Raw genomic sequence first — 72089 nt, 5'->3', positions numbered from 1 at the left:
ACACATATAATTACCACCATTTTGGTTTAGATGGTTTGTGAATCTGTCCATTTGAGTTAATTCATTCAACAAGTATTTATAAGCACTTATTCTTTTCACAGCACTATAGTAGAGCTTGAGAGATTCAAATAGTATGAGATATGGTTTTTGTCTTCCACTGAATGAAAAATTCTAGTAGGATGAGGACTCTATAATCTTTTTTTTTTGCCCATTTGTTTCTCTGTTATTTTGTATTTCTCCAATATTTTAATATTTCTCATGACACTGTTGTGTGCACAAACAATCTCTTTGAATTGATGAAGACAAACTTTAGCTCCAGGCTAGGGCTAGCCCTGGCTAAGAAGCAATTTGTTTTTCCTTACTCCTATTTGGAAGGATTTCCACAGCTCCATCAGTAAGATAATTGAGATATTTAAGTAACAATTTAGGTGGAGAATAAATTCCCCAGTGGTATGTTGTAGGTTTTAGATAAGAGAAGTCCTGAGATTCAGTGTCACAAGAAGAGAAGTGTTTTCTCCATTACCAGACTTTGGGGATTCTATTTTCAACATCATTTTCAGGGCGGGCTATAGGCCAGAGATGCTCCTTACAGAATCGTGTCTCCTTTCTTGAATTGTCCTTCTTAGCTCCCTGATACAGCCTAATATGTCTCCCTGGCTGCTACCTGGTTTTTTAGCCAAGTAGATATTCCCTGGGAAGAAGCCTGTTTTCTTTGTTTTTCTTTCTACTCTTTCTTCTATTGCTTCCAATTAATTATGACTCTGGAAAAGCTCTGGAATGCTAATTCGTGCAAAAGTATTTATGAACAATAATATCTTTTTAAATATACATTTTATTGACATTTAAAAATTTCAATTACATTTACCACTGTATCCTACCCCTCCCAGAAAGCTATCTGTTATACTAAAGAATAAAGAAAGAGGCATTTTTAAGAAAAGTTCTTCAAAACTAATTAAAAAAAAGGTTTGGCATTATATGCAGTGTTTCACATCCATTGTTCCCTACCTTTGCAAAGAAGTAGGTAGAGGTATGGGCAGTTAAGTGGTATGGTGGGTAGAGTGCCCTGTACTTGGAATCAGGAAGGCTTATCTTCCTGAGTTCAAATCTGGCCTCAGATACTTGGTGAACCTGAACAAGTCACTTAACCCTGTTTGCCTCAGTTTCCTCATCTATAAAATGAGTTGGAGAAGGAAATGGCAAAACACTCCAGTAACTCTGTCAAGAAAAGCTGAAATCAGCTCATGAAGAGTTAGAAACAACCAAACAACAAAACAACGTTGGGTGGGTGGTGGGTGAGTGTCTTCTGTATCTCTTCCTTGGGATCATGCTTGGTATAATTTTGCAGCATTCAATTTCAATTACTTTATTTGATTATTTTCATGTCTGCATTTAAATTGTTGGAGTCATTATATAGATTTTCCTACTGGTTCTGCTTACTTCACTTTGCATCAGTTTATGTGTCTTCCTATGCTTCTCTGTATTCATCATGTTCAGTTTCTTACAGTACAGTAATATTATGTTCACATGCCACACTTCATTTAGTTATTCCCCAATTGATAGGCATCTACTTTGTTTCCATTTCTTTACTACCACAAGAAGTGTTGATACATATATTTGAACAATAATATCTTAATGTTATCTCCTCTCACAGGGGAATTTGAACATTTAAAAGTAACAATGTCAAACCAGGAGAATTAATAGGAAAGAGAGAATTTCAGACATCAATAAATCAGATTAGAAGCAGAGGAAAATTCCATTCGAGTGTGTTTGATGAATAGAACCTCACCAGAATGTTCTTCTGGTGCCTCATCATGGTATGAAGGCTACCAGTGAAGTACAAGCACTGTTTCCTTTGAAGCAACGATACACTGTGGCTGCTGTCCAATGTTCAACCTAGGTAAGTTTGGAAAAGCTCATCTCCAGAAGGTTAACCACCTGAGGATAGAGTTTTTTGGTCTTTGAAACTCATGAAGAACATCTATTAAAGCTTAGATAGTGATTACAGAGCTAGATCAGTAGAAGGAGTATACAGCAACAAGAGCTAACATTTACGTAGCCTTTTAAGATTTGCAAAGTGTTTTACATATATTATCCTTGTGACAACCTGGTGAGGTAGGTGCTATTATTGATCCCATTTTGCCGATGAAGAAGTGGGGGCAGATGAAGGTTAAGTGAGTTGTGTAGATCACAGAGAGCATAAGTGTCTGAGGGAGGATTTAAACTCATGTCTTTCTAATTTCATCCAATATCCTACCCACCATGCCATCATTCAGGTTAGAAGTACGAATATTTCTGATTCTTCTCTCTCCATTTGAGTTATTCCTCACTCTTTCTCTTTCTCAAGTCTCTTATGCCTTTCCTCTATTTATGATCTATCATTTTGTGTCAGTTTTTCAATTTTTTGATTTTCCTTTTCTTTTCTTTCAGTCTTATGGTTTGAGGTCTCAGAGATGCTAAGTTGCTGGGTCTTATATTCACTTAATTCATCTCTGTTTTTTTTTCCTACTTTTAAATTCATTCCCATTCTTCTTGGCTGGATTTTTAGTATTTAATATTAAAAAGTAGATTCCTCCTCCACTTAGCCCATTTTGGTAGATTTGTTTTTGTATTCTGCTAATATATTCCAAAAATATTTAAGATGTGCTATTTATTCCTTTATGTTTTACAAATTCCATATTTTCCAATTTTTTTCAAAATCCAAAGAGGCCTGTATATGTGTGAAATTTACTGGGGGGAGGGAAAGTTTGGGGGGAGAAGTGTTCATGTCTATTGGAATCTCTCATGTCTAGTCATCTTAGATCCAGAGAGTTTTAGGGTCTGCCTCTCTCCCTTGAAAGGTTCTGAAATTGAGGTAATGCTTGATTAGAGGTTAGGATAGTCACTCTCTCTCTCTCCCCAAGATTCCTCATACCCAGTACATTGGGCACTTGAGCTGGCCTTATAAGGGGAGAGAGGGATGATGGAGAAGTAAATGAATGTTTCTTAGGGAAAGTGACTCCTGAGTCAGGGTTTGAAAGAAGTCTTAGAGCAATTCTGCTATCAAATGAAAGATAACTAGTTAAGCTTTTTTTTTTTTTGTAATTCTTTTGTAGTTCCAAGAATAATTCTACATAGTTGGAAAACAGAAGGGATTGAGGATCTGCCAAGAAAAATGTTTCTCCAAATTAGACCAACTGTTTTTCTTAGTAGGCTTTATCTAACTTTGTCTTCTGATGTTGAACAAAGTCCAAATTTGACTTGAATTTCTGTGTGTGTTTGCGTATTAGTGAGTGAGCTAGTGAGTGAGTATGTTTGAGCACTTAAGTGAGAGAGAAGGAAAGATGGGCTCTGAGTAATTTTCCTCTTCTTCTGTGCCATATCAGTCATATCTATTCCAGTACTTTTGCCAAGAACACTCCAAATGGGGTCACAAAGAGTTGAACATAACTGAAATGACTCAACGTCAACAACAAAATGTGTATGTGTGTATACACACACACTCACACACATACACACATACATTTTATGCTTAGGAGTGAAAAAATCAGCTTCATAATGAAAAGACCAGGGGGGCATGTTTAAGATCAAATTTGGCACAGTAAATAGAGCACTGGTCCTTGAGTCAACAAGAAGACCTGAGTTCAAATCCTGCCTCAGACACTTACTTGCTGTGTGACCCTGGGGAAGTCACTTAACCCCATTGCTTCCAGACAAAACAAACAAAAAAACCCGCCAGGTTTGTCTGTAAAAGATCTGGGGGTCTTAATGCTCTGCAAGCTAAATTGGTCAACCTTTTGATATGACAAACAAAATAGCTAATGCTATTGTATGCTGTAGTGAGACAGACATGGCTTCCATGAAAAAAGAGGTGATAGTTCCATTAAATTCTGGAGTCTTGAGACTACATCTAGAGTATTGTGTTAGTTCTAAGTACCATTTTTTAAAAGAAAAAATACATGAACAGTATTTTACATGTATTACATATATATATATCTATTGCCTTTTGTTTTCCAGAATATCTCATTTTGATGTTTCCCACTCACATTCCTGAGCTACTCCAAAGAGGAATGGGCTCCCTCAGGAAGGAGTAGTTTACCCCTTATGAAACATTTTCGAGTAAAATCTGATTGATCACTTCATGACGGTGTAGTAGTCAGATTCCTTTTAAAGTATGGGTTACATTAAATGGCTACTGAGGCCATTTTCAATTCTGAAATTCATTGATGTTGACTAAATATGAATTGCCACTGAAGAAAAACCCACACTCTGCATTTAAATGTTTTCTCTTAAATGTGAATTCCGAGGGCAACGTGGTGTAATGGAAAGAAAACTGGATTAGGCTCAGATATCAGTTCTGAATCTAGATCTAATACATTGCCTGTGCAATATTGAGGAACTCAGTGTACTTCCTGTTCAATCAAGGCACTAGAATGTGTGATTTCAAAAGTCACTTCCAAACTCTAAACCCTCTAATTCTATGATTAAACATTCAGCAATTTTTTCACTTTAGGTGAAAACTCTGCCATACTCCACATTGAAAGTTTCTCTCTTGCATGAAATGTTATGATCAATAAAGAATGAGTTGTGGCTGATCTTTCAATATTCATTGTATTAAAATGATTTTATCTAATATGAATTCTCTGATGTACAGCAAGGTATCTAGTCTTTCTGAAGGCTCACCCACATTCATAACGTTTATAGGATTTCTCTCTAATATGAATTTTGTGATGTTTATTAAATTTCCCCTTTGACTGAAGGTTTTTCCACATTCATTACATTTATAGGATTTCTCTCCTGTATGATTTTTTTTTAATATTTGGTAAGGTTTTCTTTCTGGCTGAAGGTTTTCCCACATTCAATACACATTTGTGGTTTTAATCCAGTATGGATTCATTGATGTACAATAAAGCTTGAATTGGAGTTGAAGGCTTTTTCACATTTGTTACATTTATAGAGTTTCTTTCCAATATGAATTTTCTGATGTCCACTAATGTATCTATTCTGTCTTAAGGCTTCAACACATTCTTTACTATTCACTATACATCTTTTCTTTGATGATAATCACATTGCTTTGGAGTAGAATCCTTGCTTTTGTTCCTACTCTTCTGACAAAGGTGACCTGGAAAGGACTTTTTGGAACTTTTTTCTCAAACATCCATTGTGCATGGCCTCTTTCTAACCTGGAGATCACCTTTGGTTTGGAAATCTCAGGGAGTTCTTCTAGTTCTCCAGTATAATGTCTCTGTATAGATCTCTCTGAGCAGAATTCAAATGCTCCCATTCTGCCCTGGTGAAGTCCATACCATCTTTGAAGGTAATTGACAGCTGGCAGGCTGGGGCTGGTCAAGCTCCCTCAGGGAAGCTCCTTAAGGCCACCTTGCCCTCACCCTCAGCCTGGATCCATGCTGAAGCCTCCCTGGCCCATCCAATGCCTGCATCCTGGGGGACCTCCAGTCTCAATCTCTCATTCCCCTACATGCTCACCTCCTTTCAGCAAGAGGGCCTAGAGGGCAGCTGGGCAGGGCTGGGGCCTCTCTGGGAGAAGGCAAGCTCAGAGCAGGAGCTGGAGGGGCACCAGGGAAAATGCCTAAAACACAATTCTTATTTGTTCATATTTCCCCAACCATATTGTAAACTCCTTGACTTCAGAGATCAAAGATTCTATTCCTGTGACTCTTCCATCGCACCTTGGTTACGGTCAGGCACATAATAGACTCTCCATACTTGGGGATAAACTGACCAACTGAGTTAGCATTTAAATATTATGGATTTTATAAATACCATAGAGTTGTATATTCAATCATTCATTCATTCAGCAAATATGTATTAAGTTCCTATGCTTCATTAGGCTACTGGGACTGATTCAGAATGACAGAATCAAATTCAGTGTTGGAAGGCACTGTCTAGCAACTGTTTAATCTAACTCTAAAAAGTATTCCCACTACAACACACACACACACACATACACACACACACATATGCACACACACACACAGTGGTCATCCTAGGCTGAATCTAAGAATGGGAATAATAAGCTATTCTTCCTAGTGGGACAAGGCAGAAAAAATAACATTTAAAGAGACTTTTGATTTTTCATTTTTTAAATTACATTCTTTTTAATCAATAAAAATCAATTTCTGCTCTCTCCCTCACATTTTTTTCTTGGACAACCTGACCCATATTCCCTAGAACCCATGGTAAAAACCTAGATCTTAATATAGAATCATAGAGATTAAAGCTGGAAAGGATCTTAGAGATCATCATGTAGTCTAATCTCATTTTGTAGATGAGGAAAGAGAACAGGGTATCAAGTATATTCTTGAGAATTCAGGGATTGATCCTCCAACTTGTGGTTTATTCAGACCCTTTTGTTTCTCATCTTTCCTATCCTTTGCCTAAAGACTTCTAAAGAGATTGAGCCCATTAACTACTCAGTAGCCCTTTTCATTTATGGAATTTTTTCTTTCTGACATCAAGGCTAACTTTTTCTCTTTACAACATCCACTCATTGCTTCTGGTTCTACCTACTAGGATCAAACAAAAGAAGTCTGATCCTCTTTCTACAAGATAAACTTTAAGATATCTGAATACGGTTACCATGTTTGCTCCTGACCTTTCTTTTCTTTAGGCTAAATATCCCCATTCATCTGATCCCTATTGGATCTAAGTTCATTTGCCACTTTGGCTTCTTCTGTACCCCCTCCAGCTTACTAATGTCTTTCATATATTGTGACATCCAGCAGAGAACACAATATTCTAGTTATATTCTGACCAATGCAGAGCACAGGGGTCATGCCACACTAACCTTATTTCTTTCTTTGATGGGGTTACTAAAGTAGTAGACCAGGAGAAAACTGCAGATATAATTTAATCTAGATTTTGAGTAAAGTGTTCAATAAAGTAGCTCATATTATTCTTGTGGAAAATATGGCAAGATCACAGAGTCTGGAATTGCTTGGATGGCCAAAGTCAAAGAGCTTCAATTAATGATTCCTTTCACATTTTCACACGTTTTCTCCCCATTAGACTATGAACTCTTTGAGAACAGGAATTGTTATTTTTTTTCCCTTTGTAGTCTCATTGCTCATCACGGTGCCTAGAACTTAGTAAATGCTTAATAAATCCTTGTTGATGGATTGACTGATTCATGAATCTTTACTGTCTGAATAAATCATGTCAGTAGTAGGGCTGGCCAGTTTCAGAACCCCTTATGGCATGGCTTTCAGCAGCAGAGTAATCCCCTCTTAACAATCTTCTTCCTTATCCTAAAAATACCCTGCTGAGAAAATTCTGACTGAAACTCTATAAACTCCTTTATTTTTTGGGAGGGGTAGGGGTGGCATTTCAAGCACTTTGTTACTTGCTTAACCTTTCCAGTCATCTTACACTTGATTCTTCACAGGGGGTCCAACTACACTGACCTACTTGCATTTCTTTGAACACAATACTCCACTTCTAATCTCCATTCCTTTGTATTGGCTATAGCCCCTGCCAAGAGTGCAATACCTCCTCATTTCTGTCTCTTTGTTTGCCTAACTTTCTTCAAGACTAAGGGCAAATCCCACCTGCCACAGGAGGCCTTTTCCAATCCAACAGTGCCTTTCTCTCTCAGAATGCCTTCATCCTACTTTGGATCTATTTTGTATGTACCTAGATATCCCTCCCCTCATTAGAATGCAAATTCCTTGAGGTCAGTGACAGGAATTTTGCATTTCTTTGTAACCCTGGCACTTAGCACAGTGCCTAACACAGTTGTAAATTCTTATTGTCTATATGACCTCTAGTAGCCCAGCATCCAAACTGAATCCGTGAACTTTTAAATCAGGGTTCACCCATGAGGCAACTTCCAAGACTGGGGAAGTCCATCTGAGACTTTCTTCTTAGACCACATGTAAACATGTGTCCACTATTGCCATATGACTCCATAAATGCCCTGGTTATTGACATATCTTGAGCATGGAAATTCTACTCTAATATCCACTCCGTGAATAGAAAAGGAAAGAGAAAAGCAGAAGGTAACCAGGAACTTGAGATCCTAACAGATGACATGGTCAGCACATGTAGCCAGCCAAGTGTGTGTACCACAAACCACCATTAACTGCTCTTGTGGAGGAGGTAGAAGAGAAAAATCCCCTCTGCCCTTTGCTGTACTACAATCTGTAAGTCCTAGGAAGAGAGAACACATGAAAAAGCTGAGCTTGCTATATATCATGAAAGGGGAGATTCTTCCAAGGAGAGTCTGGCCTTTTTTTATCCCAGTTAGTCAAATATTAGGAACCAGCCCTAGTGTCTGAAACCCAATCAAAAGGGTGGTAATGGGCATCCTTTTAAGAAATGCTTGAGTGGAGTATGCAGTGGTATGAAATGAAAAAAAAGGAGAAATAATTTCCATTTGAGAGAGTCAAGACACACAGTGAGAGAAGAGGGCCAGGAAAAGAATTGGATTTTATGACTCCCAATAAAATGCTTAGGTTAGAATGAGAAGAGGATGTGTACTGATTCATCCTCTGGATTGAGAGTCAGAGGACCTATGTGATTTTAAGCAAAGCCCCCCAGTTTCTCTGGGACTCCATTGCCTCTTCTATAAAAAGGAGAGATGAACACTAAGGCTCTTTTCAGCTATAAATCCTATGATCTTGGAAACTTTTGGTATAGTATGTGGCTAATGATGTAGCTTTGGTGGTCAGCAAACTAGGGTGCAAATAAGTTGACATGACAACATTTAGGTTATTTGAGAGAAAATCTAGGTCCTCTCCTGGAGCACTGGTATCAGACACTTTGCCCACCCTGTCCTGGAGTCAGGAGAGCTTATGTGGAGGCAGAATTTTCCAGCAGTTATTTTCTAGGACAGTTTTGCAACTGTCTTGGTTGAAGGTCTTGAGGATGAATGCTTCATATCATTCTGCTGGAGGCAAGAGGACTTAGGATGACCCATTTCCTAACATTTTTAGACCTTGATTTATCAGTCTTCCAGCACCAGGTATTTATTCAAATCCCCCATGTCCTTCCTGGACTCTCCCACTCACCATTTGCTTATTTCCATATCTTGGTCAATGCAGAGTTGGCTCACTCCTCTTTGTGGGAGGGGGATCCCCCTAATTTCCTTCTTAGAAGAATCTATCAAAAACAGGATATGCTTCTATACTGCCATAGTCTTGTAACCTCTGAGGGCAGTGAGGGGCAGCTTCTAGTTATGCAGAGACACTGGAAAGCTGAGATGTCGAGAAGTATTCTTTCCTTTTCCTTTCTCATTTCCTTCAATTCCTTATTTTCTTTGTCCTATGACTACAGTTCTTTGGGTCTTAACCCTAAGCTTTTAAGAAATGCTTTAGTCTCTTGCTAAGCATTACCTTTCAAAGAAGACAGGATCATACAACTCAGAGGAAAAGTACCTTCAGGGTAGGTAAGGTATTAGTGATGTAACCATAGCCTGAAGAGTAATATGAAATAAGAGTGAATGGGTAGATTTAGTCATGCTAAGGAGGTAAGAAGATTTCAGTCTAAAATATAATCTGATTTCTCTCAGAAGAAAGTTTCAATGACCATCACTGATATTTCTCTTTTAGAGCATTTTACATACATTATTTCATTTGAACCTCACAACAAGAAATGTTGCTATGGGTATCACCTCTTTTTTATAGATGGGAAGACTGAGGCATAGAGATATTCAGTGCCTTGCCCAGATTCACATAGCTAGAAAGTTCTACTGGGAGGATTTGAACTTAGGTTTTCTTGAATCCAAGTGTAGCACACGACCTACTACATCATGTGCCTGTGTCATCATCGCCACTAGCAAAGAAAAGCATTCATAATATTAAGCAACTAATTGTACATGATGTTTATTCTAGGTACAACTAAAAATTCACTGTCTTGGCCTAGGTTCTGTCATTTAGAAATTTTCATTCCTCAAAATGGCTTTTGGCTTGATTTGAGCAAGTGATCACTAAATTATTTTAAGATTCATGAACTGAGAAATAAACTATTAAAATTTTTTTATTAACCACAAGCATGTAATTAAAGCCATACCAAAAAAGAAATAAAGTCTTACATTAAACCCTTAGCATTTAATCAGTTAATTAATCAACAAGCACTTATTAAAAGCTTACCATATGCCTGGCATTGGGTTAAGCACTGGAGATAAAAATATGAAAGTGAGTATGCTCCTACTTTTTTACTGGGAGAATATGGCATATTTACAGATAAGTATATAGGACATATATATTATTGTGTATTATATTGTATGTATATTGGGATTTTGTTTTGAGGGTGAGGAAGGAATTAACAAATGGGGGAATCAGGAAAACCCTGTTGAAGGAAATAGAAATTGAGCTGAGCCTGAAAGTAAGCTGAGGTAGAACCCAAGGAATTAACTAACAACAAACAAATAAAAATATGATTAGAGGTCTATTTGAAATTCTTTTCTCTCTTGCTTAATTTCCTTCCTTCTTTCCTTCCTTCCTTCCTTCCTTGCTTCCTTGCTTCCTTCCTTCCTTTCATTCCTTCTTTTCTTCTTCCTTCCATTTCTGATTATTACCTATTCTCCAATTATTGTACATATGAGGTTGTTTTCAATTTTTTACTATTACATCTAGAACACCTATGAATGTTTTTGTATAGATTGGTTCTTTTTTCCCTTTTTATGATATTTTAGGATAAAGTCCAAAGAATACAATGACTAGATTGAAAGGTATAATCAGTTTTGTGACTCACTGAATATTGTCATATTGCTTTCTAAAATATTTGGAGTGGCAAAACCACAGGGACAGTGAATGCATATTCTAAGGCATCTAAGGCCGTTTGACCAAAATTATTTAGTGTATATCTATATATCTATATGTATCTATCTAGATAGATAATAGATACAGATATATATACACACATACATACACATATGTAGATACATATACACATATATATGATAAATAAAATCAAAAGAATAAATGAAATAGTAAGTATAAAGTAATAGACAATAATTATTAGAAATTGTGTTTAGTAATGATTTTCCTGGGGAGAATGAATTGATGTTTTTAAAGATGTTAAAATTGCCACCTTTCCTCAAGTGTCCTTCTCCTGATGCTGTGACCATGGGTCTCAGGAGTCTTCTAGAAGATTAATTTTCCTAAATAATTGCTTTTACCTTGTCACCTCCTACTTGGTAAATAGTTTATTGTGTTGTAATTCATACAAACACAAACCTCTTCACAAATTCTGTGAAATAGGACTGAATTTGCAGTCCTTTTTATCTGTCTCTTACTAATTGAATGTAAAGAGGGCTCCTATCAAATACAATTTTAATTTTTCTACCACATTGCCCCCATGGCTACATAGCAGTGAAGGCTGCTCTATATTTTTCTTTGTTTCATGAGTTTCCATGGCCAAAGAATCTACCACCAAGTGATCTGTCTGACTGAAGATGAGCCAGTCAATACTTAGTTTGGTCCTGGGAAAGCAGACTCATTCTCTTACTGGTACTGAACTCAAAGGCTTTCCAACATTGTAGATTCTACCAGAGTTTGTGCTGATCACTTCCAGGCCATGATGGGCTAGTCATGTGGAAAGAGTGAGTAATGTAGCTTCTAGAATAGATTATGCACTCCACTATCATTTCAAGAGGACGTGAGTATAGCTCTCACCATATTGGATGGCCTCTGGGTGGTGAACTTATTGCAGTGCAAAGACAAGAATCTCAGAGGTAAACAGTCATGGAGGAGTTGTTATCTTCATCTCTGAAAGGAAACAACCACATTGATGGGATTGAAGATCATTGAATATTTGAGTTCCCTTTCCCCTTTAAAATGCCAATTCCTTGAAAGCAAGGTGGGGAACTATGATCCAATATCTTCCTATTTTCAGCCTCTAACATAATGTTTTGAACATGGTGGGTGCTTCAGCAATACTTATTGAATTGAACAAACTACTGGAAAAGTAACTCAAAAACATATCTTATTACTAAGAGATTATTAACATTATTTTCACACATAACTATTGCCAGTTTCAATTTACTGTGCCTGAACAAAGAAGGTTGCTGAGTGAGATCTGGAGAACATTTGGTGTAGCTATGTTATGCTGAATTCAAGTAGTTATATGCTAGAATCAAGTTTATGTTTGTGGACAGAGAATGACTGACCCCAGACTACTAATACATGGTCTGGGAAACTAACCAAAAAAGTTTTGGGCTAATGAAACAATATAATCTCAGTGTTAAACACATATTGGGAGTTAAAAGGTGTGGGCATCCATGTGCCCTGAAAAGTTTAGTCATAAACCTGCTAGATTGTAAGGGGCTGGACCAAAAAGTCTCTTAAGGTCCCTTCTACTCAATTGCTCTATTATTCTATGATTATACATGCTTAGGCTTTGTTATTCAGTTGTTTCAGTCATATCAGACTCTTTGTGACCCCATTTGGGGTTTTCTTGGCAAAGATATTGGAGTGGTTTGCCATTTCCTTCTCCAGTTCATTTTGCAGATGAGGAACTGAGACAAACAGGGTTAAATTACTTGCCTAGGGAGTAGCACTCTAATTGGAATCTTTTGCAGACATGAAAAGCATGGCCTCTTTTGAGTTGAAAACATACCCAGAACCACTGGTACCATAGCATGGAACAAAAACATAAACAATAAGAAAAGTTCCATGAGTATAGGAAGACCCAACCAGATGTTAAGTGATTTGCCCAGGGTCACACAGCTAGTAAGTGTCTGAGTCCAGATTTGAACTCATGAAGATGAGTCTTCCTAACTCCAGGCCTGGTACTGTATCCTTTGCACCACCTAGCTGCACACTGGGGCTATAAAAAAAGGATAAAGATGGCAGAGTAAAAGCAGTGACTTGCTTGAGCTCTGCCCCAAACCCCTCCAAATACCTGTAAAAAATGGCTCTAAACAAACTCTAAAGTAACAGAACCCACAAAAAGATAGAATGAAACAAATTTCCAGCCCAAGACAACCTGGATGGTTGATTAGAAAGGTATATCAAGCCGGGCTGGGAGAGGAACGCAGTTCAGCATAGGTGCACAGGCCTCAGCGAACCTGGAGCAGGCTCAGAGGAATGAATCATGGGCAGCTGTGGTGGTTTCTACACTTTTCAACCCATGAATGCCAAAGACAACTTAGAAAGTTAGTAGGAAAAGTCTGTGTCTGCGGAGAGAAAGAAGCACGCCGTCCCAGCCCCAGTCCCTGAGTGCAGCCCGAGGGCGGCAGCTGCCTCCTGAACTTCCAGCTCACAGACTGAGGGGGAATCCAGTTGCTGATCAGAGGGGGATTGCAGGGATCTCTTTGCTGGTGCAGGATTCTTTTGCTTTGTCTGTGCTTGGATCTGGGTCATAGTTCTGGGTGGCGGTCATGGGGCGAGGAAGAGCGCTGGCATAATGGAACTTGTAGTGGCTGTGGAGAGAGAATCCTCCTCACAGTTCCAAGACAGAAAAGAGTGCTTATGGTGACTCATAGACCAGAGCACAGTCCAGGAAAGGAGTAAACACTTTGCCCTTGATCATAGCACCTTGGAAGAACTGAAAATTTACAGGTCCACAGAAGTATCTCTGAAAACAGCTGCACTAAACCCCCAAAGTTTGGGACAGTACATTCTCCACACTGGAAGCAGACCCCTACCTTAACAAAGAGTTTATAACTCAAGTAATTGGCTGGGATCATGAGCAAGCAGCACAAAAAGAGTCAGACCATAGAATCTTACTTTGGTGATGAAGAAGATCAAAACACACAACCAGAAGAAGACAACAAAGTCAAAGCTTCTATATCCAAAACCTCCAAGAAAAATATGAATTGATCCCAGGCCATGGAAGAGCTCAAAAAAGATTTTGAGAATCAAGTAAGAGAAGTAGAGGAAAAACTGAGAGTGATATAAGAAAATCATGAAAAACAAGTCAACAGCTTGCTAAAGGAGACCCCCCCAAAAAAATACTGAAGAAAATAACACCTTAAAAAAATAACCTAACCCAAATGGCAAAAGAGGTCCAAAAAGCCAGTGAGGAGAAGAATGCCTTCAAAAGCAAAATTGGCCAGATGGAAAAGGAAGTCCAAAAGCTTACTGAAGAAAATACTTCCTTAAAAATTAAAATGAAGCAATTGGAAGCTAGTGACTTTATGAGAAATCAAGACACTGTAAAACAAATTCAAAAGAATGAAAAAAATAGAAAACAATGTGAAATATCTCATTGGAAAAACAACTGACCTGGAAAATAGACCCAGGAGAGAGAATTTAAAAATTATTGGACTATCTGAAATCCATGATGAAAAAAAGAGCTTAGACATCATCTTTCAAGAAATTAACAAGGAAAACTGCTCTGATATTTTAGAACCAGAGGGCAAAATAGAAATTGAAAGAATCATTTGATCACCTCCTGAAAGAGATCCCCAAAGGCAAACTGCTAGGAATATTGTAGCCAAATTCCAGAGTTCCCAGGTCAAGGAGAAAATATTGCAAGCAGCCAGAAAGAAATAATTCAAGTATTGTGGAAACACGATCAGGAAAACACAAGATTTAGAAGCTTCTACATTAAGGGACCGCAGGGCTTGGAATATAATATTCCAGAGGGCAAAGGAGATAGGATTACAACCAAGAATCACGTACCCAGCAAAACTGAGCATAATCCTTCAGGAGAAGAAATGGACATTCAGTGAATTAGAGGACTTTCAAGCATTCTTGATGAAAAGACCAGAGCTGAATAGAAAATTTGACTTTTAGATACAAGACTCAAGAGAAACATGAAGAAGTAAACAGAAAAGAGAAATCATAAGAGACTTAAGGTTGAACTGTTTACATTCTGCATGGAAAGATGATATTTGTAACTCATGAGTCCTTTGTCAGTATTAGAGTAGTTGGAGGGAAAAAATATGTATATATATATATATATAGATAGGTAGATAGATAGATAGATAGATAGATAGAGGGCACAGGGTGAGTTGAAGATGAAGGGGTGATACCTGGAGAATAAAATTAAGGGGTGAGAGAGGATTATATGGGGAGAAGGAGAAAGGGAGAGGTAGAATGGAGTAAATTGTCTCACATAAAACAGATAAGAAAAGGCTTTAACAGTGGAAGGGAAAGGGGGGAAGGTGAGAGGGAATGAGTGAATCTTATTCTCATAGGATTTGGCTTGAGGAGGGAATAACATACACCCTCAATTGGGTATAGAAATCTATCTTACCCTACAGGAAAATAGTGGGGTAAGGGGACAAGAGAGCAGGAGGATGATAGAGGGGAGGGAAGATTGGGGGAGGGGGTAATCAGAAGCAAACACTTATAAGGTGGGACAGGATCAAAAGAGAGAAAAGAATAAATGGAGGGGGGTGGGGAACGGGACAGGATTAAGGGAAATTTTTTCACAACATGACTACTATAGAAGTGTTTTGCATGACTACACATGTATAATCTGTATGGAGTTGCTTGCCTTTTCAATGAGGGTGGGGAGGGGAGGGAGGAAGGAGAAAATTTGGAACCTAAAGTTTTAAAAACAAATGTTAAAAAACATTGTTTTCACATGCCACTAGGAAATAAGATACACAGGAAATGGGGTACAGAAATCTATCCCACCCTATAGGAAAATAGAAGGGGAAGGGGATAAGAGAAGGGGGGTGATAGAAGGGAGGGAAGATTAGGGGAAGGGGTATTCAGAATGCATGCTGTGTTGGGTTGCAGGAGGGGCGAGATGGAGAGAAAATTTAGAACTCAAAATCTTGTGGAAGTGAATGTTGAAAACTAAAAATAAATAAATTTAACAAAAAAAAAAGTTTTTCCAGATATCAAGTGTGGATTTGGCTCTTTGCAACTTCTACCCATTAGTCCTGATTCAATTAATCAATCAAAAAAAATTTATAAAGGGCTTAAAATGTTCCAGGCATAGTACTAAGCACTAGGGAGATGAGGAAAAAACATTCCCTGGCCACATAGAGCTCAAATTCTAGCAGAGGAGAAACGTAAAGAATTAGTGGCCTACAACAGTGGCAAAAACCTCAAATATAGAGGCCATGAAACTGATCCCTTTGGGCAGCATATTGACTTATAAAACTATAAATAAGCATTATTTATATTTTATTGTATTTTTATTTCATTAAATATTTCCCAATTATGTTTTAAACTGGTTTCACCACACTTGAGAGTGTTGTGTGCCACATGTCACCACATTTTTGACTCCTCTAATGTTGGAATTCATACGGAGTAGATGAGAAGTCATTTCACAGGGGAAAGTGTTAGCACTCAGGGGCTCAAAATGGGTGCTTCAAAAGGTGGAATTTGAGCTGAGACTTGGTTCTTGGAATAATAAAAAAGGATATTTGATTTAAACTTCTAGAATCCTTGGATTGTATGGGACCTCTAGAATTAATTAAATTTATTTTCTTTCCTAAAAGCATTGTTGAATTTAAATTGTCCCATTCAGAAAGGTCTGTGTTAGATTCAAAGATCTCCAGGGAAAGAAACTCTACAGTTTCCCTTTCAAGCTATTCCTGTGGCTATGTAATTAACTTTAATTTAAGACAATGTGTGATACTGCAATAAAAGTGGTGAAAAAGGAGGAGTAATTTTATGTCTAGACTGCTGAAGAGATGTATAAAACTGAGGAAAGAAAGGAACTGAGGGAAGAAGTTTACTGAGCACTTAATCAATGTTTATTGCCAGTCTTAGTAATAGTAAAGTTTACTCGATCCTGTCCCTATTCTTATCGCTATAATCTATGGGCTTCCCTAATACCTTGACTAGTCTTCTCCGCACCTGTCTCAGTGACAGCCCATAGCCCAGTGGATAGAACACAGGGCCTGGAGTCCAGACGTCTTGAGCTCAAATCCAGCCTCAGATACTTACTGGCTGTGTCACCCTGGAGAAGTCATTTAATCTTAGTTTCTTCAACAGTAAAATGAGAATTATAATAGCTCTTGCCTCATAGGATTGTTGTTAGGATTAAGAGTAGGAGCTATATAAATTTCCCTCCCCAAGCCCTGTCCCTTTCAAACACACTGACTTTTCCATCAGTTTTGGCTTCTCTGACTTCTTGGGCTCTTAAATAGCTATGGATATTCCCTTATCCTCTATTTCCTCACTGCTCTGCCCTGCTGTTAACTGAATTTGCCCCGTGTCCCTAAATAGCTGGCTATGGTAGTGAAGAATATTATTGTGAAAAATATTTGAATTCTATAGATTAAATTGAAGCATATGTGCTTAATAAATACTTTTTGATTAATAACATACTCTTATCGGAACTCTTCATTTTATTAATTTCTAGACAAGCATAGTCTTTATTTGTAAGAATCCCAAGAAGTGGGCTGACTGACATAAATTCCTTATTATGCACCTAAGCAAGCATTTAAGTAGAGTCTACAACAGTCTATGGGCTGAAAGAATATCCAGAGCCTTGAGAGTAGAGTTACATTGATTATAATTTTTCCACATTTAATAGGATCTCACCATTGTTATCGGAATTGGTTTTGTATCCATATCAGCAAGAGGAAAGGAATGTATTTCAGCATAGTTAAACTTTATTACTTCAGATACTTCTCTGTACAATGCGCCATCTTAGAATTTTGCTGCAGCTTCCAACTGCAGTAACCCAAATGATTACTTACAGAAAAGAATATCACACTGCATGCACCATAGAGAAAAGTCCTGACAGAGAAGGGATTCTGAGTATGGGAACAGGTGTGAATAGGACAATCTCTTTCCCTCAAGGTTATTTAAATGAGATTTAGATTTATAACTCAACTCTGTGGTATGTCTGAGACACAATTTTTCAGAGAGGAGAAAGAATCCCGACGACTCTTTCTTATTTGATGAGTATTTATTTAAAGGTGTGGAAATGGCTTGCTTTATTTTATTTTGCCAGGAGAGCTGATTTATGTCAATTTGGCACTTTTGTGGATTGCTGAACCAGAAAGAAGAAAATGTGAAATCTCTTTATTTTTCAAATATCCATGCTCCAATCCCAGGCATAGCCATGACTCTGAATTAGACATCCTCCAGACATTTAATATTAGTTCAAAGTGAGAAAAACAGCAATGAGTATAATAGGAATAGCAAGTAGTTTGAGCCATTCAAAGAAGGGGTAAGGTTTCTGTGGACCACCAACAACTCGAGTCTGCATGGGTTTCAAGGTCCGGTCCCATTGTGTCAGGATGGCATTTCTGGCTCCCTTCCACTTTCCTGGTCCTGTCAGTCGAAACTGGTATGGGCTGCAGGGACCAAAGCAAACCTCCACAGCCAGCTTGGGGTCTGTAAGGAACAGCCAAAGCATGTTGGGTTTGACACCGATGAAGGAGGCAATTTCATCCATATAGGCGATATAATCTATCTGTATTGTCTGACTGTCGCCAAACCTCGAGAGAGAAAAAAGACATATTCAGCAAAAAAAAAAAAAATATTTGAAAGTACCATACTGTTTAAATTACAGGTCACCCATGAATATAGACCACATTCCTGAAATAGATTTATGAGCTTCTATGACAAATGACTGGCTTAACATCAATGTCTTTTTCCCCTTTTAATGGGAAAAATGAACACCTGTTACTGTGTGGATGTAGGTGCTTGTATTTTGATTTTCCTCCTTTTACTTAAGTTTCAGTGAATGATAGCACCTCCTTTCTCCATCCCAATTGCCTACTCCTAATGATGAAATAAACTTTGTTATAGATGTTATATTGTGAAATCTTTTGAGGCATGATTAAAAAATTCTAGACTTTCTACTATCTCCATAATATAGTTTGGGGAATTTCTATTTATTTAAATGGTCAGAAATTGTTGAATTTTGTGTATAAGTTCTTTTGAAGTTTCCTTTATGTTTCTGAAGACATCCTCCCCGTTGTTTCAGTACACCAACACTTGCAATCCTTACATCCCTGTTGTAATTGTATCAGGTTTACCATGACTATATATTGGTTATAGTAAGTTATTTTTGTATACATTCCTGCAGTTTTTTGCTAGGATTTTATTTAACTTTTTTTGCATCACTATTTATCATTAATGTCAGTTTGTAGTTTTCTTTATTTGCTTTAGCCTTCCTTGGTATGGGCAGTAGGACTATATTGTTTCATAAAAGGAAGTTTGGTAGAATATCTTTTTTTCTTAGTTTTTGTTAATAATTTGTGTATCATTGGTATAAATTCCTCACTTAATTCCTACAAATACATTTGAACCAGTTTGTCAGATTTTAATGATGCGGTATCCCATATAATATCCGAATTGAAGGCAACCTTTGAGGCCATCTCATCCTGCACAATACTCCTGATAAGTGGTCATTAAAATTCCACTTGAAGTTATTCAGTAATGAGAAACATATTACTTTCCTGGGTACCTCACTGATTGCCTCTCATTGTAAAAGGTTTTTCCTGATCTCCAGCTGAAATCTGCCTCTATAACATATACCCATTGCTACTTCTTCTATTATCTTTGATAAGTAAGTCAAATATAATCCTTTTTCAACATGATATTCCTTCAGATACTTAAAGAGAGTTATTAAGCATTCTGTTCTACAAATAAAATGTTCTCGATTCCCTTAATCAATCCATAGAGGCTATAGTCTCCATTCTTCTCCCTTCTTTGGACCTGTTCCATTTTGTTGGCATTTATTTATATTTACAATCTCAGTGAAATGTCTTAATATTAAATTGAATTCAGCAATAATATCATTTGGCTAGATTTTGAAAACTAAGTAAAATATAACAACTTTTTTTAAAATGGAGTTAGCAAACTGTATTACTTAAGAACGGATGTTAACGTCAGTACTTATTGCTACCTGTTCTGCAAGAAGCATGCTTTCAACAAGGAAGGAAGAAAGGAAAGGAGGAAGGAAGGAGCTATTCTTACCATTTGAGGCTTTTCCTCATTTTCTCGTCAATGTCATGCATCATATCACTCACAGAGGGCAAAGAGCATGTCCCTAGAAAAGAAAATCATAATCATATTTTGGGTGGTAAAATGCCATCTCACCCTGAGTGAGTTGGAAACTACCCAGAAATAGTTGAGAGTCTGGTTTGAACCTAAAGTGCAGTGTCCTTTATTAAAAGTTCCCTCACAGATGCAGTAACTTGTCTGTTACTGATTTAGTCTCATTCTCTGGGGGCACTAGAGGTTACAGGATCTGTCTGTGGTCACATCGCAACATATATCTTGATGATGATGCTGATTACAAGTCATTTCTTAAATAATCTTTGCAAAATGGTTTAAATTCAATTTCAGGAATGAGTTTCCCATTATTAGGAATGGTATCAATTTCATAAGATGGGTGCTAAAGGTTTCTCAGCCTAAGTTCCCTCATTTGCAAAGTGGGGATAATAATAGTTCTTACTTTTAAAGGATTGTTGTAAAGATCAAATAAGATAAAAATAAGATAAAAAGTAAGCTCTCTGCAGACCTTAAAGTGCCATATGAACATTATAAATTTTTTTTTAATTTCTGTGATTCTTTGTGATTTACCTACTTGAAAGGTAGAACAGACATCCCTTTTTCAAGGTTCAAAGAGAGAGATTGGACCAAACACTTGAAGATAGTTTCATGGGAATTGTTGAGGAATTGAAGTTGTATTTAGAGGAGACCCAATTCTTCTTTCAGAGGTCACTTAATTCATGGGATATTAGTCTATTAGTCTGTAAGTAGAGGACCATCCCATTCTCAGTTCTGATGTGGGGTATTTGGGAGAAGACAAATTCATGCGTTGATTGCTTTAGTGGTTCAGGACTGCCCTGGAATGAGTTAGGGGTAGTTTTGCGCTCCTTGAGGTCTCCCATATATGGAAGGTGGTCTAAAAAAACCATATAAACCCCAAAATGACCAAATGGACTGTTCCAACCCCTGTTTGGATCCCTGATCTTAAAGGCTTTGACATTTGAGGTATTTCACCCAAAAATTCAGTCCAGCTCCAGACCCTGAGATCAAACTTGTCTGAAGTTAGTGTAATATAAATAATAAACTGTCAATAGATCACTGGTTTAGTTAGCTAGTTATACTCTGATTTTGCTATTTTGGTTCCTTAGAAACTGGGTCCTTCTTTTGTATCTCTACTTCCATATGATTAAGTCTATACTTTGTATCATAGTTATCAAACAATTGGAATCCTCTCTTATTTCCTGTCCTCAGTCTTTAGTTCTTGCCTAGTATCTCAATTCTCCTATTTTATCTGTCCCTGAACTTGTCTTTCTGAGATCTGGTTCCCAATATCTATATCTGGACCTCTCTGATATTAACTTTCTTGAACTGAACTCCTCTGCTATTAGGACTCCATCTGTTTGTCTGCCATGCTCAAGCTTACATAGATAACTAGATCTTCGATTCACTTTGGATCTTTCACTTACAGGTCCCACCTTTATCAACTATCTCTCCCTCTACCTACCTTTTATTACTCTTACAGCCCACCGGGCCTGCAGGTCAACAGTAGGTATGGCAGCACCAAGGGACTGGACGAGGCCAATCACAGCCATGGTTGGTTTCTCAAGGGGAGGAGGGAAGACGCCTTTAAAAAGGGTCACTTCATTGTTTCTGCTTTTGATGATTGAGTCATCAAGGAAAGGGTAGGCATAACCATAACCAGTTGCAAAAATGACAGTGTCAATGGCTTCAAACACTGTCCCATCCTGAAATACTGCAGATGTCTCTGTAAATTTCTTAATATTTGGCTTGATGGTTACTATGCCACAGACGATGCGGGCTGGAAGGTCATCGTTGATCACAGGTTCTTTTCTCAGTGTCCTGCACAGAAAAAAGAGCCAATAACCCAACATAACATTTTTCATTTGCTTTATCAGATATTACATAAAACAAAAGGAAATAGTATAATATTGATGGTGTTAGTTTCATGGCCAAAGTATGGTAAATGTGTAGGAAATGCAACTATGCTTTTCTTGTTTTACAATGCACAGTAATCCTGGGCAAATTGTATAGTAGGTGGTGTGTGTGTGTGTGTGTGTGTGTGTGTGTGTGTGTGTGTGTTTATCCTAATCCTCTCACACAGCTTGCATTTTTGTATTCCTTTTCATCTACGGAAATTACTGCCTCTTCCCCAGTTTAGATAACCCAGTGACCTAACCAGTTCCTTACCCACTTCTCCCCACACCTAACAAACACATTAAAACCTTATTTCAGGAAATGATTCATTACCAACTCTTTAACTTGGAAGTGAATACATGTCTGTATATTACCTTGAGCACCAGCCTCCTTTCTGCCTGTTACAGTCTTAATCAGTCTTTAGCGTTCAGTTTAAATGCTAACTTTTTTTTTTTTTTGTGAGGCAGTTGGGGTTAAGTGACTTGCCTAGGATCATACAGTTAATAAGTGTCAAGTGTCTGAAGGCTGGATTTGAACTCGGGTCCTCTTTACTCCAGAGCCAGTACTTTATCCATTGTGCTACCTAGCTACCCCTGCTAACTTTTTCAAGAAGCTTTCTGTCCCCACCTCAGCTCATTAATGATCTTCCCCTAACATAGCAATATTATGCACCATAATCATTTGGGTTTGTGGCTTATCGAATATCAAGTTCCATGAAGATAAAAACCTTTAAGTTTCCAGTTCTAAAATTCTCTGAGTTTGTGAAACAAATGGTGAAAGAAAGATTGAATTCCACCTTCAGGGATGGGAGAAGCATTAGAAAAAAATAGAAATGAGCATATGGTCTAGGTCTAGGGAAAGGGAGAGAAGTCAGGAATTGAGATAGATATTCTAGAAGCAGGGGAGCTGAAAATTTAGGCTGTAAGGCTAATATGTCATGTTCCAGAAGTTTTTCGATTAGTATGTATGTGTATGTGTTTTGAGGAGTGCAGGGGTGATGTGAGTCGAATGAAACTCACCCAGTCAAAACTAGAAAAAACCATCTCAAAAGACCTGCTATTAAGTGTTCATGGGAAGGGGCTCTAGTTTAAACACAGGGTGGAAGGAGGATGGAGCTAAGAGGAGAAAGCAGACTTTGGGGGGAATCTAAAAAGAAAGACCTTTCTGAGGAAGAGACTCTCTAGTTTCACAGTATACTTGTAATTAACCTGCCTCATTTTTATCATAAGATTTTTCTTATTTCATTAAAACAGTGCCCCCATACTCTCAATAGCTGGCTGATTCAAGTTACAAGGGATATATTGAGGAAGGTATATAGATAAGTCTGAAGCAGCAATGACTATGGTCCTGAGACTGTATGCCATTTTAAGGCTTGAGTGGTAACTGTGGAGCTGGGGACCTCCAGATGGAAGGCTGGTGATTTCTTACATAAAAAATGGTGTTCTTTTCTTCACTAGGGACCAATTTCTTATTTACGGCTATCCAGCTATTGTTTTGGCAAAAAGAAAAACGTGGAAAAGGAAATTCTTCCTTATTTTTACAAGTGTTCCTCATGCCCTGAAAGGATAGGAAAGGATTTTGGAGGTCATTTAAGATGATTCTCTCATGTTACTGATGAGGAAACTTAGGCTTAGACTATTTAACATCACACTAGTAGAGGTGGAAAAGCTTGTTATCACAGAGCCCAGGGTTATAAATTTAGAACCGTTAAAGGCCATCATATCCAACTCTATTATTTTATAGATGGGGGCACAGAGAGATTGAGTAATATCCCCAGGATCACATTACCTGTACACATCTGAGGAATGGTTTCAATTAAGTCTTCCTGACCCTTAAGCCCAACACTCTACCCACTAAGCCACTTAACTAACTGCCTCTCAGAGGTAAGTGCGTCAAAATATCGTGAAGGGATTTGGGAAGTCCCATGGAATGAGCATGGATGAGCTGGGAATTAGATTTAGGACTCTTGCCTGGCAGGAGAATATTCTACCACTGAACCATTTGTGCAGCTTGGCTTAGCTGGGCAGAGACTGTCTTTTGTCTCTTTTTCTATCCTCAGGGCTTGGCAGAGTCCTTTGAATGTAATAAATCCTTAAATGTTTATTGACTGACTGACAATTGGTAACCACAATCAACCTTATTTTCATTGGACCCATCTGAAGTTTGGCATCTCTGCCAGCATAGAATAGGCCTCAGAGTTAGTCATGGGCTCAGTCAATGTGTGCCTTTGACTTAGATTTCACCTTCACAATCCCAGGTTTGAGGTTTAATCACCATCCTGATGTTATTTTATGCCTATTTGTGTGTGTGTGTGTGGGGAGGGGATCCATTCTATAAAATGCTTGCACTAACATGAAAATAATCAGTTGTATAAGAATTTAAATATAATGTACCCATCTAAAGGCATCACTCCATAGTTCTCATGCTTAAATCTCCCACTCATCTTCTTCATATACCACCAATTAGAGATGGATGTAGGGAGCTTGTTGCGGAGGAAGCTATCAAAGCGGTTTATATATACCATGTCCCAAGGATAGCCACCATCCCAGATGCGACTTATTACCCAGGATCCACTTCTAGAACTAATGACAACCTGAAAAAAAAAAGTACCAAGAAGGTAGATTGAATTTCCATTTGGTAACAATGAGTAAAATCAGACTGCTAGGGGGCCCAATGGTGTTGGACCTGGAGTCAGGGAGACCTGAGTACAAATTCTTCCTTGGATGGTTACTAGCTGTATAACCCTGGGCAAGTCACTTAAGCTTTGCCTCAATTTTATCATCTGTAAAATGGGCATAATAAAAGCACCCATCTCCTAGGTTTATTGTGAGGCTCAAATGAGATATTTGTAAAGTGCTTTGTAAACCTTAAAGTGCTATATAAATGCTGTCCTCATCATATTTTCTAAGCACGCTTTCATATTAATCAAATTCTCAATATAGAAGGAAAGTAGTAGGTAAATTTCAATTGAGGGAACCCCAATAAACTCTGAAGTTGATGTCTTAAGAAGGGACATTATACGTATCTCTCTATAAAGGACCCGCTTGTCAACTATAATATAAATATTTCTCTAAAAATGTTACTGTAAAACTCACTTAAATTATTTCTAAAAATAATTCCCGAGGTTCATACACACACACCAAAAACATCGATTGACCTATTTACCTGGTTCTAATTTCTTTCTCTAGTCCATCTTGCAGAATAATCTTCTTAACTTCCCAGTCGGTCCCCTGATCAAAATTTGTCACTCCTCATTATTTAAAGAGTAAAGTTCACACTTTTAGGTAAGCATAGATAGTTAAGACTTTCCATAATCTAGCCTCAATCTACATTTTCAAGTTCATCTCCCACTACTCTCTGATAACGAATATTTTGACCTAATTACACTAGTCAGTTTCTCAAATACACAAAGCACACTCCTGCCTTCATTTCTTAACCTCTCATCCGGGATGCCCTTCCTGCCTAAAATCTCTTTACCTATCTAATTTCTTTTGATTTTTCAAGATCCTCCTCTTCTGTGAGACTTTGCTCTATTCTTCTTCTTCTTCTTTTTTTTTTTTTTAGGCAATTGGGGTTAAGTGACTTGCCCAGGGTCACACAGCTAGTTAGTGACAAGTGTTTAGTCTGAGGCCAGATTTGAACTCAGGTCCTCCTGACTTCAGGGCTGATGCTCTATCCACTGTGCCACCTAGCTGCCCCTACTTTGCTCTATTCTTCCAGCTCTTACTGATTTCTCTATTCCTTTGAACTCACAGTACAAAATCCTTCCTTAAGGGTGCTTAATAATTTATTGTCTTCTTATATCTTTGTGCTGTTATTTTGACTTTCAAATATCTATGTGCTGTCTCCTCAGCTAGGTTTCAAGTTCCTTGACAAGGAGAATTCTTGGTTGTATTTCCTTGGCTTCCCCATAGTTCCTTGGATGTAGTAAGGTTTTCATAAATATTCATTTGTTATTGTTAATTGGTCTGGTATGGCCATTTGCTTTCCTACATTGTCAATAGATGAAAGAATCATGACTTGATCAATGTGGGTCACACCACCTCTTTGCTTTGACAAATGTTCTTTGTGAGTTTCTGTGGTTAACAATAAGGAAAACATTTCCTAACAATTAGACCTTTTCAAAGTGGAATGGACTGCTTTGCAGGCAATAAATGTCCCATGATTCTCAAGGGTAAAATGAAAAGACCACTGGCTCTTGAGACAGAAGACCTGGGATCAATTCCCACTTCTTACTCTGCCTATATGACTTTGGGCAAGTCACATGCCTTCCCTGAACCTTGTTTTCCTTGTATGAGGAGGTTTGAGTTAGAAGGCTTCTGGTTCCCTTCCAACTAAGAATCTCAGTAAATTTTTTAGGGTATGGATTAGATTAGATAGCCACTGAGATTTCATCTACCTTTCTTTGATTCTATAACTCAAACTCTCTTCTTTCCATCACCTGACAGTGCATTTAGACTATGAATTTTTAATGGTGTTGGGTTAACTTCACCTGATTCACTGAGAGTTTTGGAGAGAAGATTCTTGTTCAGACACAGGACTGACCCAGGTGATCTCTATGGTGCTTGCCAGCTATGAGGCTTGGTGATTCACTGATTAGAAGCAATCTGGAAGACCCTGGTCCAGTGGCATTAGTCCCAATTTCTAGAGATAACCTCCCTATTGTTTGTGCCATTGGCATTGGGGCATACCTAAGGAATTTTTGATGGATTTTACCTAAAATCCAGAGCATTCTAAAACCAAAGTGAGGTGAGGAATGAAGACACTGATGTCTTGAAACAGATTTTTCCTATAATAGTACTTTCTTAGACATATTTTGACTTCACCATTCAATAGATGCTAATACTTCTAGAGGGAGGCTGACCTTACCCTAATTATCTGAGTTCCAAGTCAACTATGCCATCACAAGCTCCTTATTATAGTACTTTTCTAATACAGGAATAATACTTAGGGCAAGGATAAATCACAAGGCATCCTGGGAAATCATACTTGTGCTGCTGTGTGACTCAGCTCTGTAGCAATATCACAGCCTGAATTCCCCAGACCAACCACAAGCACTCTCTTCCCTTCGAATCCTTCTGGTCCCTTGTACTCCCGACTGTGGTAGATCTTGCCTTTAAACCCTTTTAGTCCTGTGGGGGAAAGTGGAGAATAAATGAGTTTGCTAAAGAAAATCAGGAAAGATTTTTCCTTTAAATCTTGACCCATGCTTCTTATGACAAACTGCAGAAATTATTTTGTAGGTGCCATGCTCTCAAAGCAGCACCTTATTTTTTTTTTTTTTTACTGTCAAGTCCATGGACAATTTTAAAAACTGCTGTTCAGAAAGAGAGAGACTAAAGGGCAGTGGACAGAAGGCTGACTTTAGAATCAGAAGGGCCCGGGTTCAGGTCCTGTCTCTGACATATACTGGCTGTACAACAATGGGTAAATTACTTAGTCTCCCAGCACCTCCTTGGTGATTAAGAGTAAAGCCAAGTTATCGATCTGCATTAATGGAGCAAGCTGCCACACAAGGCGTTCTCCATGCTGATGAACTCATAGGTTCTCTTCAAAGTGGGAGAAGGTGTTTTAACCATTCTGTGATTTAGAAAAAAGGTAAATAATAACCACAAAAATACAAGCAACCAAAATTTTGCCTCTGCTAGCTTTGTCAAATCTTCACTGCATGCCATCTTTAAACTCACCTGGAAAGTCATCTTTCGGCAGACTGGGGTACACATGATGTCCTGAACATATCAGAACACTATCAAACACAGCTGATTCCTGCATCCCATCCTTTTCAGTCACGACATCCCATTGGCCAGTAAAAGAGAAGTCAGGGCGCTTCTTTATCTCGGTGACCAAGGTCTCGAGGAAAACAAACAAAAACCATTCTGCTCAGTAGTAGCATGCCTGAATAGGTCAGACAAGTAAGGACATGGAATTTGCCTGAACTTGGAGGCAGAGGGGATAAAATGTGCTTAATAGGTAGAAGGATCAGTCAGTCAATGAGCATTTATTAAGGACCAATTATGTGCTAAGAGCTGCACTAAACACTGGGATACAAAGAAAGGCAGAAGACACTTTCTGACTCCCAAAACCTCACCATCTAATTGAGGAGACAAGATGCCAACAACTATGTCCAAATAAGCATATATAGGATAAATAGAAAATAGTCAACAGAAGGAAAGCACTTGAATTATGAGGGCTTGGGCAAGGAAGAAATGAGATTTTAATGGTCATATCTAGGTTACCATCAACTCCATGTTAAGACTAAAATCTTCTCCTGAAGAGGATCCCTTTCTTAAAAAAGTAATTAAATGTTTTATTAAGAATAGAATATTGAAAATAAATTGAACTAAACTTGCTTAGTAATTATTTACATTTAAATTAATTTCAACCCATAGGACTATCCATTTTTGAATAGGAAGAGATGTTAGAGGTCATCTAGTCTTCAACACACAGGGAGGGAAGAGTGCTGGATTTTGAATGAGGAAAATCTGAATTTCACTCTACCTCAGACTCTTACTAGCTGTGTGACCCTGGACAAGTCACAACCTCAGTTTTCAAGTGAGGCCCAGAAAGGTTATGTGATTATTCCTGCTCACATGGTACATTCTGAATCCTATGAGTTTTAAGATTATGAGATTGTAGATTTTATTTAGAGCTGAAAGAAACCTTAGAGGTCATCTGATCTAACCTCCTCATTTTATAGATCAGTAAACTAAGTCCCAGAGGGGCAAAGTGATTTGCTCATGGCCACACAGGTAATAAATATTAGAACTGGCTTTTGAACCCAGTTTCTCTTAGGGCTCCCCCATCTCCACCCCCTCACTGTATCACACTGTATAAAACATCAGTAATTTTTCAGTTACTGCCTCTAAGTCTCCATCAGAATTCCTTGTTTTCCACACGGTTCAACCTCAGAAAATGATCTTGTTTTATTGATTAAAAATTAAATTAAAGAAGATGCATTTCTGTCTCCCTCGCCTCTGTACCCTAAAGGACCACTGGTCCTTGCCATCTGACTTCCATCTGAAATCTTCTATATACATCTCCCACTATTAGAATGTGATCTCCATGAGAGCAGGATCTGTCGTGCTTTTCTATATGTATACTCAGCTCTTAGCACAGAACTTTATACATAGTAAACAATATATTTTCATTCATCCACTCACTCATTTTCCCCTTCCAGCTCTGAATCTATTATCCTATTCATTTTTCTTTTATGTGGCCACAGTAACTATGCATTCTATTTTTTTGGGGGGGTTCTGCTTATCTTATTTCAGTTTTTCCTCATTTGTATTCCTCGTACTTACCAATTTTAATGGCTTTGGGTATTGCATTTCAATAATGAAGCACATTTTATTTCATCATTCCCCTATTCTTGGACACAGGCTATTTCCAGTTTTTTTTGCAATTACATATAATGCCATTGTAAAATTCTTTCCTGAATAGGGTTTCTATTTGTGATGTGGCAATTTGTGCCTTAACTGAATTATTTTCAGAATCATATGACCTCTCTTAGAGAATTAAAATCTGGTCTTGAAGTGACCCTTATGGATAAAATTCACCCCATTTATACACAGAACGGATCTTACACATAGATATGATTTGATGAATATAAGGAAGATCCTCTTTTCCTCTTTCTCTCATCTATCCAATCCTCTTGTATCCTACTGTGATAACTGAAATTTAATAAATAGAAGTTCTGCTTTTAGATTCCAGAGTTTTTAAGTGCCTTGGAGAGATATAACACATTAACTTAACAATCAAATCAACAAGCAACAAGCATTGATTAAGCACCTGCTACTAAGGGTGAGGTGTCATGCTGTGCTCTGGGGATACAAAGTCAAAAGTGAGATAGTTACTGCCATATAGGAGCTTGTATTCTATTAGAGGATTACAACATGGCCCCAAATAAATAAAAACAGAAAATAAAGTTAGAGCTATACACGAAGAAACACAAAAAGATGTCATATATGCAATACCTGTATACATGCCAATATATAGATATACAGATACAACTACATATATATAACTACATACACATATGTATACACACACGTACATCTAAATGTGTGTACATACATACTTGTGTGTGTGTGTGTGTGTATGTATACATCCGTGCAAAATTTAGTATAGATTGAGATGGAGATATAAAGGGATGCTAATAATTGGGGGAAACAAGATAGGCCTCTTGAATAAGATGGCACATTAAGCAATGACTAGCTAGTTATTTCTCAAAGTTCCGCAATTGAACTGAAAGGTCAGATCGGACCTAGGTAGACACTGTAGTGTAGTGAAAAGAGGTAGAAGCAGCCTTGGAGAACCAGAATGGTACAATGGGAAGAATTCTGGATATGGAATCAAAGGACATGTTTTTCAATCTTGGCCCTGCCCCTTATATGACTTTGGTGACTTTGGGCAAGTCACTTTACCTTATCTGTAAAATGAGGAGAAGGGGCAGACTAAATGATGACCTCTCCCCCACAAGGTCTCTTCCAACTTGAAATCTATAATCTAAAGAGTCCTGACCTTTGAGTCACAATTATGTCCACATATCCAGGGATTTTCTGGTAAATGTCTAATGACTGTCTCTCTGAAGAAAAATTGTATGTACAATATGCCTTTAAGTTTAATCTGTGTTAGTAACATTTTCTACATCACTTTATTAAATCTAGACAATAAATAAAACACTAAATCAAGCCTTAATTTATAGCATTTGCTGATTTCCAAGGTGTAAATATTCACACTGAAATTTAACAATTGTCTGAGAGCTGGTATGAGCTGGTTCCAGCATACTATTGCTCTTATCCACTGACTTGTTTCATAACCTGACTGAGACTCAGTTTTCTCAATAGCAAAATAAAGATGTTTAATTGCTAAGCTCCCTTCCATTGCTAATGTTCTTAGAGTATGGATAAATACTTTTTCATAAAGGGAGCATAGAGAGATAGATCATTGAATTCCTCCAGGAAGGCAGGCTTCATTGTTTTAGAGTTAGACAGCTTAAGTTTCCGCAGGTAGATTAGTGCAGAGAGTTATAAAAACAAGTCGAGGAAGCAGTTATACTGCAGGTGGGCCTGGGCTTAGCCCAAAGCTGATGGTTCCAAGAAGACCCCAAAATCAAGATAAGAGCATGTTTAGTGAACCTCAGGCTTAGCAACTTCTCTGCCCAGGGTGGGGGTGGGGGGGTAATAGCACAATTGTCTGTACAATAGGGTGGGAACAGGGGGCATTCCAGAACAAATGTAACCTGGATGCCGAATTTAACTGCATAAAAGCATGCTTGTCCTTGCACTCAGGGCCCACCCCTCCTAAAGAGGAGTGGAGCCTGCTTCTGGCCAGAAAAGTCTAAATCCTCTGGACTTTCTCTGTAATAAACTTTCTTGATACTAAATTTTAGGTGTCAAGCATATTTCTAACAATTGGAACATTCTAGTGTGGGTGGTTCCAGTATTGGGAGTTGCCATTAAGTGAGTGAATAGTGCCGAAAATGGAGAGGAGAGACTTCAAAGGAACTCTGTAGGACCACTTCTGTTTGTAATAGCTTACCTTTAACCTTATGTATCTTAAGAGATTCTTTTCTTTGGTGAATGTGGTGATATAATCTTGGAGCTTGCTATGATGCATGAAATTGGGATAGTTATCTGGGTAAGGGAAATCTGGGAAACACATCATTTCTTTTGAGGAGTTGGTGAACACAGATTGGTAAATGCTCGCCCTGCCTTCTTCTGCATGGTCCTAGAGAAAAAACATAGATATTAAAAAGCAAAACAAGGTGTCTATAATTGAGCAAGACTGTGCAGCTTGAGGCAAATTTCCAATTTAATTCACCAGTACAAAGGGCACCTTTGCCCTCAAGTCAATTCAAAAGACTATGGGAAAGAATGTGTAGGATAGTAGAGATTGGAAGAAGAGAGATCAGTTAAGAGTGAAATAATCCAGGCAAATAAAGAGAGAGTATAGGACCAACATGATAGCTGTCTTTAAATATATTAAAGGTTACCATGAAGAAATGAGAGCAGACTTCACTTTTGCTTCAGAGGGTAAATGTAGAAGCAGTGGGTAGAAATTTAAGGGAGGCAGAGTTCTATATAAAGGAAAATTTTCTAATAATCAGAACATTTCAGCAATGGAATGATTTACCCTTTTGAATTCAATTTAATTTAACAAACATTGCTAGGTACTCCATGTGTATGCAGAACACTGTTCTAGAGATTGAGGGAAAATGCAAACTTTGGAGAGCACATACCTGCCCCACTTTGCCCTACCTCATAGAGCTTATGATCGAAAAATGGCAGAAGGCACATACACAGATGACCAAAGTACACTTAATAAATACTGACATATATTATCTGTGATCGTAGACAAGTCATTAACCTTTTCTTGCTCTAGGCAAATCTCAAGACTACAAGTTGTAGAGAAGATGCCGATCTGCATTGGTAAGGGAAGCTTGCTCATCTAGGAGTTCTTTATTCCAATGAATCTCAGGGCCAATCCTCCCTATGGATGATAAATAAATTAGGGAGTTATAAAATAGAGTACAACTTTTAGTCCTAGAGAAATACCAGGGGGTACTGAGAATTTAACTAGGATGGAAGGGAATAAATAAACATTTATATTAGCACCGAGTGTGTGCCAGGCACTGTGTTACTTTACAAAACTGACCTCTTTCAATTGGGGACCAGGACCACCGTGTAGAATTTGAACCCAGGTCTTTATCATAATAACTGTCTCTCTATCCTCTAGAAGAGGTGGGGAACATCAGATGTTTGGATTCAGTCAAAAGGCTGCACTTGAGGATCTAGAGGGTCATACGTGGCTTCAAGGTCACAGGTTCCCTACCCTGTGTCTAGGGCAACCTCTTTCTTATGGGTTAATGCAGCAATGCTTCAACTAACCATTGGCATCTCTTTGCATTTAGCTGATTAGAAGGGATAGAAAAAGAAAGTATGTCACTATCCACCTATTTCTTTTGTCTTTAAGATGTATTTACTTATCAGTGCACATGTATTCCCTTTTCCCTGATGCCCTTCCAGAATAATGTAAGCTTCTTGAGGGCAGGAACTGTTTCACTTTTGTATCTGTACCCTTGGAAACTAGCATAATATCTAGCACGTACTAAGTGCTTAATTAATGTTGATGAATTCATGGATTAAAGCAAGACTTTGACTATGACTCACAGGAGTCATTATTTAAGAGCTTTAGTTGAACCAGGAATGTGAGATTCAGAAAATGCACAGAACTAAAACATACTTGTGGAATTTAAAATCAATTATTTTAAAGTTTATTAGATACTCACTATGAAGAAGGCAAAGGAAGTCCATAATCAAAATAAAACAAACCCTTTCCTCAAGAAATTTATATTCTGGGGGGAGGGGATTAAACATGTACAACTGTAATGCCCCTTTTGCATGGAGGAGTGCCCTGACTCCAGATTGTTGGAATTTTGAGATTTCTTTCATCTTCCAAAGGAAAAGAAATATCACATGAATTTGGGATAGTTCAGACCTGAGGGAGTCTAGGGAGAAAGAGGAGGAAAAAGTTAGACAGTGTAGAAGAGGTCTTTCTTACTTTCCAGTTTCTCACTCTCAGTCTGACCTTGGAATCTCTCTCTCTCCTTCTCTCCATAGATATGCATGTACACACATATGCATACATCATAGATACATGTAGCACACCCAAGACCTGATGATCTTTATCCTGAGTTCCACTCTCATAGCCTTGGGTCCCAAGGCAAGGCTACATCTTTCTTCTCAGGGTTCTAGGAGCATCTGTGAAGAGTGATGGTGGGGCTCCGGAGGAGTGAATAGGGGTGGGAGGTGTTTCTCTAATGCTATTGCAATGCATTCCCACTGGCGTGCTTCCCTCTAAGTTTATCGATTGAGAATAAGCTTAGTTGGCCAGCCTTAAGTAGTTTTTGTTGCATAGTTGATTTGTCTTGTCTGTCTCTTTGGGACCACATTTGGGGTTTTCTTGGCAAAGATACTGGAGTTTGCCATTATTTCCTTCTTCAACTCATTTTACAGATGAGGAAACTGAGGCAAACAGGATTAAATGACTTGCCCAAGGTCACACAAGTAGTATCTGAGGTCAGATTTGAACTCAAGTCCTTCTGACTCCAGGGTTGGTGCTCCCACCTAGCAGGGATATTTACTAAGAACAATCCCCTTGCCCCCCAATCTATGACACACTCTCCCATAAGTACTTATGTAATCCATGGAAAAGTGGCCTTAAGTTTAGAGAGCACAGGTAACTCATATGCTGCCAGCTCCTAATTGTTGGGAGTTCTTTTTCTTCCATTCATGAGGTGCTCAAGGGGCTGCCCTTAGGCATGATGTGGGCTGATTTTCTGTTTTCTTTTTTCTCCTGAGTTCCTTGTGAAGCTGTCAATCTATATCTAGTCTGTTTTTTTGGCTTCTAATACAGATACTGCTATGTGCTGCTACAGAGATGAAATTAGGACAATAATAGGTGAACGAGAAGTCAACATTGTCCAGACCCTTCAAAGTTTCCCAGGTCTTCCGATAGTCAAAGGGTAAGTGGGAGAAGGAGACCTAGGCTGAAGGCTGAAGCCCAGGCCCCCTTTCCTTTGCTCCCCCTCCCAGATGATTCTTCAGGGATTTAAGCTAGCATATTTTACTCATTTGGGGCGTGGTCAAGTTTCTGCGGCTCATCTGAACATAATTCTTGTTCATCATTCCAGTTCAAAGAACTTCTCACACAGTCTAAAGTTTGTGATTGATTGATTAGGATATATTCTCACTTATCAAAGATAACAAAGGTAAAATATGATTGCATGGTTTGAAATCCGCCTTACAAAAACACCGTTTATTTACACACAGGTGTGGGTATATACTTAACAAATGAGAAAATAATAGTAAAGCTCTTAGTACAATGTCTGGCAAATACTAAACAAGTTTCTTTCTTTTTTGTTTTTGTTTTTGTTTTTTATTAATTTATTTTTAGTTTTCAACATTCACTTCCACAAGATTTTGAGTTCCAAATTTTCTCCCTATCTCATCCCTTCCCCCCCCCCGATGGCATGCATTCTAAATACCCCTTCCCCTAGTCTGCGCTCCCTTCTATCTCTCCCCCCCTTCTCTTTTCCCCTTCCCCTTCAATTTTCTGTAGGGCACGATAGATTCCTATACTTCATTTCATGTATATCTTATTTCCCAGTTGCATGTGAAAACAAATTTTTTTTAACATTTGTTTTTAAAACTTTGGGTTCCAAATTTTCTCCTTTCCTCCCTCCCCACCCACCCTCATGGAGAAAGCAAGCAACTCGATACAGGCTATACGTGTGTAGTCATGCAAAACACTTCCATATTAGTCTTGTTGTGCAAAACTAAGTATATTTCCCTTAATCCTATCCCACCCCTCATTTATTCTATTCTCTCTTTTGACCCTGTCCCTCCTTAGAAGTTTTTGCAAGATTATTTTTCTTCTTATTACTTGGAAACAGTGACATCTAGTGTTAAATCAAAGTAAGTAAAAATAACGTAACTTGAAGATAAGGAAAGCCGTTCAGGAAGAAGATAGATACAGGTGTTGTAGTAACACTAAGAAACTTACTGCTTGCTAGTAGGCTTTGGGGTATCTTATCCGCCTTTCCATCTAGGCACTGGCTAATTAAATCTCCTCTCCCTAAGCAGGAAACTGGGGAAGATTTTTTTTTTTTTACAGCAAATTTCTCTTTTGATAAAGGTCTTTTTTTCCTCAAATACATAGGGAACTGAGCCAAATTTATGAAAAAATAAGAGCCATTACCCAATTGATAAATGGTCAAAGGATATGAATAGGCAGTTTTCAGAAGAAGAAATAAAAGCTATCAATAGTCGCATGAAAAAATGCTCTAAATCACTATTGATCAGAGAAATGCAAATTAGAACACCTCTGAGGTACCACCTAACACTTATTGGATTGGTTAAAATGAAAGAAAAGGAAACTGATAAATTCTGGAGGGGATGTGGAAAAATAGGTACACTGATGCATTGTTGGTGGAGTTGTGAAATGGTCCAGTCAATCTGGAGAACAATTTGAACTATGCCCATAGGACTATAAGACACTGACCCAGCAATACCACTACTAGGCCTGTATCCCAAAGAGATCAAAGAAAAAGACAAAGGACCTATATATACAAAAGCAGCTGTTTTTATAGTGGCAAAGAATTTGAAATTGAGGAGATGCCAATGAATTGGAGAATGACTGAACAAGTTGTGGTATATGATTGTGGTGGAGTGCTACAGTGCAAAGAAATGGTAAGAGGAAGTTTTTCAGAAAAATCTGGTAAGACTTATGTGAACTGATGCAAAGTGAAGTAAACAGAATGAGAACACTGTATACAGTAATAGCAATATTGTAAAAAGGATCAAATGTGAAAGACATATCTATTCTGATCAATACGATCCAAGATAATTCCAAAGGAATCATGGTGAAAAATACCATCCACCTCCAGAGAGAGATCTGATGAACACCGAGTGCAGATCAAAGCATACTTTTTTTTAAACTTTCTTTATGTTTCTTGCTTTTTCTTGTTTTTTTTTTTGCAACATGACACACAGAAATATGTTTGCATAACTTCACATGTATAATTGATATTCTATTGCTAGCCTTCTCAGTGAGTGGGGGAGGGGTGGGAGGGAGAGAATTTGGAACTCAACATTTTTAAAAATGAATACTAAAAATTAATTAATTTTAAAAAGTCTCCTCTCCCTCCAACCAAGGAAATACAAACAAATCCAAATAATTCAACCCAATATATAGTTTGCTTCTACAATTCTTTAAAGATTGTTCCTTTCTTTTCAGGCTATAATATAATAAGTAGAAACTAGAAAGTGGATTATATCTCCTAGAATTATTAATTGGGCTATGAGATTTTTCTCAAGGATTCAAAGAATCATGGAGCTAGAGCATTGAGGGGCTTCAGAAACCAGGTAGTCCAATCCCCTCATTTTACAGATAAGGAAACTCAGATCCATGGAAGGAGGTTAAGTGAGTTGCCCAGGGTAATATAAGTAGTAAACATCAAAGGTGGGATTTTTTTTCCCCTGAGGGGATTGGGGTTAAGTGACTTGCCCAGGGTCACACAGCTAGTAAGTGTTAAGTGTCTGAGGCTGGATTTGAACTCAGATCTTCCTGACTCCTAGGCCAGAGATCTATTCACTACACCACCTAGCTGCCCTGGAAGGTGGGATTTTTAACCTAGCTCCTCTGACTCAATAGTTAGTGCTCCTTCCACTGAACTGCCATGTTGCCTCCAAAGTGTCTATGAAGAATGGAGGCTTTATTCAAGTTGAAAATGGGACCATAGTGGAGGTAGGGAAAGAGAAATGGAAGTCCTTCACTAAAGTCCTATACCAGGTTCTCAGTGGGGTGTACAAGAGACCCTGAACTCTCTAAGGCTATGACAAAGGAATACAAGCTCTGGCCTGTCCTATGTGGAAGGAATCCTTTTAGTATGAATTTCATGAATAATTCAGTGCTGATTGTCACGGGAATAAACTATGTAAACTCATTAAGTCTTACCACCAGAATGCTACCCAACAATGATGATCTTTCTTGAACATATTAAGTCATTCTTGAAATAAACAAAATGTGAGTGGTCAAACATAAACTGTTGCACAATATTTGGACACTAAATTTTCTCATTTACTAATGATTAAATCCCAGGCTAGGTGGCACAGAGGATAGAATGTCAGGCCTAAAGTCAGAAAGACATTTTCAGTATCTCTGTCAAAATAACCCCAAATGGGATTATGAAGAGTCAGACACAGCTGAAACAACTGAACAACAGCAATCCCAGGCTAACGTCAGAAAACAACCTCAGGGACCTCTGAAACTTCACGCTGCTACATTTGTTCCTGACTTGTAAGTAGTTTATGGAAGGTGGAGGACATAATTCAACAAACAAACAAACATGTTTTATTGATGTTCTTTTTTTATATTGCTGCCATTTTCCAGGTTCTCTCCCCCATCATAGAAACCCTCCCTTGTAACAACAGACTGCTCAAATAAAACAAACACTTTGACCCTGTCTGACAATATACGCCTCTTTCAGCATATATCGTTCACTACTTCTCTGTTTGGGCATTTTTGAAGTCGAAACAGAAGCCAGAAAAATCTGTTCTACCACATGAAGCAATTTTTTTTCTTTGTAGCATAATAAAAGCCCACTGACCGTGAATTTCCACAGGCCTCCGACATCATCACTCCTCTCAAAGCAAGTTGGCTCAAGTCCTTCTTCCAAGCAGGCCCTGATGGAGGCCAGGCCGCTCACGCCAGCTCCAACTATTGCCACTCTCTTCCCCATGGTCGCCTGTAAGAACAGAGCTCAAGCAAAGCTTCTTCAGCCAACATCATCACTTAACTCAAAATTTCATTATTTATTTATTTATTATTTATTCCTGTTTGATTTAATGAGAAACGTGTTGGTTTTTTGTCCCCGTTTTTCCCCTTTACTGCTTAGGGATCCCCAAGAGTCAACTTGTCACAATGGATTGAGAAATGGCTTTAGAATCAGGATAACTCAGGTTTGACTCCATATTAGCTATGTGATCATAGGAAAGTCACTTAATCTCTAGTGTTCCTTTTATTCTTTAAAGATATAAGCTCCAGAGGAGATGCTGATCTTCATTAATGAAGCAACTTTCCACACTCAACCATCTGTAACCTACGACATCATAGATTTGCTTTCCCACACGCACTCCAATTCCAAAGACTCCCTTTTGGTCATTTCACTGTGTTTTACATGCTCTCTTTCAGTTCTCATATAGAATATCTTACTTCTAAATTCCATGGAAAACATTTCTTTATTTTCCTTACTGTATAGTTAATTCTCAATTTTTCAGAGATCAATAATTCAATCAATGAACTAATAATCTTTTCCCCTCTTCATTTTTTGCTGGTCTTTTGACTTTCATTCCTTCCTAACCCCTTTCACAGAGTGATCAAGAGAAATTAGAAGACGAGGAAAGCAAATAGTTTTATATTTCACTATATTTCATTTTTTACATTTATTTATATTTCATTTTATTTCACTTATATTTCACCTTAGTGTAATGATTAAAAGAAGATTCTAGCCAAATACAATTATTAGATTTCTTGACATCAGAAACACTTCTTCCCAATGTCTCGTCTTTACCTTCACCTCTCTCTCAGAAACATGCATTTCATCTCTATATCATGGCTGGCAACATAGATGCAAAACCATATAGAATGTTAGAACAAGGAGGGACCTCCTCAAAGATTGTTTAGTTCAATTTCCTCATTTCAGAGATGAGGAAAGAACACCAGATTTCCCCTTTTAAATATAACAAGTCCCAGTTTGAGAAGTATTGCTTATTCACACTAGTTTTTAAAATATAATTTTGAGCCCAAATTGTGGAATAATTTCCAGAAAGATTAGATTGATTAGAACTTGTTAATTGGATCTGTCCTTAAAGCATACTACACTTTGCTCCAGTAATGTTGGAAGTAGGAATATGGCCAGCATTTTTATTGTTACCCACCTTTCCCCTCTTCCATTCCCATCCCTCAAGTGTCTACCTTTCTTCTCTTTGCTACCTTTTCTTATTCTTCACATCTTCTGAGTCTTTGAATGCTCTCTAAAGGGCATGAGGATTTATATAAAAAGGAGTGGCTTGCACAATCTTTCCTATAGAGGCAATAATCAAAAATGGGAGGAGCTGCTCTTAAAGAAGACAAAAACAAAGCTTTTTTTACTTAGTGATCCAATGAATCAGCTCATGTTAAAAAAAAAAAAAAGCCTTGCGGTAACTTTATGGTTTAGGATTTGGAACTCATATTCAGAATATCCTGGGAGCTATAAAAGGAAATGAATGCAAAAATAACCACAGTTCTCTAAGTTTCATAGCCCCTGTAAAAAACTGTTATAAAAGACCCTTACCTTATATAACTTCTGGCATAATTTCAAACAATCACTATCATATGTAATTACCCAGGTAGTTCTCTGCTTTCTATCAGATGCTCTTCTTGCCTCACTCGGGATAAGCAGAAATCTTATGATACTAATTGACTCTGTTTTTGATTCTCAACACCTCCCTCAGTTGCCTTTCCACTCTGATTGAAGGGCTGGAGGGTGGAGTATTAAATCCCTCCCGTCTCTGAACTTTCAGGTAACTCTGTTTTCCATCAACAGGTCTGTTAGATATTACACCATGTCACACCATATTCCTGGCCAGTTACCTCCTTTTTGTCCAGTTCCCCTTTCCAGCTTGCTTTCTTATTTTGTCTTCTCCCATTACATTGTAAGTTCCTCAAAGTCAGGGGAAGTCTTTTTCTCATTTGTATCTATAATGCTTAGCACAGTGCCTGGTACATAATAGGTACCTAATGAATGTTTACTGAATTTAATTCTGAGAGCATTGTCTTGATCTCACTGGCAAACAAGATGGGTTAAAACAACTAGCTTGACATAGCTAAGTGTTGTGCTATAGTATGTTGCTAAAGTAATGCAATTATATTCTTCACAAAGCATAATATATACCTCTGTTGACTTCCCCAGTTGCTATTCTCTTCTTCTTCCAATGATCATGCATCTGTTATCTTTTATTGATTTACATGCTGTATGACTCCAGGGAAATGTAGGCTCCTAGAATCAGAGACTGTTTCATTTTGTCTGTATATCCCAAGTAGGTAGCACAAGGTTCTGCATGCAGCTGGCACTTAAATTGTTGCTGTCTCGGATTTTAGACAATTTAACACAAACAGGGGATTCAATAAGAAAAGTGATGAAAGCAAAAAATATATATAATTCAAATTAGAATCACACATATGAAATAATACATTTTGTTGTTTGTTTGTTTGTTTGTCTTTTAATAAAAAGAGCCAGGCAGTGGATAGAGTTATGGTCCTAGAGTTAGGAAGACCTGAGCTCAAATCTGGCCTCAAATACTTACTAGCTTTGTGACCCTGGGTAAATCACTTAACCTCTGCCTCAGTCTCCTCAACCGTAAAAAAAAAAATATAAAAGATGTATTATAATACATCTTCCCTCCCAAGATTACTGTGAGAATCAAAATAGATAATATTTGTAAAAGTGCTTAGCACAGTGCCTGGCACATACTAAGTGCTTAATAAATTCTTGTTACCTGTCCCTCTTTAAAAAGAAAATCCCTTGACAATTAAGAAATAAGTTCTGGATCTAGAAAATGGAAGTAGCCCAAAGCACATCTTTAACACATGGAATGTTTGGTTTGAAAATGCTTCTGGTGATTAGTATGACCCTTGAAAATCACCTTTTACTACTGTCTCCTCCTTCATCTCCTGTCTCACATGATGAAATGTCTTTACTCCTTACCAAGGCTAACCACCTCTACCTATTCAAGCAGTCTCATTCCATCTTGTCTCTTCCATCAGATTGTTTCCTCTGTCATCCCCACTCTGTACTTATTCTCAGTCTTCCTCTGTCTATTGGTTCATTCCCTACTGCTTACAAATATGCCCATGTTCCCCCATCCTGAAAAAACAAAAACAAAAACAAAAAACAACCGAAAACAAACACCATCTGTTGATAAAAATTGAACAAGGCATGTACAATGGGTGGCTTCACTTTCTTTCCTCTCACTATCTTCTTAACCCCTTACAATCCAGCTTCCAACTTTATCATTCTACCAAAACTGCTCTTTCTAACATTACCAATGATCTCTAAGTTGCCAAATCCAAGGGCTTTTTCTCAGTCCTCATTCTCAACAATTTCTCTGAAGCCTGTTGAGCACTCTCTCCTCCTTGATACTCTATTCTCTCTAACTTTTCAGAACACCACTCTTTCCTGGTTCTCCTCCTAGCTATCTGATCACTCCTCAGTTTCTTGTGCTGGCTTCTCATGCAGGTCATACCTTCTAACTTTAAGTGTCCCCCAGGGTTCTGTACTGGGTCCTCCTCTCTTCTCCCTCTATACTACTTCACTTGGTGATCTCATCAGCTCCCATGGAAATTACCATCTTTATGCCGATGATTCTCAAATCTCCCTACCCTGTCCTAAACTCTTTGCTGACCTCCAGTCTTGTATTTCCTTTTTATTTTTTGTTGACTCTTTTTTCATAATTCTCTTGCATCACTCTCATTTCTTTCCCCAATTTTTCTTCTACCTCTCTTATATGAGTTTTAGGCTCCTTTTTGAGCTCTTCCATGAGTTCTTTCTGGGCTTGAGACCACTTCCCATTTTTCTTGGGGTTTTGCGCATAGGTGTTTTTACATTGTTGTCCTCTTCTGAGTCTGTGTCTTGATCTTCCTTGTCACTGTAATAACCTTCTATGGTCAGATTCTTGTTGTTGTTTGCTCATCTTTTTTGGGGGCCTTTTTTCTTTCTTTTAAATTGGAGCTCTGCTCCCAGGGGCACCATCTCAGCCTTCTTGTGCCAGGGGCTGCAAGTGTTCACTGTTTAATGATGTTGCACTGATGTTGCCCTGAGGCCCATGGGGGACCCTCATGTCTGGTGCTATGCTGAAGGGGTGGGGTGGGGGTTGGCTGGCCCTGCTGGAGGCCATAGGGGTCTGGAAGCTTACCTGGTGCTGAGGCCAGGTCCTAGGGGCTGTGTGTGGCATGTGCTGAGGCCAGTGAAGGTATTTCTGCATTTCCCCAGGGTTACATTGAAGCACATGACGGTCTGGTTGCTGGTGGTTGCCTGGTTGCCCAGGGCTATGCTGAAGCACATGGCAGGGACCCCACACTGGCAGTTACCTGTTTGCTTAAGCACCTGTGGGGTTGACTCTTACCTGTTTGCCCAGGACTATACTGAAGCACTTGACATCTGGCCTCTGCAGGTTGCCTATTTGCCCAGAGCTATGCTGAAGCATGTGGCAGTTCTCAAGCTGGCATCTGCCCATTCCCCTGGCTATTCTGAGGCATGTGGAGGGTCCTGGTGCTATAGTTTGTCTGTCCCACTGCTCTGGAGCTCAGGATCTACCACTGGTTTCCAGTGTTGCATTTCCAACTGCTTTTCAGATATCTCAAACTTAACTGTTATACTCAAATATCTCATATTCATCATATACTTATGCTCAAACATAACAAAAATCTTGTGCTCTACACATCCAAAATGGAACACGTTATCTTTCTCCTTAAACCTTCACTTCCTCCTATCTTTCCTATTAATGTGGAGGGCAGCACCATCCTCCCAGTCTCTCAGTCTTGCAAACTAGGAGTCATCTTTGACTCTCTACTATCTCTTTCTCCCCATATCCAAGCTGTTGCCAAGACCTGTGAATTTCACCTTTTCAACATCTCTCAAATAGGCCCCCTTTTCTCCTCTGACCCTGCCACTACTCTGGTGGCACTTTATGGCTGGACTATTGCAATAGCTACTGGTGGGTCTGCCTGCCTCAAGTCTCTCCCCACTCCAATCCATCCTCCACTCAGTAACCAAAGTGATTTTCCTAAAGCTCAGATCAAACTATGTCACTCTCCTACTCAATAAACTCCAGTGGCTCCCTATCTCCTGCAGGATCAAATGCAAAATGCTCTGTTTGGCTTTCAAAGTCTTGGATAACGTACAACTCTCCTCCCTCTTTTCTAGTTTGCCTTGGACTCTGAACCTGTGACACTGCTCTCCTTGCGGTTGCCCCAGTAGGGCACTCCACCTCTCAGCTCTGGGCATTTTGTCTGGCTGTTCCCCATGCCTGAAATGCTCTCCTTCTGAATCTCTGCCTTTTGTCTTTCCTGGCTTCCTTTCAGCCTCAGTTAAAATCTCATCTTCTATAGGAAGCTTTCCCCATTCCCTTTGTTAGTTATTTCCTATTTATCTTGTGTATAGATTGTTTGTAACTGAACCTTATGCACTACTAGCTCTTGACATCTGCCTTGCAACTGACTGAATCCTTCTTTATCTGTGGTCTCTTTTTATTATGACATGAGTTGCTTGGGAGCAAAGATTGTCTTTTCCATTTGAATCTTCAGCACTTAAAACAGTGCTCGGCACGTATTTAATACTTGATACATGTCTTTTCATTCATTCAGACAACTAAGGTCTAGGAAGTAGAATATATCTAGATTGCTGATGGGCTATTAAAACTAGTCCAGGTAATGATGCACTGGAAAGGGATTGAAATGAGAAGGACACAGCATGTGCTCATCAGAGGGTCAGGGAAGTCAGCTGCATTGGTCCTAGCCCTAGAAGGATCTCTCTTCAGATGGGGAGGAAAGGGGAGAGAGAGGAAAGAAAATAAGTATAAGGCACCTACTATGTGCTTGGCACTTGGGCTACAATATTCCTAGGAGTTTTCCTTTGGGGATCTCTTTCAGGAGGAGATCAGTGGATTCTTTCAATTTCTATTTTGCCCTCTGGTTCTAAAATATCAGGACAGTTTTCCTTGATCATTTCTTGGAATATGATGTCTAGGCTCTTTTTTTGATCATGGCTTTCAGATTGTCCAATAATTTTTAAATTCTCTCTCCTGGATCTATTTTCCAGGTCAGTTGTTTTTCCAATGAGATATTTCACATTGTTTTCTAATTTTTCATTCTTCTGAATTTGTTTTACAGTGTCTTGATTTCCCATAAAGTCACTGGCTTCCAATTGCTCTATTCTAATTTTTAAGGAAGTATTTTCTTTAGTAATCTTTTAGACTTCTTTTTCAAGATGGATTGGCCAATTTTGCTTTTTAGGGCATTCTTCTTCTCATTGGCTTTTTGGACCTCTTTTGCCATTTGGGTTGGGTTATTTTTTAAGGTGTTATTTTCTTCAGTATTTTTTTGGGTCTCCTTTAGCAAGTTGTTGACTTGTTTTTCATGATTTTCTTGCATCACTCTCAGTTTTTCCTCTACTTCTCTTACTTGCTTCTCAAAATCCCTTTTGAGCTCTTCCAAGGCCTGGGACTGATTCCTATTTTTCTTGGAGGCTTTGGATGTAGAAGCTTTGGCTTTGTTGTCTTCTTCTGGTTGTATGTTTTGATCTTCTTTGTTACCAAAGTAAGATAATATAGTCTGACTCTTTTTGCGCATGATCCTGGCCAATTACTTGAGTTTTAAACTCTTTGTTAAGGTAAAAGTCTGCTTCCAATGTGAAGAGTGTACTGTCCCAAACTTCGGGGGTTTGTACAGCTGTTTTCAGAGGTACTTCTAGGGACCTGAAAATTTTCAGTTCTTCCCAGGTGGTATGATAAGGGGCGAGGTGTTTCCTCTCCACAGCCACAACAAGCTCCACCACACCAGCGCTCCTCCTCGCCCCAGAACCACCCCTCAGAACTGTGACTCAGATCCAAGCACCGGTAAAGCAAGAGATTCCTGCCTCAGCACTGACAAAGAGATCCCTGCAATCCCCCTCTGATCAGCCACTTGATTCCCCCTCAGTCTGTGGGCCGGAAGCTCAGGAAAAAGCCTCAGTCCGGGGCCGAGCTCAAGACTTGTGACTGAGACCTAGCTCCTCTCTCACCACAGTCACAGACTTTTCCCACTGACCTTCTAAGTTGTCTTTGGTGTTCAGGGGTTGAGAAGTCTGGAAACCACCACAGCTGCCTGCGATTTAGTCCTCTGAGGCCTGCTCCAGGGTCTCTGTGGCCTGTGCCGAGCTGAGCTCCTCTCCCTGCCTGGCACCATATACCTTTCCCATCAACCATCCAGGCTGTCTTTGGCTGGAAATTTGTTTCACTCTGTCTTTTTGTGGGTTCTGCTGCTTTAGAATTTGTTCAGAGCCATTTTTTTAGGTATTTGGAGGACTTTGGGAGAGAGCTCACGACAGTCACTGCTTTCCCTCCACCATCTTGGCTCTGTGCCCACTCTGCTAAGAACTTTACAAATATCTCATTTGATCCCAGAGGCAACCCTTTTTTTGTCTCAAACTAAAGTTGTTGAGGCTCTCAGGGGGCAGAGGGCTTCCTAAGATCCCACAGACAATCACAGTAAGCCTGAACCTTCAACAATCTGAAGGCTGGGATTGTGACCAATAAACCTAAGAATTGCAATAGTCAACCCATGTCCCTCACAATTTCAGGACATCACAGCAGAAGTGCTAGGATTAATGGCCAGTGACCAAACTAACATGACATTTCTTTAGTAATAGAAGTTACCAGTTTAGTCAGATGTCTCCTATTGCTGGAGTGCAAATAATATGTTACTTATGTAAAAATAAAATACATACATATGTATGTATGTGTGTATTGTATGTGACACATGCTTGCCGTGCAATGTGTTTGCACATAGGAATATATTATTCCTTTGTTATATATGCTGATTTATATGCTCCTTTGATTTTTTGTATATGCTGATATGCTAATGCTATTCATATTTCTTTGCTATATGTGTAGGTATTATGCTTCCTCAAGTAATTTGCATCTTGCTATAGTGTGCTATTCTGCTGTGTGATGCTTCATGTTAGGTGGTATGTTCAGTTTGTACTTTGCTTGAATGTATGTAACGTATCTATGACCTTATCTATTTTTTAAGAAAATCATTTTGGCAGCTAAATGCTGGAGGGCTTGGAGCAGGAAGACCCCTTGGGAGATTATTGCAGCAGTCCAAGGGAGAATGCCTGGAAAATTGGCAACCAATTACTTTGAGATCCTGATTCAGGAAAATTCAGGAAATTTGATCTGATTCTATAGTGCCTTCTGGTGTTAGGTTGTGTTTTTTACATTATTATTCAGAAATGGAAACCTATTTGAGCAACTGTAGTCTAAATACAATTGCTCACATAAAGTATTGAGAAAAGGTAATGAAGAGATGATTGGGAACTTTGGAGAAAGGTTTCAGCTGAATGATGAGGCCAGAAGAGAGACTGCAGAGTTTTAAAAAGTGAGACTACAAGGAGTGGAGGCACAAATTATGGATGGCTTTCTCAAGTTAAGCCATGAAAGGAAGGAGAAATCTAGAAAGATAATGAGTGGGGATGGATGGATGGATGGATGGATGGATGGATGGATGGATGGATGGATGGCGTAAGGATTTTTTAAGGAGGGGGGAGTCATGGACATGTTTGTAGGCAGCAGGGAAGCAGTCAATATACTGAGAGATAATGAAGATTAGTGAAAAAGTAGGGATGATAGAGGAAGAAGACAGAATGGAATGGAATCACTTGAGCATGTGGAGGGGTTTGCCTTGGCAGGGAGAAGGGCTGCTTCTTCTTGAGACAGGGTGAGGGAGGAGAGAGTGGGGAGCATCTGAGTAATGTGAGATGAGGAGGAAGAGAGACGAGGAAACCCTGAATGAATGGCTTTAGTTCTTTCACTGAAGTATGAGGCAAGGTTCTCAGCTCAAAGAAGAATCATGGGGGGTTTGGAAAAGCCTCTGTGGTAAGTGGGATAGTGAATTGATTAGGGAAGTATAAAAAAATTGCCTTCCTTCAGTGAAGGCCAGTTAAGATTTTGTAACATAAATTTGTAGATGACAGCAAAATGATGAAATATTTGCTTTATCATACGAAATCTTCCTTCAGCTCCATTTGGGGTTTGGAGGACCCTTCTGCTGAAGCAAAATGGCTGAGAGGAGTGCCCCCACAGGATGTGGGAACTTTACTGTCAACTTCTCCAAAGGCTATCTATGTGACTTTGAATGCATTTCTTTCTGAACTGATGCGCTACATTCTTTTGTTGGGCCATGTGTTCTTTACTATGAAACTTTTCATGAACCTGGCATCTAAAAAGTTGTTTTCTTTAATGTGCTAGCTTTCTTTGAGTTTCTTGTTTAATCTCCTTGATGCAGCCCATTTGCTGTGCCATTATCATTGCTCTCATTATGTATATGATATGTATACTATTATACATTATATATATTATGTATACTATATATATACTATGTACAATAGATTATCAGACTTCATAAATCTCTTTCAATTGAGAGATTTCTCTGGCAAATACTAATTCCTAGAGGCCAGTTAGCTGCATTCCCAGAGTGTTGTTGAAAGAGAAAGTGAGAACTCGTATTTGAATTAGTTTATATTTAAGACAAAACAAGGATATGTTATCTTTTTGACCAAGTTCACATTTACGGAGATTCCTATGCAGAAAAGCATAGGACTCTCTACGTAGAGAGTTCATGATTTAGGAGAAATTATTAATTCATTCATTCTTTTGTTTAAAAATATTTATTGAGTGTCTACTACATACAGGGAACTGTGATAAAATATAAAGATGAATAGTACACGGATTTTTTTTCCCCCTTGGAGCTTACAGTCCAGTATGAAATTAGATAATATATATAAAAATGCTTCCTAATAATAAAATATACAAATTCAAATTATTAGTATAGTTGTGTTGATGGTGATGATTATGGTAACCTGGAATGCAAACAAACAATGGGTTAGTACTTAACTTGATTTGGAAATTGAGATAGCAACTATCTTGAAGGAAGGGCTGAGTTAAGCCCTTGCAAAAGATGACTAAAGCCCTAGGCAGATTTAAAGTCTTATGGATGTATGAAATTAGAATGATGTCCTTGACTACTATGTTAATTTATAAGCAAACTCCCTGGTGGCTTCATAGTAACTGGTTAAGAAATAGGGAGGGGGATCTCTCTCTCTCTCTCTCTCTCTCTCTCGTTCTCTCTCTCTCTCCAAGGCAAGCAGAATATTGCAAGAGGCAAAAATGTAGAACTGGTGAAATAATTCTTTAGGTATACCAAGTGTAAGATAATGAGACCTACTTGTTTAAAAAAAAAAAAAACAATGCCAAAGCTCTTCCTTCCAAATGAGCACTGTGTCTCTTCAAGTTGTAACAAAGTATTAGACCCTTATCTGAATGAAGCTACCATGGCTGAAAATGTTTGGGGGAACTTCCCTTTTGGAATTATATTTCAGAGACTTGGTCACCTTCTTTTGTATAGTCTTTGAGGGAGAAGGGGGATCTGATTTTTGGTAACAGTCCAAAGTCATTCAGGAGGCAAGCCTATGGACTAAGATGGATGGAAGGTAGCATGGTCAAGTGAAAAGAATATTGACTCAGTTCTATTCCCAGCTTTTCATCTAACTAGCTGTGCACCTTTGGGCAGAGCATTTAATTTCCTTGTGCCTCAGTTCCCTCATCTATCCATGAGAGGATCAAACCAAGTAATCACTAAGGTTTCGCCCAACTTTGACACTACTCTACCATCAGACTGAGTACTATTGGTTTCGGTTTAAAACAGCAGCAGCAGCAGCAGCAACAAAACACTATGGGGTTACTTCTATTAAGCAGTGAGAAAAGTTTTCATTTGTGACTGATAAATGGGCTTTGAAGGCAAATCCAAAAGAGAAATTCCAAAAGGGTTTTTTTTGTTTTTTTTTTTTAGCAACAGCAACATTGTGAGAATAAGTATATTATCTCAGAAGAGTCCCAACACTGATATAGGCATGCAAGCTGTAGTAGGAGTATAATAACAACAAATCAAAGCCAGCCACGGCCAAAACCAGTCACATTTGAGTCCAGATGTGAATTTGGACTCTACAATAAAGGAAAGGTATAGAAAAGATGAGAAGCCTTGAGAGGAGAACTACAGAGGTACTCAAACAGTTGGAAAGGAGGCCTTGGGGAATCAATTTTCAGAATAATGGCAATTCTCCAGCCTGCAAGAGAGAAGAACTGGAGGGAATGCGTTCAATCACTTAAAAATTTTTCATGTCTATTTAACCCTTGGGAGAGGGACTCTTCTATATCCTTATTCTTAACATAACAAAGGGAAAGGAGTATTAAATGGAGTCCTGAAGGGCCAGAGAGAGAAATGAGGAAGAATTTCCTGACCCTTAGTAGTTTCTGAGATGGCGGGAATGCAGTAAAATAGTTCCCAGTTCTTTGAACCTAGAAAAGTTTGATTTTGTTTCACTGGGTGTATTTTTTTTTTTACACAAGTACGATCTGCTTCAGTGCTCCCCACAAACTATTTGGTTATATCTCACTTAAGTTCTGCTCCTGGGCCAGAACATTTGAAATTGCTCAGTATTAATTTTGAATCTCCTAGACTGGGGACCAGTGCCTGCCAAAGAATGAACATTTGTCTGGCAGATCAGGACCGCATCCCTCTGAAGTTACTTGGTTTCACTTTTCCAAACTGTCTACATATTATGAGGAAAGTCAACATCCCTCTGCCTTTTCACATTACCTCTGTGATGGGGAGAGAAAAGTACTAGGAATAAGAGAAGAAGGTGGTGAAAAGGAGTTCCAGACATGCTGGACATTGACTTTGAAATCTCATCTGGGACCTTTCTAGGAGAGACCACTCAAGTTACAAATAAACAAAAATTGCCATGAAAAATGCCAAGAACCACAGAGTTTTAAAAAACAGGAAGCTCGAAGAACTGGGGGTTTCCTCACTGTTGTTGGGGGAATCTCTGGTTTTTGTTGCTTTGATGATTCTTTTTCTCTGGGATAGAATAGTCTCCCGGGCTCGATTCCACTTCCCTGGCCCCATGAGACGGAATTGGATTGGTGTGCACGGACCAAAGAAGACTTCCCAAGCCAGTTTTGGATCTCTGAGGAATAAGGACAGCATGTTGGGCTTGACTCCAGAGAAGCTGGAAATTTCATCCATGTACTCGATATATTGCACTTGCAAGTTAATATGTTGACTAGGCACATACCTAGAGACAAAAGAGAGGGAAATAGGAAGCCTGTCAGCAGGTAAGCTTGACACTAACTAATGGGTTTTTCTTTTAAAAAGAGACTTTAACAATCTCTACCTAGAATCACTGAATTTTAGACCTGGAAGCAACTAGAGCTAGTCTACTCTCAATCTCCTCATTTTGTGGAAGAATAAACAGAAATACAGAGAAGGAAAGCGAAAGTCACATAGCCCAACAAGGGCAGAGTTGACATGAGCACCCAGGCTTCTTGACTCCTAATCTAGAGCTCTTTCTACTATACCCTTTGGTGTACTAAAATTTGTAGTGGCCAGGACAGAACGAGAAAATAGCCCTCTCTAGTTACAGCCTACAGAGGCTAAAGAATGTTATGTCTCTTTTCTTTGTTTGTATCCGTTTGCAAATTCACCATCTTGTTCTGTTGTTGAGTCATTTCAGCTGTGTCTGACTTTTCATAACCCCATTTGAGGATTTTTTTTTTTGGCAAAGATACTGGAGCGGTTTAGCATTTCCTTCTCCAGCTCCTCTTACAGATAAAGAACCATGCTAGCTGCTACATTTTAGGTTCTATTCCTGAATGAGCTTATGGTAGAATATAATGATCATTTATTCCAGTGTATGCTTTTCTTTGACTCACATAAATGCCTACATTTTAATACCCAAATTGGTATTTTGTAGTCTAATAAAAAATTCATTACTATTTTTTAAAAATATCAGTTGAGTTTTTTTCTCATCATTCAAAGTGAATACCCAAATTGAAAAAGGTTCTCATTTGCAAAATAATCATTATTCTAATTTTAGGAATGAGGAAACTGAGGTTCAGAAAGATTAAGTGATATATCTAGGATCACACAACCAAGGAGTATCAGAGCAAGGACTTGAACCCAGGTCGCCCAACTATAAATCCAATGCCTTTCCCTCTATCACACTTCCTGCTTAGTGATTCCACTTAACAAAACTTAAAAAAATAGAAATTCACTGAGGCCCACAAGGATCTCTTATCCTGACCTCCTCTGGCCCTTATTGTCTATATTCCCTTGTGTTGATTATCTTTTTAGACATACATGTCTTACCTCTTTAGCTAGACTGTTGTTGTTTGTTCTTCATTCTCTTTATTTATGTTTTATTTATTTATTTATTTAGTTTTGTCTAGGCAATAGGGTTAAGTGACTTGCTCAGAGTTCCACAGCTAGTAAGTGTCAAGTGTCTGAGGCCAGATTTGAGCTCAGGTCCTCCTGACTCCAGGGCCAGTGCTCTATCCCCTGCACCACCTAGCTGCCCTGTTCTTCATTCTGGAAGAGGATTGATGACTTCAGAAAGATGATGCCATGACTTGAAAATGAATTGGGTTTAAGTGAGGGAGGGTTGTGCAAAGTCATCAGCCTCACTCTCTCTACTTTGGAGCCATCTACTTCTAGAGGGAAGGGACCTTTTATTCTGTTTTGTGTGCTTTAATGATCAACACTCTGCCCTACACATTAAGAAGGGTCAGTAAACACATTAATTGACCATTGGCAAATTAATTACTCAGTTTTTAGGAATTCAAGTGCAGTACATGAAAAGAGAATCTAAAATCAGTCTAAAATTCAAGTCTATGATTGGATGGATGGAGCCCTGGGTGATTGGGTTGTACCTTTTCTCATTTTCCTTTATCTTTTGGATAACATCAGCCATCATATCACCTTCAGGAGGGAGTTTGATCAAACCTGAAAAAGAGTCAAAGGACGGATGTTTACTTTTCAACTAGGAGGTGGTATAATACTCGTGAATGGGCATGATGGGTCTTCCTTTACCATATGCCAGTATCAGGGCAAACTGATAAGACTCAACAGATAAGACCAGACTAGAATTGTGTCATAATGGAGCCTGGAGTTATTGGGGAAAAAACGAAAACAAAACAAACGATAACAACAACAACAAAAAGCTTATAAATGCTGTTTTTTGGTTACTATGAGCCATGTCAGTGAGTTACCCGCAGCCTCAGATCTATGCTAAAATGACTTAAACGTTGAGCTTAGCAATGTCCTCGGTTCTAAGGGCTATCAGTTAGACTCAGTTATATGTGTAAGGATGCCATAACCAAACCGAGGGATCTTTGTAACCTTTCTTTTGTCAAATAAGGCTGGAATGGACTTCATAAATCATCTGCTTCAGGGATCATCAAACTACGGCCAGATGGCCAAATCTGACCCAACACTTGTTCTTGTGGGCCAGCATGCAACCCATTGTTAGCTCACCAGCCATACAAAACATACAAAAACAAGCAGCACTCAGATTTGGCCCTCAGGCCATAGGGTATCTTTCCCCTGATTCTAGTTCAACACCTTTATATTACAACATAACAAAGCTGAGGTCCTTAGAAGTTAAATGCCTTGCCAAAGGGCATTAACAAGAGTTAATGGCAAGACCAAGATTTGCAATGACATGTCATTTCTGTGCTTTACTAGTATGTACCACCTGCCACTGTGTGGTTGTTGTCATTCAGTAAGTGTTTGACTCTTTGTTACCCCATTTGGAGTTTTCTTGACAAAGATGCTGGAGTGATTTGCCATTTCCTTCTCTGGCTCATTTTACAGATGAGGGAACTGAAGCACAGGGTTAAATGACTTGGCCAGAGTCACACATCTAGTAAGTGTCTGAGGCTGGATTTGAACTCACAAAGATGGGTCTTCCTGAATTCAGGCCCAGAACTCTAACCATTATGCAACCCAGCCACACCAGATTACCTGGTTACCTTCTGAGTTATGTGATGGTCTCCCTTAGGGGAAGAATATGGGGTTTCTTTTAGTGGTAAAGTGAGGAAAGGTGGTTGAAGCACTCAAAGCCTACCATTAATTAAGAACATTCTTGTTTGTCTGAGAGCAAACCTAGGAATCCAACTTAGGCAAATGATTGTTTGGGCAGGCCAATCACTAAAGGGCAGAGAAGTGAAGAATGACTGGTTTGGGGAAGAAACTGATGGGGTCAGACAAAAGCTGGAAGCCATTGAACCCTTGGGAGAAAATCATGGCAAGCTGAATCATTATTAAAAAGTTGGGATCCTTACACAAACTCAGTGAGCCATCTTGACAGATAGGTGGATAGTGTTGTGTGAAAAAAGCACTGGCTTTGGAATCAGAAGACCTGGGTTCAAACTCTGGCTTTGCTACCAACTCCCTTTGTGATCTTGGGGATTTAACTTATAGGGGCCTTAGTTTCCCATGTAGTGAAATAAGGAGCTTGGGCAAGATGGTCTTTGAAGTCCTTTCTAGCTCTAAATTCTATAATTTTACCTGAATCTTACTTTTATTGTCTCTGTATTTCTAATGTATTTCCCCTCTGTAAATGACCATCATAGGAAAAGCACACTTATGGCCTGGATTAGGAGGTGAAGGAAGGAAACGATAATAATAATAACAACAACAATAATAAATAGTATAATATATAAATGTTGTAATAATGATTACAATTATTATAACATCTATATATTGCTTTTAGGTTTACAAAGTGCTTTACATATATTACCTCATTTAATCCTTACAACAGTCCTGTGAAATAGGTACTATTATGATTCCCATTTTACAGATGAGGAAACTGAGGCAGGCAGAGATTAAGTGCCTTGCCAAGGATCGCAAGGAATTGTTTGAGGCAAGATTTAAACACAGGTATCCTTGACTTCAAGTTTAGCTTTCTGGGTGGGTATCAGAAAGAAGGAATCTATACATTAGCAGCAATGACATTTGGGATTTCAGAGCCATAATCATGGAGGAAGAATATTGAAATGACTTAGATCCATGAAACCAAAGACAGTGATTTCTCACAGAACACAGCAGCAAGAAGAAAGAAAGTCCTAGGGCAAAGCCACAGGATTCCTTGGTTCGTTTCAGAAAAGGAACTGATTTCTAGGAAACGGTGGTACTAGGTCTTACAGCTGGAGTTGTTGAGTAATTGTTTTTGAGTTTCTTCATTTCCCCAATGTAACTTTTTTGGCAAAGTTACTAGACTGGTTTGCCATTCCTTCTCCAGCTCATTTTACAGATGAGGAAACTGAGGCAAAGAGGGTTAAGTGACTTGCCCTGGATCACACCACCAGAAAGAGTCTGAGATCACATTTGAACTCAGAAAGATCATCTTCCTGACTCCAGGCTCAGCACTCTATCTACTGCACCACCTAGCTGCCCTAGAATTAATTGAACTTCTGGAAATTCTAGGCTGTATTAAACTCAACAAACATTTATTTAAGTACCTATAATGTATAGAGAACTGGGCTAGGTGATGGGTGAGATACAAAGCTGAGTGGAGACATGGTGCCTGCCCTCATGAAGCTTACAGTCTAGCAATTTATTACTTGTGTAACCTTAAGCAAGTGATTTGTTCTCTCTAGGCCTTAGTTTTTACAACTGTAAAATGAGGGAATTGATGACCTTAGGTAATCTCTAAGGTCTGTTACAGCTCTGTTATCATAAGGGGCTATGACACTTCCAGAGACATTTTTACTATGCAATATACTGTATGATTAATAGAAAAGAAGGATTGTTTGAGATTGGAGGAGAAAGGTTGTTATTGACTGGAAGGCATCAGAGAAGGCTTCATGGAGGAAGTGGTATTTGAGTTAGAATTTAAAGTATGAGTAGGAATGAAATATGCAAAGAGAAGGATGGAAGGCATGCAAAGAATAGAGAACAACATGGACCATGGTATCAGGATAGGGAAACTTAGGTAGCATTCATTCAGGGGACAGAGAATAGCTTAATTTTCCACGAGCATACCAGCTTGTCACTGTCTTCCCTAAAAGGAGGCACAAGACTCCAGATGATGTTTGACAAGCACAAACTGTAGTGAGACTATCATCTCTGGTTCAGTCCTCCCATTTTATGGATGAGAAAAATGGAGGCCTAGAGACTGGACCAAGATCTCACAGGTAATAAGGAGCAATGCTAAAATGGGAACACAAGTTCAAGTTGACTCCAGACCCAGAGTTTTTTCCACCACAACACTGTCAGCCTCTGCCATAACCCATCCCTTTCACCACTACATTGAAATTCAACTATCCGTCAAAGCTGAGTTATACAAGCTGGATGATGTGAGCAGACATGGGAAGCAGGAAAGGGCATTTATCTGAGTTCCAGTGGCCTCAGCTCGGAGAGAAATGCTCAATGTTTGGAGCTGGAAGCATTGACCAGAGAACCCAAGAGTCACAATGTCTGATTTGGAAGATTCAGGAGCAAAAAGGAATGACTTCTGGGTCCCTCTTTCATTAATCACATTTTTCCTTCTTACCCTTAAAGACTCGGGTAGCCCCTCGGACCTGTAGCTCTGCAATTGGCATGATGGCCCCTAGAGGCTGGAGAAGGCCAATTATGGCCAGTGTTGGCTTTTCCAGAAATGGAGGGAAGACATGTTTGTAAAGGGAGACATGGTTGTTCTTGATTTTGATGACAGATTCCTCAAGAAAAGGGAAAGAGAAGGAGTAACCCGTTGCAAAGATGACAGCATCAATATTATCTTCCTTGGTACCATCTTCAAAGATCACAGCAGTTTCAGTAAATTCCTTCACATTTGGCTTCACAGCAATTCGGCCAGAGATGATACCATTGGGGAGGTCATCACCCACGATAGGATACTTGCTGAGGAACCTGTTGGGGGAAGTTCAAGAAAACAGGAGTGAAAGCAAAGAGCTTAGATATCTGGTTTATGTAGGATCTCCATCAAAGTACTAAGGATGATTCTAAGGATGATTCTATCATTCAGCCAAGTGTATGCCAGGCCTTTCTCACTCTGTTTGTTAAAATGTATACTCTTCTAGAGGACAATGATACTATTGACCCACAAGCAAGAGTGAATTTCTGTAGCACTAGAAAATCTTTGGAACGGGTCTACATTGACCTTTTATCACTAGAGGGAGGTAGTAAGAATATAAGGCCTGTTTAATTGTGGCTTATCATTTCACCAGATAGACACAGACACATCCAACTAAAGGCCCTCAAAATGTCCACAATTGCTGAAGTTTGGTGAGAGAAGAATTTTTCAGTATAGTGCTAGTATCAATCATTGGATCCTTGGCATTTACTGCTTTATCGCATTCTTTCTCTGTTAAGGCATCTATTTCTTATCTCCTAAATTAGATTTTAAACTTCTATAGAATAGGAATAAGAGTACAGTTTTGTATTTATCTGTATCTATTTTAGCATTCTACCATGTTATCTTATATGTGACAGGTACAGAGTAAGTACAAATTCATTGTTTGAAGCAGGCCAAGGAGTGCTGAAGACCATGATGATACTGTCAGTGAATTCCCAAAATTAATGTTATTTTTAACACACAGTTTAGAAATTGGTGCTATATATGGAGACAGCTAGTTGGCTCAGTGGATGGAGTACTAGGCCTGGAGTCAGGAAGACTTGAGCTCGAATGTGGCCTCAGATACTTACTTACTGTCTGGGTAAGTCACTTAACCTCTATTTGCCTGAATCCACTAGAGAAGGAAATGGCAAACTACTCCAGCATCTTTGCCAAGAAAACTCCATGGACAGTACTAGTGTGCTATGGTCCATAGGGTCACAAAGGGTGGGACATTACTGAACAATTGAACAATAGCAAAAGCAACGTGACACGTACATGGAATGGTATTTCATCATCTAGGTAAGCTAGGTGGATCACAGTAGATAGAGCCCAGAACTTGGAATCCAGAAAACTTGGGTTAAAATCCTGTCTCAGATATTTACTGTGTGACCCTTGGAGAGTCACTTCACCTCTGCCAGCTTTAGTTTTCTCATCTGTAAAATGTGAATAATATTAACACTTTCTACCCAGAGTAATTGTGAAGATAAAATGACATAATATTTATAAAGTGCTTGGAAAATCTTCAACTAAATGCTAGCTCTAATAATTATCATCGCTATCATTATTATTATCTCATGGGTGCTTCCTCCATTGGTATAGATGGTTCCTCATTTACTGTTGTCCACATTCTTACACAGTGCTTCTGCTGACACACTGGAGGGCTTCTTCCATATCCCTTATTTTATGGATACCAAGGGAGGTCACAAGCTACACATCAGTTATCCTTCCTTTCACTAAATGACCAGCCCATCTTGTTTTCCACTTCCATGACGCCTTCCTTCCACAGGACTTATTTTAAAAATTGCTATTTCTAAGCAAGCATATGAAAAGAAATGTGACCTAGTGGATGGAGAGTTGTTCTTGGAGAGAAGAAAGACCTCTGACAGGTTTCAAATCCTACCTATGTTTTTTGCTGGTGGTGTAACTTAGGACAAGTCACTCAACCTCTTAGTGACCCAGGTGACTTTCTAAGACTACTCATTGCAGAACATTTACTTATTGTTTGTGGTGCAAAAATTCGTTGGGGGGTCCTAACCACAGGCCTTTCAGTCACCACTACAGGATTCATACCTTGATGGACAATGAGATGGATTTCTTTCTCTAAAGACATGCCTGGAAGCTATTAGTTTCAATTTTTTTCCTTTTCTCATATTTAATTATTTGGAAACTTTCCACTTGTGTGAAATTTTGAATTTTCAATTATAGTTGGAAAAAGTTCTTTATTTGAACAAAAATTTCATAATGTTGAGAAAGAAAATGCAGTTTTTTATTCTTAAAAGTGGTTCACATACCTAGTCATCCCCATCAACTAAATTAAAATTTATATTTGGAAAACAACTTATGTATCCTCAAGTACAATGTCTCATACAATAAGTAATTCTGTCTATAGCATTTATGACTAGAAGTGCAAATAGGAATCTTGGTACCTAGTGTCAAATAAGTTGGGGGTGGGAGTTTAATAGGGGCCACATGGGGTGGCAATTTAGGCAGGCCCCAGGAAAAACAGTTCAACAAGGGATGCAGTTGTGTTAGGAGAATGTGTGTCCCATCATCCTTTCCCCTTCCTTGATCTTTACTGCCCACAATCTCATAGTATTTCCCTTTCATACCTCCTCCCAACCTCACTACCAACAAACTCTCTATGGGTGCGGCTAGCATAAGACAGAGAAATACAGGGCTGGTGGTGAGGTGTTGAGACAGTGGTCTTCAGGCTACTATGTTGGGAAAATAATAGCTCCCTTGACCAATGTTGCTGCCTAGAAAAATTCCCAGCTGCTCCAATTACTCATGGCTCTGTCCCTGACAAAATGGAAACTTCTGAACTGACAATTCAGTCCCTAGAAACAAGACTTTCAGAGAATTCAGAGAAATTATAAACCTGGAAAATGATTTGGACCATTTACCATCTCTCAAGATTTTGGGCCACTGTTCTATTACTACATTTCCATTTAACACGTCTTTTCTGGAATATAGCATTTTAGAATGATAGTCTGTACCTGTGGGAAGGCTTCAGGCCATAGTGTGTGTGGTTGAATCTTGAATTCAGTTTGTTTTCTCCCCACCTATTCAGTAGGCACAAGGGGGTAAAATGGCGGATGATATTTCTGAAGCGAGTAAAGTATGTAACATCCAGTGGGAAACCATTATCCGAAACACGATTGACCACCCATGATCCTGACCTGGTGCTGAGGAAAATCTTTTTCAAAAGACAAAAAACTTCAGATTAGGTCAACCAATTCTCAATAAATTATTCTTGTAAATGGGGATAGAAGTTTGGGATAAAGGGGCTTCATTTTGGGTCAAGCTGCCTTCTAGCCCTTCTAGGAGTGGAAATGGGGAAGAAAGGGGAAAAATAAGGTAAGAGGTAGATCTCAAGTGGTACATTATTTAGGGTTTTGGGTTTGATAATATGTAACATTTGCCTGCATTTTAACTATATTGAGGGTGTGGGGAAGAGGAAGACTAAAATTGGAATGTAGTATGTGTCATAGGAGACGACAGGATAGAAATTCCCAATAATTCCTCAACTGGAGAGCACTTAGTAGGTCTTTAAAAGAGCAACCCCTGTGGGAGGTGGGAATAAATTGAACCTTTTTCACGGCATGACTGAGATCCACAGTGATGTCTGCTCCAGAGTTCCCCAGACCAATCATAACCACTCTTTTGTCTCTGAAATGTTCAGGCTGTTTGTATTTCCAGCTATGCAAGATTTGTCCTTTAAATTTCCTTATACCTGTAAGGGTGAAAACCAACAACAAAAGGCCTTAAAAATCCTATCTTATTCCAAAGTGAATATCCACAGGCCATAGATTTTTCTCCAAGCCAGAAATTGCAAATGTCAGAATCCAACACCATATATATTCTTTATAAAGGTTCATGCTGTTTTCAGAATTGAGTTCCACGGAGTAGGTGAAACCTGAATTCTAGTCTTATCTTCACTACTAAATGGACATGTGACCTTGAGTAAGTCATACATTAGTAATGTTGTTTCTTACCCCACCCTCCCTTTCAGGCACTGTGTTTAGCCAATCGATAAATGAGCATTCATTATACATCTATTATGTGCTAGATGCCATGCTAAACCCTGAGGGGAGGTGGGATATGAAAAAAGATGACATATAAATAACAAGGTACATGCAAGATATATACAGAGAGATCTAAAATAAAGCGCTAAGTTCATGGGATCATATATCACAAGGGCAACTAGGTGGTGCGGTAGATTGAGTGCTGGGCTTGGAGTCAGGAAGATCTGAGTTCAAATTCTGCCTCAGACACTCGACTCTGGGTCACTTGATCACTTAGCCTCTACGTACTTCAGTTTCCTCATCTATAAAATGGGAATAATAATAGCACCTACTTCCCAGGGTTGTTGTGAGGCTCAAATGAGATAATTGTAAGACATTTAGCACAATGCCTGGTGCATATTAAGTGCTATATAAATGTTAGCTACTCTTATTATTAAGTATCTAGAAAAGCCTCTGACATCCAACTATATTAGGTAATCTGTCTTTTTTTTGGCTGGGCAATGGGGTTAAGTGACTTGCCCAGGGTCACACAGCTTAAGTATTATGTGTCTGAGGCCAGATTTGAACTCAGGTCTTCCTGATTCCAGGGCCAGTGCTCTATCCACTGCACCACCTAGCTGCCCTTATATTAGGCAATTTAAAAAGGAAAGGCATTCATAGCTGGAAGCGGGTGACGGGGAAAGACTCCTGCAGAAATTGAGATTTGAGGAAGAAGGAAGAAAAGGAAGAAAGGGAAGAAAAGGAAACTCAGAGGCAAAGAAAAGGTCAAATTCTGCCTTTAATTAGCTTGCCCTGTGAGAATTTGGGCAAGTCACTTCCCATCCCTTGGTCTCAGTTTCCTTGTCTGTAAAATGAAAATGGTTGGACCGGATAGCCAGTGAGATTCCTCTAGATCCATGATCCCATGACCTTAGCATTTAATTGTAGACCTCTCTAAAGCATACATTCTATATTATTGTTATCAATGCAGTATGTGTGTATACACACACACACATATATGTGTATATATGCATATATACACATATACATCTATGTATATATATGTGTGTGTATATGTATATATACATACACACATATATACACACACATATATACATATATACATACATACATATATATATGTGTGTGTGTATATATATAAAGTTTGCTTATGTCTTATCTACTAATTAGATTTAAATTCCAAGAAGGCAGAGGGTCCACAGACTACTGGTACTTAGTCAATGTTTGTGGACATAAAAAACAGCTTAAACATTTATTAAGTGCCTATTATGTGCAGAGCACTGGGCGAGCCAGTAAGGGAGGAAACTAATTAGACAAAATTTCAGTACAAGGAAAGGCATAATAGGAACAGGAGGTGAGAGAAATGGATATTATGGAAACAAAGTGAATTTTGCTTTGGTGCCCGAATGTTCTCGAGCACACTAGGAGATGCACTAGGGAGGTTTCCTGGGAAACTACTGGCCAGAATTGCATGGAAGGAGGCACAGAAGGCTCTGAATCTTTTGAGATAGCATCTGCAGGGATGATATCAAATATCCATTGGCAAGTTGGAGAACCTAAGGTATCAGGCAGAGAGATCGTTACTGCTTTGGGCATGTAGGAATCATGAAGGTCTTCACAGAGGACGTGGCATTCGAACTGGCTTTTAAGAATGGGTAACATGGTGAGAGCAGAGAATAAGCATCCTAGGAATAAGGAAGAAGGTAAAGAACTAGCCAGAACTGAGAAAGCACCAAGTATGAAAATGAGGTGGAGATGAGAAGCCTGATTTAGCTAAGATATAGAATAGATGAAGGGATTAGTGTGAGATGGGTATAGATCTGTGAGATGCTGCCAGATGGTAGAGGGCTTTGAATACTAGACTATAGAATTTGAAATGAATTTAGGAACCATTGAAGGACTTTGAAAAGGAATAATACGCAGTTTCTCATAGTGAATAGAGACAGCCTTGGAGCCAGGAAGACATATGTTCAAGCCCCACAAAGGACATACTTTGTCTGTGTGACCTTGCAGGGAAGGCACCAATATGCATTGGCGAAGGGTGTTTTGTTACCCAGAAGTTCTCTGTATTACTAAAGGCAGAGGTCTACTATCTATCCATATGATTAAATCTATGTGTAAAGAAGGTTTGTCAGGAATGGAGTCAGGGTGATATTACTATACAATATAGTAAACAATAAATTAGAGACTTCCATAAATTAAAAAAGCCTATACCATTCTGTCCAATAACCCATATCCAGACCTTTCACACTGCATTTCTTTGTTTCTTTCTGGCAGCAACTAGGGTTAAGTGACTTGCTCAGGGTCAGACCACTAGTAAATATCTGAGGTTGGATTTGAACTCATTTTCTCCTGACTCCAGGGCTGGTGCTCTATCCACTATGTCACCTAGTTGCCACAGCACACTATATTTCCAAACAAAAAGAATCAAACCCGTATTTGCTGGTTACCCTAAAGATTAAGCTGAATAACAATTCAAAATTTTTTTCTCACAAGACAAATCTTGATAGTTTATCCTCTAGTTTTAATGACACCTTTTCTTTTTTTATTTAAAACTTAAAACGTACAGCTAAGATAACAGTCCCCACAGATAACTTGCCTGGAAAAAATGATAGTGGTAGGTAAGGTTCAACATGATGACCGGTGCAAACCAAAACAGCATCGAAGACAGATGATTCCTTCACCCCAGAAGACTCGGTGATGACATTCCATTGACCAGTGATAGAGAAATCTGGTTGTTTTGATACACTGAGGACAGTGGTCTAAAATAGAGCAGAAAAATCATAGTTGAGGAGGAAGATTAATTGATCCTGGGGTAGGAAGATAGCTGTTGCCAATAACCCTGATAAGAAGACTAGCCTTTTTCTCTTTCAAAAATTATCTGTTGCCAACCTCTAAATGGAAGAGTAGCCTAGGCTTCTGGGCTTTATATTACTAAACTGGCTCTCAAATAACATAGCTTCTTGTGTTGTTAGGAGCAAGTACATAGGCAGGTGAGACTTCTGTTTGATAGAGCACTGTAGGAATGGGGATCCTCTTTCCTCTCTTCAGCCTTCCTGAAAGCTATAATTCTACTTCTGATTGGTGGGGTCCCTGCTACTGGTGGGGTCCCTGTTGCCACACTTCTGTCTATCAGAATCTGACTTCCTGGACTGCCAACTTCAGTCACATAGTACCATATCCCTCTGATGTCATGTATCACCCAACTCTGCTGTTTACCATTGGACGTCTCTGACATGACATTGGCCTACCTGGACTTCTACTTACTTCCTGATGCCAGATTGTCATAACAATGATAACTTTTACAAATGTCTTTCTATTGTCCACTACTAGGACCTTCCTGGTTTATCCCAATGCACTCTTTCTCTACCCCTGTCCATAATTCTAATCCTCCACTAGATTAATTTAGTCTCTGAATGTTAGCATCCCTACTCTGACCTTATCCACTCCTAATCAAGTCCCAAACACAAGGTTTGCACATATGAAAATAATCTTAAATGTTTCTCAAAATATGTTGCATTATATTGTTGCTTTAGAATTTGTATAATCTCATTGGCCAAAGTATATTGTAAACTGATCTAATTGTATCTAAAAAGTTGTTCCCTTGTGTCCAACTCTTCGTGACCCCATTTAGGGTTTTCTTGGCAAAGATATTAGAGTGGTTTGCCATTTCCTTCTCTAGCTCATTTTATAGATGAGGAAACTGAGGCAGAAAGGGTTAAGTGACTTGCCCAAGGTCACCAGCTAGTATGTGTCTAAGGCTGGATTTGATCTCAGGGTCTTCCTGACTCTAGGCCCAGCATTCTATAGCATTGTACCACTTTGCTGCCTAAAAAGTATTAGCACTTATTCTATGTAAGGCTCTATGCTAGGCCCTGGGGAATACAAAGACCAAATGTTAAACACACACACACATACACACACAAAACCCTCAATATATCCTGAAGAGACTTATATTCTACTAGGGAATTACACATATAAACAGGTAAAAATAGGCATGACAACCTGAAGAGGAGAAGGAGAATATTAACAATAATGTGGATTGGAAAAACCTTCCTGTAAGAGGTGGCACATAAACTGAGTTTTAAATAAATCTAGGCTTCTCAGAGGCAGAAATGAGGAAGCAGCACATTCTGGGCATGAGAGACAGCCTGGACAAAAGCTAGGAGTATGGAATTAGAAGACCAAGTTCAGAGAAGAGCCAGAAAGTGGATTTTGCAGGAAGGTAGACCAAGGCGAGTAGCAGGCAAAAAGACCTCAGAACTAAGCATGAGCCAAATTATGAAGGACTTGAGGAGTTGGTACTTTCTCCTAATATACAATATTAGGAGAATAGGATATTAGGATAATACAATGTTCCCCATACGTTACCTTAAAAAATATATATGGCAGCAGTCCAAAGTGCTTGGCGTATGCCCGGAAGTAATCCATGACTTGGCTATTGTGCATGTAGTTGGGATAATCTTCTGGGATGGGGAAATCACTAAAGGCCATCATCTCCTTAGATGTGTTAATTGTCAGGGATTTATATATGCTGGCCCTTCCCTCCATAGTTTTATCCTTCAAGAAGTAAGCAAGCCCAAACTGTTTAAGTTTGTCATCCAAGATCAAATCTGTAAATCTCACAAATCCCTAGTTCCTTACATCACATAGGCAAAAGATCACTCTCTTTCTTTAATCCTCAAAGAAGCATCAAATTCTCATAAAAAAGTGTCTTCCTGGATGTTCTTTTTTCTGTCTGTACAATATTTACTCCATGACCAGTCCAATGGTAGATAAATTCTTGGATATTTTTTCCTAGCATAACTGTTTATATTACTATAAAACCTGAGGTGCAGGAAAATAAGTACCTCTTTGCAACTGACATGGGTTTAGTTTGAAATTAATACCAAGTGGTTGAAATTTTTTTCTTGAGGGCCCTTAATTAAAAATTATGCCTCTGCTTTCCAACCAATATCTTGACAAATGAAAATTATTTAAAAATTTAATATATATTATTTTAACATAATTTAATTATTTAGTATACTATTCAATTATATCAATAATATACACTACCATACTTTATCTACTACTTTTTTATACTTCAAAAGTAATTGACAATGGTTAATGTTTTTTTAGTGAAGAGAGTTCTGCATTGAGAATCAAGACATCTAGATACTAACCAACTGTGTGACAATGGACAAGTCATATAACATTACTGGGTCTCAGTTTCCTCATCTGTAAAATGAGGATGTTGTAACAGATGACCTGTAAGGTTACTTCCAGTTCTGCATTCAATAAATGGAAGGCCAGTTCTTTAGGAATTGAAAAAAATAGGGATAATAGAGTTTAAAACTCTAAGGGCTTTAGAGATTTTGTAGGTCAGCACCCTCATTTAACAGATGAGGTAACTGAGGCCTAGATAGGTTAAATGATTTGCCCAAAGTCAAACAGGAAACAAACAGATTAGAACTCAGGACTTCTGACTCCAAATCTAATGTCCTTTTCATTATCCTAGGATGTCTCACCTAGTTCTACATTTCAGAAAAAAATAGACTTTTAATCAGGTTCCATCAGTTATATTACCAGTACTTTTTGTTTAACAAACAAAATAGCAATATACAAAAATAAAACAACCCTAGATAGGAAATATTCCTTACCTGAAATTTCCAGAGTCCTCCGATATCATCATTCTGCTCAAAGCAGGTGGGCTCGAGCCCCTCATCCAGGCAACACTTAATAGCAGGGAGGCCACAGGACCCAGCACCGATGATTGCAACTCTCTTGACCATGGTCTTCTGTGTCAGGGGATAAAGCAGACAAGTCTGCCGATAGTTACTCTTTCAGTGCAGGGGCTCTTTGGTTCCTGGTTTCTACTTTCTGTACTTTCTGATGAGAAAAGGGAGTAAAACAACTCATATATTAGTATTGCTGAAATGGAAGGATGAACACAAAAATATCATCAAGGTGCTGTGCCATCCTCCTGGCAGGAAGAAATGTTAGCTTCTCACTCAGAAGATTCTGTGTAGTTATCGTGCGTTATTGGATATTACCTATCAGACTGTGGATTTCATGGGAGAAAGTATTATGTCTTATATTGATTTTGTATCTCCCCCAGGACACCAAAGAGTATGCAGTACATAGCAAGTTTTTAATAAATGACTTAAATGTAAATTCCCAGTAGAATATAAGCTCCTTCAGGGCAAGGATTGTTTAATTATTGCCTTCATATTTCCAGTGCCTAAAACTATGCCAGGCATATGGTGGAGGCTGAGCTAATAGTGAATTGAATATTGTTGATAGTTAAGAGTTATATTCTGATTGATAAAGTTGCCCCAACACCCCATATAGATTATCAATTTTCAAAGAAAAAATCACTTTTCATGAAAATTAGAGCAGACAGAATTTAATCTTTTAGCAACTCAGAAGACATGATTCAAGATCTCCTAATGCCTCAGCATTATCAGTTCTGACTGAAAGTGATTGAATTGAAAACGCTTGTTGAATGAATTTAGCTGACATTCATATGTTTTAATGTCTATTTGCAAGCTGCTTAGAGCATCAAAGAAAATTCCCCTTTACTTTCAAAATATGCTCACCCACTAAATTTCTTATTCAATCATATGATGAGGAATCGCACATGAGCCATCCCTCACTATCATGCTCATCTCACCTCTTTCCTCCTTCCCTCACCCTTTTTGCTTGTATTCATATCCCCTAGAACTGTATTAGGCACAGTACCTAGCACAGAGTAAGCATTTAATAAATGATTGTTGGCTGTGGGGAAGATCTGAAAAAAAATTCTGTCTCACTGTGGCACTGAATTTTTCTCTCTCCCAGTGCCTAGCAGGTTGAGTCAAGAAGGACTTTGCATCACTTTGTGAAAGTGTTTCCCTTTTCAGTGTACCTTAATGTAGTAGATGCCTTGGGTTCAAATTTCTGCTTCTATATGTAGAGTATAGAAACTAGAACATTGACTCTAGCTGTGTAACTCTTACAATGATGAACCAACCCTATCACAACTACATAGTTACAAAGTAAAGCAAGAGCCTTCCGATTTTCTCAGCAATTGTGCCATTTCACTATTCTATGATGCTTAGAGCAAATGGCAACTCCCATCTTTGCTAGGGCATTGATTGATGGACTAGTCAGTGGAAGACTTCTATGTGATCATTTTCGGAAAGGTTTTGGAACATTTTGGGTAATGTTCCTTTGACTACTATCTTCCATTTTGTCAAACTGAGGTTTTTTTTTTTTAATTAATTTATTTTGAATTTCAAACTGAAATTTCTTAACAGCATGTACTTCTGCACTTCGTGTACTAGCTTTACTGGTATAGTGAGAATTGATAATGCTGAGGAGTTATGAGATCTTGAATTACACTTTCTAAATTGCTAAAAGATAAAATTCTGTGTGTTCTAATTTTCATATAAAATAATTTTTCTTTGAAAATTGGTAATCTATGTGAGGTGTTGTGGCAACTCTATCAATCAGAATATATTTTTTAACCATCAACAAGTGTTGATCAAACACCTATGTACCTAACACTGGGGTAGGTGCTGAGGATACACATGCAAAGAGTGAAACCGTCCCATTTTCAGGTAGCTTGTTCTCTAAATAACAGGCTGTAAACCTGCTCAAGAGGCTCCAGGGTTGTTGTATTTTTTTCATTTTGTTTACTGATGAGATCTAATTAGGAATTCCACAAGGTCACCGGTGGAGTAAGTTACTGCCCACTTGATGGATGTGATAGTAATATCTAGGTATTTTAATAAAAGCTTCATTTTATCCATCTGGAAACAAAAAAGAATCCAATGAGGATTTCAAGTCTTATTCCTTGTCTCAAATCCAATTCTTTGGGTGGGGGAGGGGAGGAACCAAGTCCAGTGAATTCTTTTGAGCAGCAAATAATATGACTCTCATCATTCTCCTGCTGAGATTATTACACATTCATCCAGGAACTAGGCATCATACACTCATAGAACTAAAGCTGGAAGGGACCTTAATGGTCAACAAATCCAACCAATCCCTTCCTTTTACACAGGAGCAAACTGAGGCCCAGAGAAGTTAAGTGATTTGTTTAGGTTCCCACAGCTAGCAAGGATCTGAAGCAGGGTTTGAATTCAAGTCTAGGGAGTTCCTTGAGAGCAAACCAGGTGTTTATTTGTTTTGTTCTAATTTTTTTTTGTATTCACAGCTCTTAGCCTAATACCTAGCACATAGTAGGTACTTAATAAATGCTTGTAGACTTGACTTGCTCACTCTGTCATCTAGCTTCCTCAGTCACATACATATAGCACACTAGACATGGAGTCAAGACCTCAGTTCGAATCTTGCCTTTGACATTTGTGAGCTGTGTGATCATATCCAACTCATTTTACCTCTCTGACATTGAATTTCCTCATTTATAAAATGGACATAATAATACCTACCTCAAAATATTATTATAACACATAGAGGAGATAATTTGCACATCATCTCAGTTCTTTGCAAACTTAAAGCACTATCTACATACTTGCTATTATCAGTAATACTGGGAAATATAGAACAATAATCTTAACTCTTTCATTTCTCAATCATGTAACTGTGGGCAAATCACTTTTCTTCTTCGACTGACTTTCTTCATCTATAGAATGGGGATAATCACAGTTGTACCATCTGCTACAGTGATTCATATCTCAAAGCAGAGCATAAAATGGAACAGTTCAGGTTTATATAGAACTTTACAATTACAAAGTGTTTTATGAATTTTATCTCACAACTACCCTATGAATAAGATAATGATGGTACTCATTCACATTTATAATAATAACTACACACAGTGTTTTAAGGTTTGCAAAATGCGTCACCCATATTATTTCATTTGATCCTCACAACGTTCCTGTGAAGCAGGTGCTAGTATCAACCTTATATTACAGATGAGAAAACTGAGAGGTTTACTGATTTGCCCATGGTCACATAGTTAGTAAGTTTCTGAGGCAGGATTCAGGCACAGATCTTCCTGATTCCAGGTTCAGGGCTCTGTCCATGCACCACCTAGCTGTCTAGAGCTTGGTAATGCTTTAAATATTATAAGGTATTTTGGTCAATCCATCCCAATAAAACTATATTATTATCATTATCTCTAGGTGTAGGGACTAGGATTTGAATCTAGGACTCTGGATGTCCAGAGTCTGGTGAACTTTGCCCTCTACCTCTTTGCTTCACTAAAACAAGAATTAAAGTAACAGCAATGATAAATATCAATAATAAATAATGCAAGCAACAACAATAATAAAGGATTCCAACAGATTCTGGTTAGACAATTTAAACAAGTGCACCCTGGTCATCCAAAGAAAATAGGAGGAAAGAGTGATGGAAAGGGAAAAGAGGGGAGTAGGGTTTTTGTTCTTTCAAAAGCAATTGAAAAGAGGAAGGAAAAGTCCATCTTATTTTAAAAAATTCTCCCTTGCACCCCTATTAGGCTTTCCATCACCTGACAAGCCAAGGATTTGGGACCATTTTGAAGTGCAGTGATGAGGAGGTAGGGAACACTGACCAAAAGAATCTTTGGAACCTCACCACAGGGCAGACTTCAGAGAGGATCTTCTATGTTACTGCAATCACTGTAGAATAGGTAGGAGCTGAGGATCCTGTAGATGCTTCTGACTCAGATTCTGTCTATCAGTTGTATGATCACATATCTGACAGGGATTCTTCTCTGTCTTCTTCTGGAGACCTTTGTCTCTGGACCCAATAGGCAGGCTTCCCTTTAAGTATCCTAACCCAGTATTGGGATGTGCCATCCCCCACCCTCTGTATTTCAGGCAGATTTATGAATGTAGCTCTGTTTTCCTCAGGATGTACCTTCCTTATCTTTTATTTTTTTAAAATAAACCCCACAGATTATCTCCTCCTTCTCTGAAAGTGTAACTAGTACCAATTCATTTTACTATCTCCCTGGAGAATTTCAGGTAATGGGATCTGTTCCATTTCATTTTAAGTTATCGTTGAAATTTGGAAATTCAGGGAGTTGCTTACTCACCAAAGAGGGGGAAAAAAAGAACACACTGTGTCATTTAACCCCATTGCTTGACGAAAAAAACAAAACAAAACACACTGCATATTTTCTTTCTTTGTGTCAAAGTGAACATTGTTGAGTCATTTTCAGTCTTTTCTGACTCTTTGTGACCCCATTTATGGTTTTCTTGGCAAAGATAATTTCCTTCACTAGTTCATTTTATAGGTGAGGAAACTGAGGCAAACAGGGTAAAGTAACTTGCTGAGGGTCATACAGCTAGTAAGTGTCTGGGGAATACTCAGGAAGATGAGTATTCCTGACTTCAGGCCTTGTATTCTGTGTACTGCAACACCTAGCTGCCATAAAAGCAAACGTAAGAACAACTTCGGAAATAGTGAGGCCAGTGGTTCAGAAAAGTCAGAACCAGGGGCAGCTAGGTGGCGCAATGGATAGAGCACCGGCCCTGAAGTCAGGAGGACCTGAGTTCAAATCTAGCCTCAGATCAAACACTTGACACTTGTAACTATGTGACCCTGGGCAAGTCACTTAACCCCAATTGCCTCAAAAAGGAAAAAAAAAAAGATTAAAAAAAAAAGAAAAGTCAGAACCAGGGCTTAGTCAGTGATGGTTAAAAACAGACCAAGGGTTTCAAGCACCTGAAGACTTAGCAGAGTTACCAGGGTCAGACAAATGCTCAAAGAAGGTTCCAGAAAAAAAATTTATACTTCATAAATTCTGTTTTCTGGACCACCTAGTCTACTAGCTATTACCCGATACAAGATATTCCATTTCTTATCTCTGGGCTTTAACACATCAGTCAATCGGTCAATGAACGTTTATCAAGAGCTTACTATGAGCCATGCACTATTCTGAGTGCTGAGAATATAAAGAAAGGTAAAAACACTCCACGGTCTTGGAGCTCAAGGAACTCACAATCTAATGGGAGAAATGACACGCAAATAACTATGTGTAAACAAGATATACACAGTACGAATGAGAGGTAATCTCGGAGGGAAGGAACAAGTTGTCCTATATGTCTGGTATGCATGTCCTCTTCACCTCTTAAATCCCTCTTGGAATCCTTGACTTCTTTCAAGCACCAGAAAATATCTCCAGTGCTAGATCTTCCCTGATTTTCTGAGTTATTAACATTTTCTCCTTTTGGAGATAATTTCATAACATTTTTATGTGCTATGTATTTGCTTATTTGTATACATATCACGACTCACCCCAGTCAAATGTAAACTTCTTGAGAATAAGGTTTTTCTTAATGTGTTTTGTATCTCTACTACAGCATAGTGATTGATGGTCTCTACTACAGTATATAGTAGGAGCTTAATAGATGTTGAATTGAATTGAATTCACACTATGTTTTTATGATAATTTCTCCTTTTAACCTTTTCCTACTCAATTTTGTTTTTTAGAATCAACTCATCATACTCAACTCGGCCCCAATCTTTCTTGATCTTTCAGCAGACAATAGGTAGAGATCCGGGCAGGTAGGTGAGGTTGGTTGGCATCAAAGAAGTCTGACAGCAAGTAGAAAACTAGCCATAGAAACTGAAACTAAAGAACAGATCAGTTAGCCCTGGGAAACACATAGGCTGGAGTACTAGATAAGGAAGGACCTCATTTCCAGAGGAACTGAGGAGAAAACCAAGGCAGGAACTCAGGCACAGGAATAAGATGGGGGATTAGATAAAGGTTTAGTCCCAGAGACAGCTAGGTGGTTTAATAGATAGAACTGTACATTTAGTGTCAGGAAGACCAGTAGTTTGAATGCTATCTCAAACATTAAGTACCTTTGGGACCACGAGCAAGTCCCTGTACCTTCTTCATCCTTATTTTCCTCATCTCTAAAATGAGAGTTAGACTTCACAGCCTTCAGTATCCCTTCCAACTCTAAATCTATGATCCTACGAATATGCTCAATTACTTGAACTGAGATATGAAGTCAGAGAGTGGCCATCAGTAGACTATGATGCTGAACCTGTGGTAGACTTCGGATCCATATATCCTTGAATTGCCCCAGCTTAGTAGATAGATTAGTTCCTATGCCCTTGGGCAGTGGTTCTTGGAGTATGGATCAAGGTTCCCTGGGTGGGGGTGGGGGGTATTTCTGAGACCTTCCAGGGGGTACTCAAGGTCAAAATTTTCTTCACAACAATAATAGGGTATTATTTGCCTATTAAAATACTCGTCACTTTCCCTACTACACATCTGTGTGAGGCCAGATTTTCTTCATGTATGTCAACCCGAACAATATATCACAACAGATTGAATGCAGAAGCAGATATGATAATCAAGCTGTTTTCTATTAAGCCAGACATTAAAGAGATCTGCCAAAAAATGTAAAACAATGTCACTCTTCTCATTAATTTTTAAAAATTTATTTTATTTTCAATTCAGGGAACAAAACAAACATTTCTGTAACACAGTACAATAAAAAAGATGATTGCACATGAAACTGCAAATCTACCATGTACAACTTGCTATTCCCTCCAAATATACAACAGTTATCATGTAAATTT

The 72089-nt window shown here is 38.6% G+C and overlaps 2 protein-coding genes across 9 annotated transcripts; both read right to left on the bottom strand.

Moving 5' to 3' along the window:
• Positions 1–17442: 17442 nt before the first annotated feature.
• On the bottom strand, positions 17443–42358 carry LOC114047629 (dimethylaniline monooxygenase [N-oxide-forming] 3-like). 8 transcript variants are annotated; one of them, XM_027868498.1, is made up of 10 exons: positions 42257–42328; positions 40237–40426; positions 37909–38046; positions 31278–31466; positions 27425–27587; positions 26727–26869; positions 24131–24330; positions 21307–21662; positions 19785–19857; positions 17443–18298 (listed from the first exon to the last, which is right to left on the bottom strand). In XM_027868498.1, the coding sequence occupies exons 3-10, from the start codon at positions 38038–38040 to the stop codon at positions 17956–17958; spliced, it is 1599 nt and encodes a 532-aa protein (XP_027724299.1). In that variant the 5' UTR covers positions 38041–38046; positions 40237–40426; positions 42257–42328; the 3' UTR covers positions 17443–17955. The 8 variants fall into 8 exon arrangements, with proteins under 8 accessions (XP_027724299.1, XP_027724300.1, XP_027724295.1 ...); XM_027868499.1 differs by having other exon boundaries at positions 40237–40341; positions 42257–42298; XM_027868494.1 differs by lacking the exon at positions 40237–40426 and having other exon boundaries at positions 42257–42358.
• A 7158-nt stretch (positions 42359–49516) lies between these two features.
• On the bottom strand, positions 49517–65350 carry LOC114047657 (dimethylaniline monooxygenase [N-oxide-forming] 5-like). The gene is made up of 8 exons (XM_027868556.1): positions 65219–65350; positions 63951–64139; positions 62179–62341; positions 59145–59287; positions 58551–58750; positions 55492–55847; positions 51866–51938; positions 49517–50232 (listed from the first exon to the last, which is right to left on the bottom strand). The coding sequence occupies exons 1-8, from the start codon at positions 65348–65350 to the stop codon at positions 49878–49880; spliced, it is 1611 nt and encodes a 536-aa protein (XP_027724357.1). The 3' UTR covers positions 49517–49877.
• Positions 65351–72089: the final 6739 nt, after the last annotated feature.

Source organism: Vombatus ursinus, unplaced genomic scaffold, assembly GCF_900497805.2.
Source record: "Vombatus ursinus unplaced genomic scaffold, bare-nosed wombat genome assembly UNPS02014789.1, whole genome shotgun sequence".
NCBI classification, from domain to species: domain Eukaryota; kingdom Metazoa; phylum Chordata; class Mammalia; order Diprotodontia; family Vombatidae; genus Vombatus; species Vombatus ursinus.
This window is presented reverse-complemented; position numbering and strand designations above follow the sequence as displayed.

Coding starts and splice junctions, on each gene's coding strand:
- LOC114047629 (XM_027868494.1), bottom strand. CDS start 42,325: ATGCAGAAATACCTTCACTGGCCTCAGCACATGCCACACACAGCCCCT. Junction 38,047..42,256: donor GGACCTGGCCTCAGCACCAG/GTAAGCTTCCAG, acceptor CTGTTCTTACAG/GCGACCATGGGGAAGAGAGT. Junction 24,331..26,726: donor TGAGTCACACAGCAGCACAA/GTATGATTTCCC, acceptor TTTTTTTTTCAG/GTTGTCATTAGTTCTAGAAG.
- LOC114047657 (XM_027868556.1), bottom strand. CDS start 65,350: ATGGTCAAGAGAGTTGCAATCATCGGTGCTGGGTCCTGTGGCCTCCCT. Junction 64,140..65,218: donor GAGGACTCTGGAAATTTCAG/GTAAGGAATATT, acceptor TACTTCTTGAAG/GATAAAACTATGGAGGGAAG. Junction 50,233..51,865: donor ATAAAGGAAAATGAGAAAAG/GTACAACCCAAT, acceptor TTTTGTCTCTAG/GTATGTGCCTAGTCAACATA.